This window comes from Rhinolophus hipposideros (assembly GCF_964194185.1).
Source record: "Rhinolophus hipposideros genome assembly, chromosome: 12".
Classification (NCBI taxonomy): domain Eukaryota; kingdom Metazoa; phylum Chordata; class Mammalia; order Chiroptera; family Rhinolophidae; genus Rhinolophus; species Rhinolophus hipposideros.
In genome coordinates this window covers 43796788-43850943 of record NC_138058.1, presented here as the reverse complement: position 1 = coordinate 43850943, position 54156 = coordinate 43796788, and the positions used below count along the sequence as shown (strand labels likewise).

General features: G+C 36.3%; 1 protein-coding gene across 1 annotated transcript; it reads left to right on the top strand.

The window, feature by feature from the left end:
- Positions 1 to 12007: 12007 nt before the first annotated feature.
- On the top strand, positions 12008 to 53189 carry GTF2A1L (general transcription factor IIA subunit 1 like; the record flags this gene model as incomplete). Its single annotated transcript, XM_081068845.1, has 10 exons — positions 12008 to 12028; positions 12146 to 12262; positions 14351 to 14452; positions 14654 to 14777; positions 22883 to 22938; positions 24234 to 24318; positions 25667 to 26256; positions 46263 to 46523; positions 47198 to 47287; positions 53082 to 53189. 10 exons carry the CDS (start codon positions 12008 to 12010, stop codon positions 53187 to 53189), a joined length of 1554 nt encoding a protein of 517 aa, XP_080924971.1.
- Positions 53190 to 54156: the final 967 nt, after the last annotated feature.

Below are 54156 nucleotides of genomic sequence, written 5' to 3'. Positions count from 1 at the left end.
TCATCTTTACAACTGTTTATTTTGAACCTATGGCTTAAGCCCAGGAATATGTAGTACCAAAGGGGATAGCGAACTGCACCTGAAGCAAGTTTGAAGGATTCGGGACCGTTAGGAATTCCAAAAATGAGTATGTGTATCTGAATCTGCGCGTATGTCCTGGGTTCGACTTTATAACTGGCAGTTTTCCAAATTAATTTCTCCATAGAAGTCAATGTTTATTAAATGCTAAGAAATTAAAATGTGCTGATTTGAAGCTTATATATGCTTCATTAAAACTCAATAGTAATTGCAGCAATTGTTTAGAACACTATGCTAATAAACAAGTTGGGGGGGCATTATCTGAGACATCGCTTACAATTGCCAGCATGTGGTTATTACAGAAAGCAGATTGACTTTTGTGGGTTTCATTATTGTATTGAAATTCCGTACAGACAACGCCTCCCCCATCCTGTATGCCACGGAATGGTGGCTATCACTGCATGTTGGCAGTGAGCCAGTAGTGACTGATGATGTAGAAGTCAGAGGGAGAAAATGCTAGGACTATATCTCTGAGCAGATGAGGGGACGGGATCGGAGGCACTAGCAGAGGAGCTGATTTAGATAAGGGCATGAAAAGTTCACCCATTGCAATAGGAGGAAGGCAGAGTTTATGGGTACAGATGCAGGCAGGCCTATCTATCCAAGGTATTATTTCTTTTGTTTCTTTTCCAGAAATGGAATTGGATTCCGAGACTTTTCACCCTCCACAGAGAGTGGGTTGTATGTGGATTCCCTTTATGGAATCCACATACACTTTATGACTGACTTTATTTTCTTGACTACTTTGGCCTTGTCTTCCAATTTATGTGCTCTTTACCGATACTAATGCTTGAGTATCAACTACACTAACCCAAAGGAAGACACACTTGTGATTTTGGAACAGAGGTTATTAATGTCCTCTAACAGAGAATAAGTGTTCTGATTTGGGAAACCCAGGTTGTGAATACTATAGAATTTAGTCTCTTTCTCCTTCCCTCCTCGGAGAGGGATGCTGCAGATCTGTGAGTGGCTGCGTGCGGGGCGGGGGAAGATAGCACCCAGTTGCAGTGCTTGTTCTTTTCTGCAGGGTTTTATTTTGATATTTTCACACTACTCAGAGAGAATTCCACTGAAAGGTCCTCAAGTGCCATGAAAAGGACAAGGAAAGAGCATCTTTGAAGAATGACATTGTTAAATGCCAAGAGCCTGCCTCTCCAGTGGATAATTTTGAGATGTTCTGAAACACTTTTCAAAGGCTTTGCTAAGTACTCATTGTGGAAAAGGACAGATTCTATATAAACTGACGCTGGGATCAGAAGTGGCCTTGGGTAAAACTGAACAGGATGATGCCCTCTTTTTATTGCCTTTTTCTCCATCAGTGGATGCTCCTCAACTCTCTTGGGGTCATCCCCCTCTCGTCCCATTTGAATGAGTGTCGAGACAGGATATATACGAGGTCTGATAATTAAGTTTGTGAACTGTTGCACCGATGTTGCTAACTTTTTGATATCAGAGGGATTATTCATTATGAATTTGTACCAACTGGACAGTTAACCAAGTTTACTATTTGGAAGTGCTGAAAAGGCTGCATGAAAAAGGTAGACAACCTGAACTTTTCACCAACAATTCATGGCTCTTGCATCACGACAATGCACCAGCTCACAGGGCACTGTCTGTGAGGGAGTTTTTAGCCAGTAAACAAATCACTGTATTGGAACACCCTCCCTACTCACCTGATCTGGCCCCCAATGACTTCTTTTTTTACCCAAAGATAAAGGAAATATTGAAAGAAAGACATTTTGATGACATTCAGGACATCAAGGGGGATATGATGACAGCTCTGATGGCCATTCCAGAAAGAGTTCCAAGATTGATTTGAAGGGTGGACTAGGCGCTGGCATCAGTGCATAGCTTCCCAACGGGAGTACTTCGAAGGTGACCATAGTGATATTCAGCAATGAGGTATGGAGCACTTTTTCTAGGATGAGCTCACGAACTTAATTGTCCAATCGCATATAAAACTGAGATCTTGGTGTTCTTCCCTGTAGACAATGCTTCTGCTACAGGCTTTTTAAGCAGGGCTGCTCGTTCTTCCTTACCTCCCAGACTTCTAATCGCTTTTCTGCTTCCAGCCTGGCCGTCCTCTAATACACGCTCCATGCTGCAGTCGGTGATCTGGCACCTACCTACCAGCCAGCCTGAGCTTTGTCACACTTGCCCGATTCTCTATCCTCTGGCCAAACCGAGCTGCTCTCATTTCCTCAAACCTACCACATCCTCTCTTGTGGCCTAAGCTTTGACCTGTACAGTATCTTCCCCCTGGAATACTCTTCCTGGTCCCCTTCTTATGTCCCTTACCCATTCCACAGATCCTAGTTCAAGAGTCCCACTGCTGGAAGCCTTCTGAGACTCTCCCCATTCTGGTTAGGTGCTCCTCATAAGTAATTTTTAGCACTAATCCCATTATATTGTAATTGTTTGTGTATTTTTCTTTCCCTCCTCCTCCTGTGGGATTTTGATTGGGGTGGCTCTGTCCACAGTGATTTCCCATTTTCTGGGAAAAGGCCCAAATACAGAGGTAGGGGTAGGTGATGGTAATTGAATATCAATGCTGTGGTGCCGATCCCTTAGCCCCCAATGACTGATCTGGCCCCCAATGACTTCTTTCTTTACCCAAAAATAAAGGAAATATTGAAACAAAAACATTTTGATGACATTCAGGACATCAAGGGTGATATGATGACAGCTCTGATGGCCATTCCAGAAAAAGTGGAGTGGCTGCTGGTGTCAGTGGACTAGGTGCTGGTGTCAGTGCACAGCTTTCCAAGGGGAGTTATTTCCTTTATCTCTGGCTAATAGGTCGTTAGCCAGAGCTTATAATCTCTAGGTTGCATAAAAAATATTGAGTGAATGAATAGGATGAATTTAGATCAATGTACTACTTCTCCTAAGGATAGTTGCATCTTAGTCCCTAATTTTTTCCCCCCACATATAGGCTAGAAATTCCATTTTATAGCAATTTAACAATAAATTCAAATCAATAACATTACTATGTTAGGAGGTACTGTGCTAGGAATTTAGGAGGCATTTAAGAGTGAATGATACACAACCTTAGTCCTTAAGAAATTTAAAATGTCACATTTATAAATATACTTTTTCTTAATAAACACAAACATGTCTTCAAGGGATTGAAAAGATTAAAATGTTTGTTTTAAATTTGATTTAATCATGCTTGTGAAAGCTGCTGAAAGTGAAGATCAAACATCCTTAGCCTTTTAGCACCTACTATGTGCCACTGATTGTGTTTTTTTCATTTAATACACAACATCTGATAAAGTCAGTGTTATTTCTCATTGTGAAATGAGAGTATCTGTCTTTTGTTAAAAGTATTTCGACAACATGGATAGATCTTGAGATTATCATGCTAAGCGAAATAAGTCAGACAGAAAAAGTTGAGAACCATGTGATTTCACTCATGTTGGATACAAAACTGAAAGCAATAAACGAACAAGACAAACAAACAAAAACTCAGACACAGACAACAGTTTAGTGGTTACCAGAGGGACAGGGGGTGGGGGAGTGGTAGAAGAGCTCACACATACGGTGATGGAAGGGGTTTGACTTTGGGTGGTGAACGCACAGTGCAATACACAAATGATATACAAGTATGATAGAATTATACACTACACCTATATAACCTATATAATTTTATTAACCAATGTCACCCCAATGAATTTAATTTTAAAAATGTATTTTGGACCCATTATGTAGCTGCAGAAGGTATTTTCTTTTACTTGTAACAATACCAGGAGCTCCATTTCCTTGACCTGTCCACAAAAGGATAAAATGTAACCCCAAATTAAAATGGTCATTAAGTTACTGTTTAATGGGTAAAGAGTTTCAGTTTTGCAAGTTGAAAAGAGTTTTAGAGATGGATGGTGGTGATGGTTGTAAAACATTGTCAATATACTTAATGTCACTGAACTATACACTTAAAAATGGTTGAGATGGAAAATTTCGTGTTATGTGTATTTTACCACAATTTAAAAAAAAAGAGGTCCAACTTAAAGACGAGAGCCTCCCCTGATACCTTTTAACAGTTTTGTTGAAGACTAATTTATATATCACAAATTTCACCTGTTTTAAGTGTACAATTCAATGGTTTTTAGTATATTCACACAATTGTACAACCATCACCACAAGCAATTTTAGAACATTTTGATCTCCCCCAAAAGATCGCTCAAGCCCATTTTCAGTCGCTCCTTGTTCTCATCCCAGCCCCAGGTAACCACTAATCTAATTTCTGTCTCTCTATATTTATCTTTTCTGGACATTTCATACAAATAGAACTACAGAATGTAGACCCTTTGTCTCCGGCTTCTTTCACTTAGTATAATGTTTTTTGAGATTCACCCACGTCATTCATACATGTTCATCAAGGTTCATGCATGTACCAGAATTTTATTCCTTTTTATTGTCAAATAGTATTCCATTCCATTGTATGGCCATACCACATTATATTTACCCATTCATCAGTTGATGGACATTAGGTTTTCCCCACTTTTTCATTATTGTCAATAGCACTACTATAAACATCCATGTAGAATTATTTGTGTGGACATATGGTTTCATTTTTCTTGGGTTATGAGTGGAATTGCTGGGGCATATGGTAAATTTATATTTAAATTTTAAAGAAACTGCCAAACTGTTTTTGCAAAGTAGCTGCATCATTGTATACTTTCTTCTCATCTTTGCTAACACTGGTTTGTCCCTGTCTTTTGTTCCCTCTGTTTTTATTTCTCTTCTCTTTTTCTTGCCATCCTGTTGGTTAATTGTACATTTTTTTAGGATTCCATTTTAATTTATCTATAATATTTTTGAGTGTATTTCTTTGTGTAGCTTTTTTTGTGGTTGCTCTGGTATTACAAATATATACCAGAGCATTATTATATATGTACATATATATGTATGGTATATATATATATATATATATATATATATATATATATATATGTATGGTATATATATATATGGTACCATACATACATTTATATATATATTTATATATATATATACCAGAGCAGTATTATATATAAATTGTCATAGTCAACATTTTTACCAGTTCCAGTAAATTAAAGAAAGCTTACCTTCCTGTATCCTCCCCCACTAATAATAGAATTTGAGAACCACATGAGGCAATGTTGTTTTTTTTTTTAATTTTTTTTTTTTTTTAGTTTTATTTTATTTTATTTTATTTTTACATCCCTCACACCGTGAACCCCCCTCCCCCCATCCACCACCACCCCGACTTCACACCGAGCCATCACATTATACACATAAAATTATAGTTGGCATTCATTAATGTCCAGCCTCTGGTGTACAATGCCATGACCAGGCATCCACAGCATCCCTGAGGTGGTCTCCCAAACAGGACACATGTCCATCGGATACCCAACAAAATCCCCAAACACTATTGAATAAGTTCCCCAAAGTAATTCTCAAAAAACCCTGAGGCCATCCTGTGGTCACCAGCCGCCCCCCAATCCCTTCACCCTTCCCCCCATCCCCAACCCCCTCCCCCCCGCCCATCTAACAACTCTCGGTTTTTTGTGGAGGCAATGTTGTTTCAATTTTTGCTTCAACTGTCAAACACACTAGAAAACTCAAGAGAAGGAAAGTCTATTATATTTACTCATATTTTTACTTTTTGTTCTTTTCTTCCTGATATTCCTTTATCATTTCCTTTCTATTTCAACATCTTCCTTTAGCCATTGTTTTTAGGATGCTTTGCTAGTGGTAAATCGTCTTAGTTTTCTTTCATCTGAAAATGTTTTGACTTCCCCTTTGTTTTTCTGAAGGATATTTTCACTGAGTATGGGATTCCGAGTTGACAGTTCTTTTGTTTCAGACCACTTCCTTCTGGCCTCCATGGTTCTTGATGAGAAATCCACTTGTGTTTGAGTCATCTGTTTTTCACTCTGTTGTTCAAATTGGGTTATTTCTATTTTTCAATCTTCAAGTTTACTGATTCTTTCCTTTACCATTTTGCTGTTAATTTCTTAGATCTACCATAACAAACAACCATAAACTGGGTAACTAAAATAACAGAAATTTATTGTCTCAAGTTTGAAGTTTGGCTAAAAGTTTGAAATCAAGGTTTTGACAGAGCCATACTCCTTCTGGAAACTGTAGGGGAGAATTCTTCCTTGCCTCTATTAGCTTCTGATATTTGTTGGAAATCGTGGGTGTTCCTTGGCTTATAGATCCGTCAGTCCAATCCCTGCCTCTGTTGTCACATGGCTATCTTTCAGTGTGTCTTTGTTCTTTTCTTATAAGGATATCAGTCATATGGGATTTAAAGGCCCACCCTATTTAAGTATGACCTCATCTTAAGTAATTACATCTGCAATGACCCTATTTCCAAACAAGGTCACATTCTGACCCTGTTTCCAAATAAGGTCCTGGGAATTAAAGGTTCTTCTTTATACCTTCTGTTTCTTTGCTGAGACTTTATATTGTTTCATTTGTTCAAAGTGCTTTTTAAATTGTTTGCTTAATTGCTCATCAAAGTAGTTTAATGAAGGCTGCTTTATTTATTTATTTAAAAATTTATTTTTTTAGTTACACTTGACATTCAATATTATTTTATATTAGTTTCAGGTGTACAATATAGAGGTTAGACATTTATATAATTTATGCAGTCATCTCCCCGATTAGTCTAGTACCCACCTGGCACTATACATGGTTGTTATAACATTATTGACTAGATCCTCTATGCTGTACTTTATATCCCTATGACTATTTTGTAACTACCAATTTGTACTTCTCACAGGATTACCCTCACCTGTGAAGCCTGCTTTAAAATCCTTGTCAGATAATTCCAACATCTTAGTCATCTTTGTGTCCGTGTCCATTGATTTTCTTCTCGTTCAAGTTGAGATTTTCCTGGTTCTTGGTATGACAGATGATTTCCAATTGCATCCTGGACATTCTGGTTATTATGAGACTCTGGAAATCACTGAAATCTTGTTTTAGCAGGTGTCCTCTGACACTGGACCTGTGGAGGATGGTGAGAGTGCTATGTAGCTCTTGCCACCGGCCAAGGCCCCCCTGCTCCCACCTCCTTCAGTCTCTGTAGACACCCTAGGGGAAGGAGGAGCTCCTCATTACTGCTCGGTTAGGTGGAAGTTCAGGCCTGCCACCAGGCTTCCACTGACATCATCCTGGCTGAGTCAGGGAGCGGTACCTTGTTACTCCTCACATGGCCTCCGCTGACACTGCAGAGGGGACATCTCATTATCACCTGGCTGGAATGAAAGTCTCGGCCTTCTCTAACACCATCCCAGCAGGTGGTGTGGTTGCCTCATTAGAGCTGGATGGAGTACAAGTCCAGGCACCTGACATCCTGGGGATGGCTGCACCTCATTGCAGCTGGGCAAGAGTGGAAGTCTAAACTCTCCACTCTGCCTTTGCTGACCAAGGTGGGGTGGGGCCAATTCTTTCTGTGGTGTTTAACTGGGGTAGAGAAGTCATTCTCTAAAAGTTTTCTGTCTTGATGCCCTTTTCCTGAGCCTTTGGCTAGAGAGAAAGGCTTTTGTTCTTTTTTGTCTCTGACTACTGATATTTCTGGGTTGCTAGTTTTACTAGTACCCAGTCCAGTATACATGAGGCAAAAAAACAAAACCAGGGAATTAACTGCTGTATCATTCTTTGGGTTGTGAGGTCCCTAGCTGGTCTGCGCTCTTTCCACCTTTCAGAGTTTTCTTATCTTTGTTTTATATATAATATCTAGAGTTTTTAGCTATACTTGGCGGAAGGAATAAGAAGAGTCTACTCCATGTGGTTCCTGCCTTTCCTGATATTTGAGGCAACTAAGATAACCTAAGATATAGAATATTCAAGATGCTTCCATTTCCCTCTTATAAAATGAGACAAATTAGGAAAAAAGAAAAGTAGTTATTGTGAGAACAAATCTGTTTGGTTCTCTCCAGTTCATAGCCTTAAGTTCAGTTTATTGGTCTCTAAGTAGAAATTTAGGTTGGAAAATTAACTGGAGACAATGGACATTATGCTTGCTAATATTTCATGTTCAATGTATGATTATACAATTGTGATTAAAGAAATGAAAATGGAATAATTCGTTAGCTAGGAAATTACTGAATCCTTATCAAGACCCTGATGAGAATGTTGAAAAAGTAGCCATGGGAAAAATTGTGTTTAAAGTCATCCTTAATAGTTTCCTGAGTTAATTATAATCACTAATTTTCATAAGCACACAATGTATACAGCTCTTTAATATTAAAACATTTTGAAGTAGGCAGCAATGTGATCATTAACGGTGTTCCACTGTGTGATAAGGTCACCAGTTAGCTATAGCATTGGGTCACATGGTCATTTTAACTGAAATCCTGTCGGGGTGGGGGGAGGGAGGCACCATGGTGGAGCAATATCTGATGTTCAAATAATGTAAGTTGATTTTGGAGTTGTATTAGAAAATGGAAAACGTTACAAAAGTGCAGAGTATAAATAAATCAGAACTACCAACATTGTAACTATTTCAGAGTTACAAGGTGAGGCAAAGATTATCTGGATTTTCATTTCCTGGAAGATATGAAGGATGAAACAGAGGTGGAGAAACACAACACTGCTGGTTTTAGCGCACTGGTTGCAAACTGTTCAGAAAGTAATTATGAATATTTTTTGCCTTAAGCCGTATGCTCATCGACTAACTTGTATTTTTCATTACTGATACATGTTATTTAGAGTTTTATACAGTTACTGAAATGCTGTGTATTTGGTTGTAAAATGTAATGTGTAAAAGATAATGGGATATCTCTAAAACACATTTCAAAAATTCATATTCAGAGAGAGGACTTCACACACAATGGCTTTTTCTCACTATAAGCAAAGTAAAATTGTTTCTTTACTTTTGTAATAGTATCACTGAAACCTCTAGGCAAAAGTAACGAGCACATACAGAATGCACAGAAATTAATCTGATTATTAAGATTTGCTTAAAAGTTACAAAACACGTATTGATTATACATGATATATTAAATATATATTGTAATCGCTAGCCAAAGCAGGAGGAAATGAAAATCTGATGCTCTGACCTGTGATAGGCAGTTGGGGGGAAGAGCTTTATGCTTTTCCACAGGTGTAATTTCAAAGAACTGCATATTCAACTAAGGACCAAAGCTCAGCATTCCTTTTTTATTGTCTATTTACTAACATAAGAAAATAGTCACTGTAAAATTGCCTCAGTGAGGCTTTTGGATCTTGAAATTCCAATTTTAGCATCAAGAGCGTTTTGTGTATGCAACACACTTTACCTCTGAGTTTGAAAAATGGACAAAAGAAATGTGGCCATTACATCCCTGTAACAGTCTGCTTGTTTGATGATAACCTGGGGTCAGTGCTATTCAATAAAGTCTATAAAGATTCCTTTACATACTTTTCAAGTGCTCTTGTGATTGTGAAGGTGTTCACGAAACTTTAAATGCTGAGATTACAATGAGGGAAAACCAAGCCTTCACGAGTCACAGGCCAATCAGAGAATGGGCCCTATATTAATTATCTCATGCTATGAAGAAATTACCCCCAAATTCAACTGCTTAAAATGACAAATATTTCTCATCTCACACAGTGTCTGAGGACTGAGAATCTGAGAGATTCCTAGAGGGTGGTTATGATTCAAGGTCTCTCGAAGGGATGCAGTCAAGCTGTTCATCAGGGCTGCAATAATCTGACAGCCCAAATGGGGAAGAATCAATTTCCAAGGTGACTCATGTGATTGTCACAGGCTTCTGGTCCTTGCTGGCCATGGGCTGAAGTCTCAGTTTTTGTCCTATGGGCCTCTCCGTGGGCTACCCCAGTGCCTGAGTGTCCTCATAACACGACAGCTTTCTTTTCCCAAAGTGTGTGATCCAAAGGAATTTCAGAAAAGGAAGGTATAGTCATTGGTTATCTATTCTAGCAAGTGACAGACCATCACTTCTGCTTTGTGCTATTAGTCACCCAGAAAAACCATGACATAATGTGGGAGGGCACAACACAAGGTTGTAAATATCAGGAAGGGAGGATCACTGGGGCCATCTAGAAGCGGGCTACCACAGGTCCAGAGCAGATTTGCAACTTGGATTCAGCCAGAATGTGAGTTAAACTACATGTCTTCTAAAAGCCCTTGTCTATTATTGGGAAGACATTACATCTGAGTCTGCTAGTGACCATCCAGATAGACCACAAGGAGCAAATGGAAAGTTGCTGACGTTGAACTTCCAAACTTACATGACCACTCTGTAACCTAACTCTACTAAGTATGCTAAGCAATAACAGTTCAACTCTTAGTCACTCTGTTTTGGGGGTACCAAGGTCCAAATTTAATTTCAAAAGTATGTATGGTCTACAGTGTAGCCCAGAAGGGTAAAATATATAATGAAATAATATGAAACAATACGCTCTCACAAAAAGTTAGGTGATTACCAATCCTATGCATTTTGGAATACAGATTTAAAACTTGAGTATGAAAAATATGGAAAACAAGAGACCTTTCAGCTTTCTTATTTCCCAGCTTGAATAATTGAATTGGATTTTACAATATCAGTAGGAATCAATGACTGCTTTTAGCTTTTCTATTTTGGGTGAAAGATAAGTCACTTTTAGTACTTCTGGTGGTAAATTGACAGGTAGAGATACAATCATTAAAAATTACTATATAAAATTCTTGGCTTTTTGTAAAAGAAATTTCAGATAGTTTTCAATTTAGGGAAGTTTTCTAAAGGGCTTCATATAAATCAGCTGCTTAAAACTCACAAACGGTAAGGTACCTGACCCAGGCAAAGCAAATAGAGTGGTAGGGCATAAATAGCTCTACTAAATTTACATGCACAAAAAAAATATAAATAACCAATTGAAAACCTAATGGGATTTTTAATCATTAAATAATTTAGCAATCTGGTTAGGCCAGGACCTATCTGCAGGCTAGAAAGTTCTATTTCAAAGACAGAGTAGTGGCAATAGATGACTTTTCCCCTGCAGGATTCTAATCCTGCAGATTATCTGTGTTTACATCTATCCTCAGTCCTAAGGAAGGTATGCACCTAGATGTTCTACGTTGCACGGGATGGGAGGAACTATGGTAGGTCAAGAGATGGTGATTTCTGCCTGAGGAAGAAAGGAGCCTGGGTGGGATTGGGGTGTTGACTCTATTTTAGCAGTGGTTCTCCACCTCGGCTGCATGATAGAATCAGATTCTCGGGGTGCGACTCAGGTGCCAAGCCTTTATTAAGTTCTACAGGTGATTTCAATGTGCAGCAAAAGCTCAGACTCATGTTTTGAGACAGTCTCATTTAAGCGCCCATCAGCGTCACGTGAGCATGTTAAAGTCCTAGCAGGCTGGGCCTCATCCTCAGAGTTTCTGATTCAGTAGGTCTGGGGTGGTACCCACTAATTTGCATCTTAACAGGCTCCCAGTTAGTGCTGATGTTGCTGTTCCACACTTTGAGAACCAATCTTAGGAGAGTTTGGCTCTCGTTATATTTTTACTGGAGTTCAGCTGCGAGTGGGGCGGAATGAAATTCGGTAGAGGGAGCGAACAGATATCCTGAGTCTCCCTTCTTTCCTGGCCCAACTCCCTTCAAAGCTGAAGGTGAACCTGGGTCTATCACTGCGTCACCCCTCACCTATCTATCTTAGTCTTTATTTCATAGATTGAACAACTAAGGTTCTTCAGGAGTCAGGTGAACGGCCCAAAGCTGGTTAGACCGGATTTAACCGTCCCGTTGTGGCCGGGCCTCTTTGCTCACGCAGGACAACCTCTTCCTGCCTTGGTACCCCGTCTCCCGTGAACCCCGCTGAAGCCATTCACCTTTCTCTCCTCCGCAGCCCCGCCCCCAGCATCCTGACGTAGTTGCGCGGGCAACTGCACCGACCCTGACAGCGCGCCGGGAGCGGTCCTTGTCGCGAGGAGCCAGGCGCAGCGGCCGCGGTTATGGCCTATGTCACCTCCGTGGTAAGGAGGGCCGGCCTGGCCTCACGGCCTGGGCTCTGTACAGGTTCCCGGCTGCGAGCTCTGGACACCCTTTTCTCCGCTGGCCCTTTACAGACTTTCAGACCCCCTCTCCCTTAGGGACTCCGGCTATTGTCCTACGTGCGGAAGGAAGCTGATGAGGGTCAGCTCAGCTGGAAGTTGGGCCTGGCCCCCATCGGAAGAGCAAGTGTCCCTCCTTCTCACTCCTCACCCAAAGTGAGGTTGTCTAGAATGAGATGCTTGGAAGATGTTTAGATAGGGAAACTTAACCCTCCCAGTTTCCCATGTGTTCATAAAGTTCCCGAGTTCAGTCGCACTCGAGTTGTAATTCTTAATTTTAATATGATATTGTTGATTCTAAGCTATGTTATTTACGTGAACTAACAGGTGAAGTTTTATGTTACCCCACCGCATAGTTTTAGAGTTCTCTTCCCACCTCCATCTCGCCATCCTTTAGCATCTTAATGCTTAAATGTACGTTTAGAATTAAACACAAACGTTGCTCTCCTATCCTTAAAGGGTTCCCAAGCCTCACAATGAGAACTGAGAGACTAAATGGCACTTGTGAGACCCTCTATCAATCATAAAAACCCGAATTAAAAAAATAATATGTATATCAAGGGTTCACTTTCACTTTTAGTTCCATCTCAGCAGACTTCACATTTGGCGAAAGGCTGTGTGCTTGTGCAGATCTGTGTTGTTTTATGGGTTCCATGCATTCATGTGTAGCATAAAGCATCCATTTTTAGAGACATTATTTTGATGTGTATCCATTTTCTGATGTTAGTGTGTTTTAAGATATATAAAATACGTATGCCTGAACATAAGCTTGTCGTGTATACCATTTTATCTGATGGGAATCTTGAAGGAGAGAGTATGCACGTGTGTGTGTGTGTGTGTCCTATTAAATAGAGAAGAGGTTAAGGTGCATTTCTTGGACTATACATAGTTTTAATAAAGATAACAGGGGAAGGAAATAAAGTCTAACTGTAGTCCTAGAAGAGAAAGTATGTTTAATGCCTACTTTGCTTTTGAAAATTTATGTTCTAATGGGTTATTTTTGAGGGCTGCTGTTACACTCTGAGGGCAGATCTTAAAGATGTTTTTAGCCCTAGGAGTTTTTTCTTTAGCTGCTAGAACAAACAAGCGTAAATTTATATACCTTTACCAAGGTAAACTGTTTTAGAAGAAGCAATTAATCTAGGGCACTTAATGGATATATTTGTGAAGAATTTATTATTTAAATGTAACTGATTGGCCTATTCATCGGCTTACCCTAGATCTTTAGAAGGATCGGTTTAAAACCTAGCTACTCTTATCATGAGCAGGATTATCTAGACTATTTACTGGGTAGTATGAAAAAGCAATTGTAGAATGCCACAATTTTCATTTTGGCCTGATTAAGCAATTTGAAATAAGAGCAACTCAACTAAATTCCTGTTTTGCCATTTTCTATCATTGGAACTTTCACTAGATCACTATTGTTAGTACACTTAGCATTGTTATTTTTGGACGAGGGTGGGAGTGGAGCACAATTTACATAGATTTATAGGACTGAGTTTATTTCACAGGGCTATTTTTCTATTGATATCGACCAATGTTCAATCTGGATAGAAATCTGCTTACTGTCAGAAATATTACGGCCTGTTTTTGTTAGGAAGCATTTTAGTATGTTGCTTAATCTCTGCAGAGTGCCGATTGTGTAACGGTAAGGTTCATTCATGTCCTTAGTTGCTGTTAGGAAATCCATTTTGGTGCAGTTGTATTTTTAATTGACAATGGTTCAGAAAATTTTTTTGGACTATGTGTATTTTGGACGTGGGATGGGTTTTGGTTACTCTATTGTAAGTGCTTGCCCCAATCTTATGGCTTGGAATGTATTTACATTTGTGGAAATAATTTAGTGAACTCTTAAGAAAGCTCCTTTGGCCTCTGAGAAAAAGGTAAATTGGAGATAGGTTCATTTCCACCTGCCTTAAATTAATTTCCCTTTTAAAAAGGAGTGGGGAGATTAAATACTTACACAAAAGCCAAGTAACATAACGTAACCATACATCTTGATGAGATTATTTTCTCATATTTTATCATAGTCCTGAAATTCAGCCTTGTAGATAGGCTGAGACTATAGGTAACAATTTATGGAAATCTAAGACTATACATACTGGAAGTAAGATGCACTTAGAAAAAATCCTTATGGTGGTTTTTCTTTAAACTGTAAGATTAGACAGTGTACACTGTATGTATTTTAAGGCTGAATACATTCAAACTTGAGAATTTAAAACTTTAATAATTACTATTATGTAGCCTAAACTCTACAGATCTGTAATTGAAGATGTAATTGAAGGAGTGCGGGATCTATTTGCTGAAGAAGGTATAGAGGAACAAGTCTTAAAAGACCTGAAGCAGGTTTGTATACAAGTTTCTCTGCCTTATTGTTATTTTTCAGCTTATATAACTGATAAATTATACAGTTCTAATTATAGTTAAGTACTTACCCATTCATTGTGCCATCAACTGACAGTTATTTTTAAAAAAGTAAAAAAGATAGAAATAAATATTATAATGTTGTATTTTATTTAATAAAAGGAAACATTTTTTTCTCTGCAGCTCTGGGAAACAAAGGTTTTGCAGTCTAAAGCAACAGAAGACTTCTTCAGAAATAGCATCCCTTCACCTCTGTTCACGCTTCAGTTGACACACAGCTTGCACCAAACGTTGCAATCATCAACAGGTTGGATACAGTTAATAAATTAGTACCATTTGGATCTTCAGAACAAATTCTCATTTGGTGGTGGTTTTGAATTAGACAGGGTACTGTTCTTAAGGTGACAGGACTCTGACCTCAAAAATCATTAAATGGACACAGTCATCCCATGTACTTACTGACAAAAAACTAAGGTTATTTAAAGTGTTTTTTAAAAAATATTAATGCCCACAAAGGTGACAAAGCCTTATTCAGAGAACAAGTTACATAGTTTGTGGGCTATTGGGAGTATGCATTGGTTATTTCAGAGAATTTGGGTCTAGTGAAGGAGTAATCCAGCCACCTTTGCTGAAGAAGCAGAAGGAAAGATGGGTGCTTGCATACTGTGCATTCTTTCTCTCATTTGCTTTCTGTACATACTATATATCTGTTATTGGAAGAAAAATGGAGAGTTAACAAGAATATGGAGATTATTCAGGTTACCTTATTGTTTGGGATATACAGAATGATGGCTAGAAATTGACCATATACCTTTTATCTTTATTCTTGGCCTTTTGAATCTATACCTCTGCTTGTAAGAGAAGCATTTGTCCATATTTTTATCAGTTTAAACTAGAAAAGACTAGTGAATGAAAGATAAAAACTATTCTGCTGTATCTTTCTAGCCTTTATTCCTTCTTTTCTCCTCTGATTCTTATAATCTGTATGCTACTCTAATGTGTGTGTGTCTGTGTGTAGATATCTGTCTATCTATCTATCTATCTATCTATCTATCTATCTATCTATCTATCTATCTATCTATGTACACAGACACACAAAAATAGATCTTACTGAAAGAGCTGAAATCCACCAGATTCATGTTTGCAAAGGGGGAGAGTAGACTGGATTAGATCGTCAGTAATAACTAGATTGTTCATTGCACACTGCGGAAAATTCACATGAAAATCCCGGGGGCCAAGATGAAGAGAAAAATAGTAAGGAGGCTAGTATACCTCGTCTATTACAAAAAATGAGAGAATTTAAGTGTGGTAGAAATCATAACTTATAAAAATGAAATAAATTAACAATGAATATTGGATTATCAGGCACATCTTGTATCGAATGCTATGCTTATAAAGTATAGTATAACTCTGCTCTATAAGAATTAGCCATAACAGTTTTAATTACTAAGTTGACATACTGAAACATTTTCTATTAGTTGTTGGATTTGTGGCTGTTTTTGTTTTTAACTTTCCCATTTTATTAAGGCATCTCTTTTATTTCTCTACTTAATAACATTTAAATAACATTAAAAAATTTTTTCTTTATTAAACAACTTCAAAGATTTTTACTTAGGAGTGGTTTGGAGGGTGGCAAGTGTGGAGAAGTAAAATACTTGACTGTCTTTTGACAGAAGCATAGTGAACACTTCTCAGGTTTTTTTGTCATTCAAAATTGCAATACTTGATTTTGCCGCAAGATGGTAATATTCCCAGTGATTTAAATCACAAAATAGTCTTGCAATTGTATATATCATTGGCTTTCACTCCGTACTTTATTATTCTCTGTCTTAGAAGTTAGAATAATAGAAAGAATTATATTTAAACAAGACGGTTTTTCTCATTCTCTTCTACATCTTTTATAATGAAGCAGTTTTAAAAAAGAAGTATGTGTACCCTTTACCAATGCATTATGGGCTTTGTTCCTATCCTTCTTCATTTCTAAGTACCCTACAATAAGATTCTTAAAGCTAATAGCCTTATAAAATTGATGTACTTTTTAATTGTATATTCTCATTGTATACTTTTAAAAGCTTGACTAACAACCTAAACTAACTTACGTCTACAATGTTTTTATCTTTTGATAACAAGTTCAAATTAAATTCACAATGGAATAACTCATCTGTTTTTGGGCAAACAGTAGGGAAAACTTGTTTGCCCTATTGTATTTTTTTGACTGTATTATCCATTTTTTTAATTTTTTTTTTTAAAGATTTTATTGGGGAAGGAGAATAGGACTTTATTGGGGAACAGTGTGTCATTCCAGGACTTTTTTTTTCCAAGTCAAGTTGTTGTCCTTTCAATCTTAGTTCAGCTTCAAGTTGTTGTCCTTTCGGTCTTAGTTGTGGAGGGCGCAGCTCAAATGCAGGTCCAGTTGCTGTTGCTAGTTTCAGGGGGCACAGCCCACCATCCCTTGCGGGAGTCAAACCGGCAACTTTGTGGTTGAAAGGACGTGCTCCAACCAACTGAAGCTCAGTGGCAGCTCACCTCAAGGTGCCATGTTCAATCTTTAGTTGCAGGGGGCGCTGCCCACCATCCCTTGAGGGATTCGAGGAATTGAACTGGCAACCTTGTGGTTGAGAGCCCACTGGCCCCTGTGGGAATCGAACCGACAGCCTTTGGGTTAGGAGCACGGAGCTCTAACCGCCTGAGCCACTGGGCCGGCCCCTGCTTAATAATTTCTTGTATCTTCAGTTGTCAACCGTTTTTTTTTTTTTTTTTTTTGGTCTCAGGACCCCTTTACACTCCTAAAAATTGAGGATCTCAAAGACTTTTCTTTTATGGGGGTTGTAAGTATCTATTTGCCACATTAGAAATTAAAGATGAGAAATTTTAAATTGTTGGTTTATTAATACAAAAAGATTATATGTTAACATAATAATATATATTTGTTAAAAGTAACTATTTTCCAGAACAAAAATATTTAGTGAGAAGAGTGGCATTGTTTTACTTTTTTGCAAATCTCTTAATGTCTGGCTTAATAACAGACAGCTGGATTCTCATATCTGTTTCTAAATTCAATCTGCTGTGATAATCTGGTTTTGGCTAAAGTATATGAAGAAAATCTAGCCTCCCACAGATAGATAATTGGAAAAGGAGATGTATATTAATAGTATTTTCAGATGATTTAATATTACACTAAAACTCAACAAGTAGTTTTTGAGAGGTAGTGCAAAGTGGAATCTGAAACCATGCCAATGGACTTTTTGTAATGTTAAATTTCACTGGTGTATCTTGCATTTTGAATGACTCTTTAACCTATGTGTAATTTTTTAACGTGTTGGTTGTTTGGAAAATATTGGTTCACTGAGTTATACATTTGACATATTGTTTATTATACAAGATAAAAAAGTCATATTCATTAGTATCACTACATCTCTTGTCAGAAAAGTATTGGAAAGCTATCAAGCTCACTGTGGTAGTATATATAAAGTTTCCAAATTTTTAATTTTTGCTTGAAAGCTTGAATTTTATCATTGCCAAACAAATACTGTCAGTTTGTTTTCCTTGAAGTGATGGGCACACTTAGTTCATTTTCAAAAGAATGTCTACCAAATACCCAAGCCTGAATAACCACAGTTTCTGTCAATTATTCTTTCAAGTAAAAATAGTGTTTCTTGAAAAAAGAGGCTAGGTCAGCTCCCAGCTTAAACACTAGCACCAATGCTTCGTTTTCATACTTCTTGTATTTCTGTATGCAGCAGAAATGCTTTATGTGTTCTTTCCATTTCATCACAGACTATTACAAGGGTTGAGATAATTGTTTATGGTTAGTTGCATTAAGGAACTGAATGGCAATGGAGAATAAATACAGTGGCCACTGTTAAGATTTGTACAGCCTTAATTCCTGCTAAGGTGTGTTCCGTTTTAGTGACCATTGCTTTGTGCTACCAGTGCAAATATCAACAAAAAAGAACAAAAAAATATTCAGTGAGAAATGAAAAAGGCTTATATTGTCTTAATATTAGAGAAATGGTTTTGATCTCGTGAACACCCTGAAAGAGTCTCAGGGACCCTTGGGGGTTTGCACACTATACTTGAGAACTGCTGTTCTATTTTAGGGTGATTATATATAATTTACGTTTTTTTAAGACTTAATTTTTTCTTTTTAATTTTATTGGGAAATATTGAGGAACAGTGTGTTTCTCCAGGACCCATCAGCTCCGAGTAGTTGTCCTTCAGTCTAGTTGTGGAGGGCGCAGCTCACTGGCCCATGTGGGAATCGGACCAGCAACCCTGTTGTTCAGAGCTTGCGCTCTAATCAACTGAGCTATCCGGCCGCCCCAAGACTTAATTGTTTTTTTTTTTTTTAGAACAACTTTAGGTGCACAACAAATTTGAGAGGTCAGAAATTCCCCATATCCCTCCTGGCCCCACTCTTGCCAAGCCTCCCCCATTATCACCATCTCCTACCAGAGTGTTGCAGTCTTTACAATGGATCAACCTGCATCGACACATCATAAACCACCACCAAAGTCCATAGTTTATATTATCACTCGGTGTAAATTCTCTGGATTTGAGCAAATTTATAATGATGGCGTAGGTATCCATAATTTTGGTATCCTGCAGAGTATTTTCATTGCTCCCCCAAATCTCCTGTGCTCCTATTCATCCCTTCTCTCTATACCAACTCCTGGCAATCACGGACCTTTTTACTGTCCTCATAGTTTTGCCTTTTCCAGAATGTGTCATAATTGGAATCCTACAGAATGTAGCCTTTCAGATGGTCTTCTTTCACTTTTGACTTTAAGCTTCGTCCATGTCTTCTTTTCTTGATAACTCATATCTTTTCAGCACTGAATAATACTCCATTTTATGAATGTACCACAGTTTATTCACCTACTGAAGCACATCTTGGTTGCTGCCAAGTTTTGGCAATTATGAATAAACCTGGTATAAACATTCATGTGCAGGAGTTTGTGTGGACATACGTTTTCATCTCCTTTGGGTAAATCCCAAGGAACATGATTGCTGGATTTTTGTGATGAGAGGTATGTTTACTTTTTTAAAAAACACTGTCTTCCAAAGTGGCTGTATCGTTTTGCATTCCCACCAGCAATGAATGAGAGTTCCTGTTCCTCCACAGCCTCACAGCATTTTGGTGTTGTCAGCGTTCTGGGTTTTGACCATTCTAATAGGTATCCTATTGTTTTAACTTGCGTTTCCCTGATGACGTATGATGTGGAACATCTTTTCGTATGCTATTTCTGTGTATCTTCTTCAGTGAAGTGTCTGTTAAGGTCTGTGGCCCATTTTTTAATTGTTTTTTTGTTGTTGTTGTTGTTGAGTTTTAAGAGTATTCTTTGAGTTACTTTCTGTATTTTGGATACTGTGTGCTGTCAGACATGTATGTCTTTTGCAGACATTTTCTTTCAACCGGTGGCACGTCTTCTCATTCTCCTGACGTTGTCTTTCACAAAACAGTTTTTAATTTTAATGAAGTCCAGCTTATCAGTTATTTCTTTCATGGATTGTGACTTTAGTGTTGTATCTATAAAGTCATTGCCATACTCAAGGTCATCTATATATTTTCCTAAGTTATCTTCCAGGAATTTTATAGTTTTGCATTTTATGTTTAGGTCCGTGATCCCTTGTGAGTTAATTTATGTGAAAGATGGAAGGTCTGTGTCTAGATATTTTTGCATATGATGTACAGTTGTTCCAACACCATTTATTGAAGAGATTATCTTTGCTTCATTGTATTGCCTTTACTCCTTTGTCCAATATCAGTTGACTATATTTATATGGGTCCATTTCTATGCTCTTTATTCTGTTCCACTGATCTATGTGTCTGTTCTTTCACTAATAGCACACTGTCTTGATTGCAGTCTTCCAACTTTGTTTTTCTTCTTGAATATCGTATTGTCTCTTCTGGGTCTTTTGCCTGTAATGCACTTTTGAGAGGAAAATGGGATTCTGTTAGCAACCTCAGAATAACAGGTGTAAACTCGGATGGTCCTGGGCAAACTGGGACGTGTAGTCATCTAGCCCATGATTGCTTTATCTCTAGGGCAGTTTCAAATTGCTTCTGCTATTTGGTCTTCATCTCACATGGTCTTTTTGATGAAACCATCAGTCATTGTGGGAGGAAGAAAGGGAAGAATAGGAATATAGAGAGGTTTGTGGTGACTTTCATCTTTGAGCTTTCAAACTCCTAAAGTTCAGGTACAAACTATGTGTCCAATTGTTCTTGAACTTAGATCTGGTGAAAATTTCAGCAATGCTGTTGGTTCTTGAGGTGATTTGAGCTAGAATATTCAGTTTGGTCATCAGGAGACATCCATATACTAATGAGTAGTCACAAAGAAGAAATTGACCAGTCTTTGCACCTCTTGAATCATGTGACTTGGATATTAAGATTTGGAATGGTTGGTTCAATGCAGGACCAAGAATTGTGAAATTATTAGGTTGATGTAAAAGTAATTGCAGTTTTTGCTATTATTTTTAACCTTTTAAACTGCAGTTACTTTTGCACCAACCTAATATTAACTGCCTAAAGACATTTTGGTGCATAGGGAAAATTACACTTATAAATGTGAATGTTGTTATGTTATACTAACCTTTTACAAAATTTCTTAAATATGTTTGAGAAATTGAACTCTTTCTAAAGCCTATTGTTTGTGAAATTTAATATTTCTAGAATAGATACACGAAGACCAAAATTTTGACACTTTGCTTCCATTAAAACACATATTCAGTTAAAACTTAATTGATTATCAAAACCATCTTGAATATTTAAAAAAGTGCATTTCAGGCACATAAATTTATATATATGAGTATATATATATATAGTTTTTGAACATATGTAAATGGTGCATATAACTTGTGAATTTAGTATCAAAATTAAGTAGGAGCTGCATGAAACTTCACTATAAAACTTAGTTCACGCTTTTATTCTGATGGCTATAAAGAAACTCTTAAAACTCTTATAGCTCTGTTTGATTTATATAAGTATAGAGAATTATCCTTTAGGATTTATTGCAAGGTCTTTAAAAGAAGAGCATTGTAGCTATTTTTCCTCAAGAAATTCATTTAATTGCTTCAGACAATGTGTTAACAGATTGTTGTTTCCTCTCAGGCGATGGCTTAAGCTGTACCAGCTTAAGCTCTGTTCACTTCAGCTAATTAAGACTAATACCATTGCATTGCTGCCACTCCAATTCTTTCTAATTGAGCCTTTCTAAAAGAATGCCTGTTAATAAGCAAAGCCATAGATGTACAGAGGATAAAAATAATTTTGTGCTTCATTAACCATCAATCTCTGTAGCCTCACTTCTGCTGTCTTGACGTGGGAAGAATAACCATTCTTTTTATCTTTCAAATATTTAGAAAAATATTTGCTCTTCTGAGCTGTTTGTTGTAGATGATAGAGCTGGAAGTAGATCTTTGGGGCAATTTTCCTTCATACAGTATGTGGAAAGGCCATAATAAATACTACATTTAATAATACATATGTGCTACATAAACATGCTCAAAAATTCTTGTTTTTATGAAAGAAAAGGCACCATGATAGTCTAAGAGTCATGTCCTGCTAGGTAAAATCAACCTTGAGGAAAGGTTTAAGGTTGTGACATTGATCCACTGAGATCCCTTTACTGGAGTTACTATTTGTTTTTTAGGCTGAGTTTTTAAAATGATTGCATTTACCACCATTTGGCTAACCTTTTGGATGTGTTATAAATGAAGGGACAGTTAGTATAGAAAATTGGTGATAATAAAGGAAAGATATATGAGGTTGCAGGTCTAATGCAGGTTGAGTTGGTGTTTTCCTAAGAATTTGTTCTTATATTTTTCTTAGTAGTCATACCTGTTTCATGCAAAGACTTCAGGAGACATGTTCTTATTCATTCATTTCTAAAACTATGCAGCTGTGCTTGCTTACTCGGCTAAAGTACTGTAAATAATTTTTCATAACAATGAATAAATTAAAAATGCTTTTGAACCTATAAAATTTAGAATGGTGTATGTTGGGTTATATAATTTTGCTCAACAGTTTAGACTCTTGGAAATGTGCTTTTTAACAAATACTGCTTTTTCTCCCCTGTGAAAAGTCGTAATGGAGATTTAGTGTGATATTGACTTACTAAAGGCAACTTAGGTATTCCATTATGCATTTCTGTAGTACCGGATACTTGATTACAATGATATATTCTCTTTTGGCATTTAAAGTAGGTTAGTTGTAAAGTCTTTAGAGTTGTTGGGAAAAAAATATAGTTAAATACTTTTACCTCTCTTGGAATCAGGAAGTTTAGAATTCACCATGGTCAAACACGTTAGTGATGAAATCCAGTTTTTAAAAAATAAGGTAGACTTAACAATTTTATTAAATTAGTGAAGTCTAATGGATGTTTAATTATTTTGTTTTCCATGCAGCATCGTTAGTTATTCCTGCTGGTAGAACTCTTCCCAGTTTAAACACAGCAGAACTGGTATGTACCTTATTTAAGATACATTTTAAAAGATAGGTGAATGGTGGCAGAAGGCTGGGCATAGATGTAGTTCTTAATTCTCCATTTGAACAGGAAAAGGTGTAGTAAAGGATGGGGAGACAGGAATAACTTTTGTAACATTGATGTTGCAAAAACTCCGGAGTTCCAGAATTGACGTTTTCTTACCACATTTTCCTACTCCCACAGTAGTTGTTAGCATCTGCCAAGACCTACTTACAAAGTTAGGACATTTCTGAAGTTACATTGTGTGGAGTTTTAATCCACGGTATAACGTAATATATTTGGTGGATCCTAAATAGATAATATTGATATGGTATTTTTTTCTGATTCCTCCCCCTCCCCCCAGAGTTGAGTTACATCATAATTCTTCCTTTAAGTGGAATATTTTGGTCATTTTTTACTTTTGTGTAGTAGAGGTTACAGTACAGATTCCCCTCATCTAGGATTGGGGGCAGAAAATAAAATGAAAATTTACATATAGAAAATTGAGTAGTTTTCAGTGGGGGAAAAGTAGCCCTTTTTCTCTTACCTGTCTTCCATGGTACCAATGGTATATAACCCACTGTTTTTCATATTCTTTCAGCCCATGAGCTACCTTTCCAGGGTAAAGAGTTTAGTGGGCTATTTATTTCCATTTCTTCATTAAAACCAAACAATAACCACACTCCTTTCAGGATTTTGGGGAAGAGTAGTGCTGCTTTTGATAGGAGACCAATGAAGAAATAGCTCTGCCTTTGAAATTCTTGGAAATACCTTTTTTCCTGATTAAAGAAATCATATACTTCTAAAAAGTAAAAACAAATTTATAACGTCAAAAGTGAAAGACACCTGCAGTATTATACCCCAAAGATAACTGCAAAATTGCCCCCCGAAAGGGTTGTACCATGTACACTCATATAAGCAGTCTGAAAGAATTGATTTTTATCACATATTAATCTTTGGAATTTTTGCAGGTCTGACAGGCAAAAATGTTAATTGACTTTTGATTTAGTATTTAAAATGTTTAAAACCCTAAGTTTTTATTATTCCAAGGTAAAAATTATACATTATTGTATTACATACTTTAAAATACCATTAGTGATCGACTTACAGACTAGAGGTCTCCCATAAACAGCTGTGGATCTTACATTTGACATCTTGAAGATCGGTGGCCCAGGCAAAGCTATGTAGTGGGCAAATTTTATAAGTCAGATTTTTTGACCCTCTGAGAGATCAGGGAAAGCAGATACAAATAAAGCCCTTTTCTAACTTTCTAATATAAATTTATCATGTAGGGTTCCTCCAACTCCAGTGCAAACTTGACTTTTCCTGGTTACCCTATTCATGTACCAGCAGGTATGATACTACAGACTGCATCTGGTAAGAGTGTCGTCTGAACATGTTTTCTGTTTAGCATTGGTATTGCCTTCTGGATGTTAATTTTCATGATTCTAAAATAAACTTTATACCAGAAGTTATTGAAGTTATGGGAACTTTTAATAAAACTTATTTTAAAAGTAGTGATGAACGATGGTTATTAGTGTTATGAAGGCAATCTACCATGAAAGACAACTGTACCAGGCCTGTCCTGTATTTCATTCCTAATTGTCTTTCCCAACATTGTATAAGATGCTTTATGTATGTTTTCTCTAATTCAAGTCAGATATCTAAACATATCTGCATTTCTGCTAGCTTTGATCAAGAAAAACTGAAGATTTATATTGATCAACTTTTGCCTCCTTTCTTACTGGAGATTGTATGACATAATAGAACATCCACAATGTTTGGAGACTAACCAACCTCTGCTTTTCAGAGTACTGTTCCTTGATTTGGAAGACAATCATACCCATTCTTTGGGTTGTTGCCAAGTTTAAGCAAAGCATCTAACTCAGTGTTCAACAAAGAAATTTCATCTTTTCAGTAGAATTTTAAGGGGGAGAGGGAGGATAAATTTGATAACTTTTTTTTTTTTTAAAGATTTTATTGGGGAAGGGGAACAGGACTTTATTGGGGAACAGTGTGTATTTCCAGGCCTTTTTTCCAAGTCAAGTTGTTGTCCTTTCAATCTTAGTTGTGGAGGGCACAGCTCAGCTCCAGGTCCAGCCGCTGCTCCTAGTTGCAGGGGGCACAGCCCATCATCCCTTGCGGGAGTCGAACCAGCAACCCTATAGTTGAGAGGATACACTCCAACCAACTGACCCATCTGGGTGCTCAGAGGCAGCTCAGCTCAAGGTGCCATGTTCAGTTTTAGTTGCAGGGGGCGCTGCCTACCATCCCTTGCGGGACTCGAGGAATTGAACTGGCAACCTTTGAAGTTAGGAGCACGGAGCTCTAACCACCTGAGCCACCGGGCCAGACCAAATTTGATAACTTTTGACATTATTAAGTTCTTGTTTGGTATCCTTGTCTTAAAATTGTTTTATCTTATATTTTGAATGTGTGAAATATATTCTCCATGATTATGTTTGTTAAAACCCCAATTTGGGTTGGTAACATTGTAATTTATGAAACAACAGGAAAGGATCACGGAGTTAATATTAGTGGCCTGTATATATCTCAAAATGTGCTGTATTAGCAATAGTCGGGAAAGGCTAGAGTTAAAGTAAAACATATTTAAAGATTTTATTTGAAAGGAAATTAGGATTCTCTTCTTAGTTTGATTTCTCTCTCTCTCTCTCTCTCTCTCTCTCTCTCTCTCTCTCTCTTTCTCTGGCTTCTCTTTCCTAAGGTCACCTTTATAAAGTCACTGTACCAGTTATCGTGACACAGCCTTGTGGAAGAGAAGCTATTCTTCAGCACCCAATTCAGCAAGTATTTCAGCAGCTTGTGCAGCCTTCAATAACACAGAGCAGTGTTCCACGACTGAACCCATGTTCTCTTCAAGCAACTACCGAAAAAGCACAGCGAATGGAGACTGTGCTCCAACAACCCACAGTTCTTTATTCTGGGACAGTGGATAGGAAGCATTTAGAAAATGCCACCAGTGATATACTTATACCTCCTGGAAATGAGCATAAAATCATGCCTGAAGCTTTGTTGAGTCAGCCGGAGAGTTCTCAGTCTATCCATCTTCCAGGTGTTGTATTTCCTCCACAGGTCTTTCAAACAGATGCTGACGTGGATCCTTTGCTCTGTGTTCCAACAAGCATGACTCCAAATCGGCATGGCGGGCCCCTCTCCCCGGGCCCTCAGGGGGCTCAGCACCAGCACAAGTCTGATGTCCAGCTTTGTGCTCTTAGAAATAGAATGCTTGGATGTGATTCTGTAAAGCAGCCAAGAAATACAGAGAAGCCCAGCAGCCTGCCTGTCTCAGAGAAGGTAGTTTTAGGTTTAACTTACGAGTATTAGGAGATAAACTGTGGCCAATAATTAGACATCCTGAGTTTTTTAAGCTATAGGGTTACTCAGAAGTATAGCTTTGTTTTTTCCTTTAAAAGATTGTTTTTAAAATTGTTTTTAATGTAATAATCCGTTTTTAAAGTATTCATGTTCAATATTTCTAAACTTTAATTTCAATTAATAGAATATTTTTTGAAGAAAATGCGTTTGTTTTAAGGTAATCCGTTTTTACCTCTCCTTTACATTGAGAATTATTTTGTCTGCAGATAAAATTTAAAAGACTCAAAAATCCATCCTAGTGATTAAATGAATACTTTGAAGTTAATTCATTGTCATTCTTAATATACAAGAGATCCGAAGTATTTTTTTCTTGTTCTACCAAATTTTCCTAAACTATCATATGAAAAATTTTCCTATATGAGGAATTCTCTTCTAGTAGATACTTTGTTTCTCCCTGTTTGCTAAAACACTAGTTAACTTAATTTCTCATGGAATTCAAACCAGTAAAAAACAACTTCTAATTAACTTTCCATATTGAAAATAGGTTTTAATTATTAATCTCCAAGGAATTCATTGTGATGGCAGAAGGATTCATGGAGAATTTTGGGTGGTAAAATAAAAAACAACTCATATTATCTTTTTACAATAAAAAGTGTGCTTTACAGCTAACTCTATTTATACAATATTTAGTGGCATATGACAAATAATTAAAAGTATGTGTCTCTAGCTAATGGTTTAGTAGTCCTCTAGAACTGCTGCACAAATCTGTAGCAATGGATAGTTAAGTGCCAACTTTTCATTCTCCTAGGTAGAAGAGGAAAGCTATAGGGCATAGTGAGGGATAACCAATGAAGAAAATACCTGTCAGAAGCTATTTACCTATTTCAGAATGTTTCAGATATTTGATGAAGCCTGTTCTGTATCTTTTAGCGTCTGTTTCTAGTTTAGTTTTGTTATAAAGTACTAAGATTAAAATGTGTTTAGAATTTTTTTGTTACATTTTCCACATAATATATACAATTTAAGAAACGTAGGCTAAACTCCTAATTATGAAACATTTGGTTTCGAGGTAAAATACTAAATTTAAAATAAGTGTTTGTTTTCCTTACTGACAACTTATAGAGGCATTTTTCTCCAGGACTCTGTATGAACTTTGCAGAGTTTTGGTGTGATAATTTAAGGACTTACTCTACTGTTACTTATTAGATGTCAACTTGTACTTTGTTCTGATATGGGGAAATAGATTAGTTAAGTTGTATCAAGGATTGTTGAGGGGACAGTGGTTGAGAGCCTAAGCTTTGGAGCCACAATAGGTTCAACTTCCAGATTTCTCAGTCGTAAGCAAGCTACATAATGTTTCTCTCTGAAGTTATCTTCTGTAAACTGGGCATAAAGCTAACCTCATCATTTTTAGAATTGTTGGAGATAATGTGTAGAGTTTTTATTAGCTTCTAGCACCACAGTAAGCTTTAAAATAGTGCCATTAATGCCTTATGGGCATGTGATATATTGAGTAACTTTTCATGTGACTTGTCGGTTAGTATTAAAATAGATCTATTAATATATTTAAAACACAAAAATCCAAATATTCAAAAGTATTTATAAAATATTTTTTAAATTTACTGCAGGATAGCTTTAAAATAGTTCGTAATCTGAAAAAGTTTATGCTGATATAATTTTCAAAAAAATTATAAATAACATTTCTTTTTTATAAGTAGTTTTTCAGAAATTCTTATTGCTTAAAGCAAGTTACAATTAGCTCTAATTGTTTACTTTTCCTGTGTAGACTACTGGTAATTCTTATTGCTTAAAGCAAGTTACAATTAGCTCTAATTGTTTACTTTTCCTGTGTAGACTACTGGTAATCTTAAATTTCTATGTAAATTTAACATTCTTACTGTTTTGTAAAATATATTCTTGACAATTTTTGATGTGTTCCTGTTTTAAACTGTATGTCACTATATTAAGTTTTTCCTCAGTGTAGGAATTTAGTTTTCTAAATTTTATAATGCCACAGAGAACTAGAAACTCAGGTCTTTATTAGAACTCCAAAAAATAAGAGTAGGAGATAAATGGGTGTGGTAGTGTATCTTAACTCCCTTTTATCTCTTGCCTGCCCTGCACAGCCATCCTCACTGCCCCAACTCCAAATATTGTCATTTCTGCTGCCTGTCCTTTAATTATTTATCTTTCTGACTGCATCCTTTTATCTCCTTCAGAAGCTCCTCTTCTTTACCTGTCCCTCCTGTTTCCGAAGGGTCTATCCTCAGCTCATCTCTTACTTCATGTTTTCCCTGGGCAGTCTCATGCCTTATCTTTTTAAAAAATTTTATTGAGGAATAGTGGGGAATAGTGTGTTTCTCCAGGGCCCATCAGCTCCAACTCCAAGTCGTGTCCTTGAATCTAGTTGTGGAGGGCGCAGCTCAGCTCAGCTCCAAGTCCAGTTGCTGTTTTCAGTCTTTAGTTGCAGGGGGCGCAGCCCACCATCCCATGGTGGGGAATTGAACCAGCAACCTTGTTGAGAGCTCGCGCTCCAACCAACTGAGCCATCCGGCTGTCCCTCTGGAAGCTCCATGTCAGCTCATTGTCTTCAGTCTAGTTGTGGAGGGCGCAGCTCACTGGCCCACGTGGGAACTGACCCGGCAGCCCTGTTGCTCAGAGCCCGTGCTCTGACCACCTGAGCCATCTGGCCGCCCTCATGCCTTATCTCGGTTTTAACCACCATCTATTGATCACTATGCTTTCCACCCTATTACTCCTCTGAACTTCCTCTTGTGTCTGTTTGCCTTCCAGACACTTCTACCAGAATGTCACAATAACTCATTGTTCCTCATCAGAGATGCTGCATGGTAACACTGCCCACCTGGTGTCCCAAGCTAAGGACTGCAATCATCTTTTGGTTCTTTTCCCCCTTAATCTCCTTATAACATGTGCTTTTTAAAAATTATTTTTAAAATGTGGTAAAATACATATGACAAAAAATGTACCATTTAACCATTTTTAGGGGCATAGTTCAGTGGCATGAAGGACATTCACACTGGTGTGTAACCATCGCCACTATCCATCTCCAGAACTTTTTCATCATTTGAAACTGAAATTCTGTACTCACTAAACAGTAACTCCCCATTATAACCTCCATTCAGCCTCTGGTAACTTCTACTTTCTGTCTCTATGAATTTGGCTATTCTAGATACCTCTAAGTAGAATCATACAATATTTGTCCTTTTGCGACTGGCTTATTTCAGTTAGCATAATATTTGAAAGTTCTTAAATGTTGTAGCATGTGTCAGAATTTCATTCCTTTTTAAGCCTGCATCATGTGATTTTGATAACTTTTAGGACTAAATATTTCTGGAATCTGTTCCCTTATCTTCATCCCTACTGACATTGCCCTAATTGTCTCTCACGTGGGATAACATAATAGTTTCCTAGCTAATTTATTAGCTTATAGTCTTTGCTGTTTCTCACTCCACTCCTCCTGGTCCATCCATCCTAAAGTTTAAAGGCTTAGGCTTCAAGGACCAGAATTCTTTTGAATCCCTTCTTTATCCCTGTGACTTGGACACGTTGCTGTTTCCTGATTTGTAAAATAAAGTATCTACCACAGAGTTGTGGGGGTGGGAGGGTTACGTGAGATAATCAATGTGGTAAGTGTTCAGTGCATATTAGCTATTGTCTCTGTCCTTACGGCTACCATCGATTTACTCCAAATGCAGCCTGCTTCACAAGTCACTGAATGTCCATCACCTACAAGATAAAGTTCAAGCTCCTTAATGTCTCATGCAGGGACCTCAATGTTTTTTTCTCAGCTAGAGTTCATTTACTCTTTCTTCATTTCATGCCTACTACTTTATTGGGAACACCAAACTGTAAATGAATCTGTGTTAGCTTTTTTTCCCTACCTCTCTTTTTGCTTTTGTTATCCTCTTTACTTGGTTCCTTGATTTTTCTCTCCACCATCCTTTTGTCTGGTTAATTCCTACTTATCCATTTATTACTTCCTCCAGAAATCTTCAATACTTCTCTACCTACTCCTCCCCCTTTATTATTAGATTGAATGTGTCTCTTCTGTGTTATCATATCACTGTAAGCGTGTGTCTGTTATAATGTACTTAAAAGACACACCCAAATGTCTTGTTTGCATTGAGAGGTACATTAATCCTTGTATACCTAGCACCTAAGAATATGTACACATTCATGTATACTAGAATATAAGCTTTTAAAGAACAGGGTATATGATTATTGGCTCAGTACTTCTCAACCTTTGTTAAATATTAGAATCATTGGGGGAATTAAAAAAAAATAACATTTAGGTCTAACCCAAGGGTTTTGGATCTAATTGGTCTGGGGTGGATTCCACTCATTAGTGTTTAAGAGCTTTCTGAGGTGATTGTATTGTTAAAGTTAAGAATTACTTATCTAGCTGAAAATCAGTGTATGAATGAAAAATAGATGGGGTGAGGGGAGAGAATATAACTTCGAGAGTTTTTTTTTCTTCCATTCGGATGTTCCTTTAAAAGATCATATATCATATAGTTATTTGAATTCAGAATTCAGTTAATTGGGCAAATATATTTTGAGTCACTATATGTCACTCCTAAATTAATATCTAAATCAGAGATTTTAAAAACCAGGTGTTTGATGCTTCTCTTTGTAGGAAAAAAGCCAATTTAACAGAGTAGTTTAGTATTTGTCAAAATAATGTATATTTCGTGCCAAATAAGAGTAGAGTGGCATGGGAGGCTATTGTACATGGTCAGGTAATATATAATCACTGCTGCTATGATAGATACCTGGGTTAAATCTGTTAAGAATTAAAAATGTGTCTTGCCATTATGATTTTAGGCAACTGAATTTCACATAGTTTAGTTTGAAAATGTGAAAACAAAGTATGTTATAGCTTAGGTTTCTCTTGGTTTATATTGATCCCCACATATGGGTGTGAACTTCTGTCAGGCCTTACCAGCCATTGGAAAAATATGGTTCTTTCATTAAGAATATAGCTTCAATTGGAAAGGTTGGAAGTGGGATTTGATAAACAAAGCTTCATCTTGAAGCTTACTCTGTGTTTGTTCATTGTACTATCCAGCTATAGAAGCCATATGCCATTGAAGAGACCTTGGTGAAACCGAGAACCTTCGAACTCACTGAGTTGGTCTGTTTTAGAGCAGAGAAAGAAAACTGAAGTAGTGCCTCTCAGGTGATGTCATCGCAACTGTTGACATTTTTTTCATATTCAGCTGGAATTCATAGATGCATCAGCCATGACTTTCCTTTAACATTCAACAAGATAAAAAATACGAGTGTTTCTCAGAGCAGCCAGCATCTGATTTTGATCATTATTTGCAGATTGGCACGCTGAAAAAAATTCCTGTCGTGAGACCTTTTTTTGAGACCTGGAAATTGACATCTTGGTAATAACGAAAAGTTTTTTTGCTTAGCAAAATTTGGTACTCTCTGCACCGCTGATGGTGCTCCTGAGATGCTGGGCAACACGTGGGTTTGCTGCTTCAGTGAGGAGAACATTGCTATCTATTTCAGCACATGGCGTGCATTAGTGCTAAAACACAGCCAATAATTCTAAAAGAAGTCTTGTCGGCTGCCATGAAATTCAAATACATTAGAGTGAAGGTATTGAATTATTGTCTTTTCCAAGACATTTGTCAAAAAGTGCAGGAAAATGTTAAATTCTCCTTCATGCTGCAAGGACAATGCTTGAAGCCTTTGATTGATCCTTGGGGAGACATCTTTTTATTTTGAGAGAGATGTAAAACCCCTTCATAACAATTTGACTTGGAGGAGTTCGCTGATTATGTGTGTAGTGGAGGTTTGGCCACATGAGACTTAAATCTTTCTATTCACGGCCCTATCGCATCAATTATGGATGTTGCTACCAAAGTGCTGGCTATTTTGATCAAATTACCACCTTGGAAGAGGATATTGAGATAATCCTAGGAACTTGCCGAAGAAGTCCCTCATTCCCCTTTGTAGTCAATACTCTCTCTCCGCCTCCACTCCCTGGCAGTCCATTCACTCATCTGTTTTCTTTTGTTATAGGTTTGCCTTTTCCAGAAGACTAACGAATGGAATCATATCGTATACCACTTTAGTGTAATCCGTTTGAGATTCATCTATGTTGTTGGATATAGCAGTATATTCTATTGTACCACATTTGTTTATCCATGTACCATTTGGAGGTTTAGGTTTCCAGTTTTTGCATTTGTGAAGAAAGCTCCTGAAAGCATTCATGAGCAGGTTTTTTTGTTTGTTTTTTGGCATGGACTTAGATTTTCTTTTCTTTCGAGTAAATACCTAGGAGTGGGGTTTCTAGGTCATTTGATACCTGTATGTTTATAAGAAACTACCAAACTCATTTCCAAAGTGACTGTTTCCACCACCAGTGTGTGGTTGAATTTTGCGTTTCTGCTAGTAAAGTAAGTTTTGTGGTTGCTTCATATCCTTGCTATTTAGCACTGTCTTTTGGAGAGAAGTTGGTGATTTTTGATGAAGACTAATTTATTATTTTTTTCCTTTTGATTTTTGCTTCATGAGTGTTATCTAACCAAAGGTTGCAAAGATCTTCTCATACTTTCTTACAAAAATTTTATAGATTTTACATTTCAGACTGTGGTCCATTTTGGGGTAATTTTTGTATGTAGTGCACGGTTAGGATTTAAGGTTTTTGCTTGTTTGTTTTTTCTGCATAAGGGTGTTCAATCGTTATAGCATCACTTGTTGAAAGTTGTGAAAGGATATTGAGTGTCTAAAGCACTTCACCTTTAGTGAAAATCACTTGCCGTATGTGTGTTGGTTTATCTGTGGACTTTCACTCTCTTTTATTAATTCTCGTGTCTTCTCTTTTCGCTAGTATCATGCTTCCTTGATTATGGTAGCTTTGTGGTACATCTAGACATCAGAAAGTATGAGTCTCTTAACTGTTATTTCTCAAAGTTATTTTGGTTATTCTAATTGTCTTGCTTTTCTATGTAAATGTTAGAATGAGCGTCTCAATTTTTACAAAAAAGCCTCTGGGACTCTGATTTGGAGTGTGTTGGATTTATAGATCAGCAAGGGGAGAATGGACATTTTCATAATAATGAGTCTTTTAATTCATGAATATCATACATTTTCAATTTATTTAGGTCTTCGAATTTTCTGGTTAATGTTTTGTAGTTCTCAACATACAGATATTGCACATATTTTATTATATTTTTATCTGAGTATTTCATGATTTTGGGTGCTATTATAAATAGGTCTAAAAGTAACACTGTAATACACAACTGTTTGTATTTTAAGCTTCATTTGCATTGTTTTTAAAAATACATTTTCAAAAGTAGGCTTATTGAGAAAAAACTAAAAATTTCCATGGTTCTTGAAATACATTGCTGGAATTTTTTCAAAAGAGGTGTGCCAATTTTTCTTGCTACCAGCACTCTCTCACAGTTTTATTACATAGTTGACAGTTTATTAGCACTATTGATTTTGTCCTATTTTTTCTATTGTGGTAAAAATTTACCATTTTAACCATTTTTAACTGTACAGGTTAGGGGCAATCAGTGCATTCCCATTGTGTGCAACTATCACCACCATCCATCTCTGGAACATACTCATTTTCCCAACTGAAACTCCATATCCATTAATCAGTAATTCCCTAGTCCTCCCTCATCCCAGTCCCTGGCAGCCATCATTCTACTTTCTGTCTCTGTGAATTTGACCATGGTAGGTATCAATATATGTCCTTTTGTGTCCCTTTTCACTTAGCATAATGTCTTCAGTGTTTATCCATGTTGTAGCATGTGTCACAATTTCCTTTAAGGTTAAATAATATTCCATTGTGTGTGTATGTATGTGTATATATATATATATATATATATATATATATATATATACATACACCATATTTTGTTTATCCATTCATCCATTCATGGACACTTGGTTTACTTATATCTTGTGGCAATTGTGACTAATGCTACTATAAACTTGGATGTACAAATATTTCTTTGGTACCTGGTCTCGGCTTTCAATTTTTTGGTGTATATAGCCACATATGGAATTGCTGGGTCATATGGCGATTCTATTTTTAATTTCTTAAGGAACTGCCATACTGTTTTCCACAGCAGATGCACCATTTTACATTCCTGCCATCAGTGCACGGGGTTTCTAATCTCTCCACATCCTCCCTAGCACTTGTTACTTTTCTGGTTTTTTTCTCCCTTTGATAGTTGCCATTTAATGGGTGTTAGGTGGTATCTAATTGTGGTTTTGATTTACAGTTCCCTAATGATTAGAGATATTGAACATCTTCACATGCTTATTGACCATTTGTATATCTTCTTTGGAGAATGTCTATTCAAGTCCTTTGCACATTTCTAAATCAAATTTGTTTGTTTTCTTTTTGGGTTATAGGAGTTCTTTATATATTCTGGATATTAATTCTTTATCAGATATATGAGTTGCAAATATTTTTTCCTATTTTATGGGTTGCCTTTCACCCTATTGATATAGTGTTCTTTGATGCACAGAGGTTTTTAATTTTGATAAAGTCCATTTGACTTTTTTTTTTTTGCATGTGCTTTTGGTGTTATATCTAAGAAATCATTCCCAAATCCCACGTCATGAAGATTTTGCCCTATGATATTTTTTAAGTCTTATAGTTTTAGCTCTTATGTTTAAATCATTAATACATTTTGAATTAATTTTTGTATATGGTATAAAGTAAGGGTCCAATTTCATTCTTTTGCATGTAGATTCCCAGGTTTCCTACCACCATTTGTTGAAAGACTGTTTTTTCCCCACATTGAATGGTTTTGTCACTCTTGCTGAAAATCAATGTATTTGAGGGTTTGTTTTTGGGCTCTCTATTCCATTGGTCTGTTGTCTCCTACACTGTTTGACTCATGTAGTCAAACTTACTACACAAACTTACTTACTACAAAACTCATTGTAGTAAGTTTTGAAATCAGGTCATGTGAAACCTCCAACTTGATTATTCTATTTACATAAAAAATATAACTTGTGTTTCCTTTTTCAAAATTATTTTGATTTTTTTAGGGTCCCTTGGGATTCCATATGAATTTTAAAGTGGATTATTCTATTTACATAAAAATTGTAATTTGGATTTTGCATTGAATCTGTTAGATGGCTTTAGGTAGTATTGACATCTTAACAATGTTAACTCTTCTGATCTATGAACAGAATGTCTTCCCATTTATTTGTGTCTTCTTTAATTTCTTTCAACAGTGTTTGTAGTGTTCAGTAAACAAGTCTTTTGACTCCTTGATTATGTTTATCCCTAAGTATTTTATTTCATTTGATCTTAAATGATTTTCAGGTTATTAGTTGTTAGTGTATAGAAATACAAATGATTTTTGCATATTGATTTTGTATTCTGAAACTTTGCTGAATTCATTCAACAGTTGTGTGTGTGTGTGTGCATGTGTGTGTGAGTGTGTGTAAGCTTTAAGGTTTTGTACATAAAAGATCATGTCATCTGCAAACAGAGATTATTTTACTTCATCTTTTCTGATTTGGGTGCCATTTATTTCTTTAATCTCGCCTATTTGCCCTAGCCAGGACTTTCAGTACTATGTTGAACAGAAGTGGCAAGAGTGGGCATTTTTGCCTTGTTTCTGATCTCAGGGAAGCTTTTAGTTTTGCACCATTTTGAATATGCTGTTAGTTGAGGGCTTCTCATAGGTGGCCTTTATTATGTTGGGGCAATTTTCTTATAATCCTACTGTGAGTGTTGTTTTTTTTAAAATTAAAATTAAAATTAAAATTTTTTGTCATGAAAGGATGTTGAATTTTGTCAAATACTTTTCTGTGTCAATTGAGGTGATTATGTGTTTTTTTTCCCCTTCATTCTGTTAATGTGTTGTATTACATTGATTTTTCATATGTTAAACCATCCTTGCATTTCAGGAATAAATCCCGCTTGGTCATGGTATTATCCTTTCAATGTGCTATTGAATTCTGTTAGTATTGTGTTGACGTTTTTTGAAGATTGGTGTTAATTCTTCTTTAAATGTTTGGTAGAATTCTCTAGTGAAGCCATTTGGTCCTGAGCATTTATTTATTGAGACGTTTTTGATTACTAATTCAATCCCCTTACTAGTTATAGGTCTATTCAGATTTTCTATTTATTAATGATTCAGTCTTAGTAGCTTATGTGTTTTTAGGAATTTGTTCATTTCATCTAGGTTATCCAATTTGTTGGCATATAATCATAGTATTCTTTTATAATTGTTATTTCTGTAAAATTGGTAGTAAAGTCTCTTCATTTCTGATTTTAATTATTTGAGTCTTCTCTTTTTCTTCTTCATCAATCTAGCCAAAGGTTTATCAATTTTGTTGATCTTTTCAAAGAACCAACTTTTGTTTTTTTTTTTTTTTTCTATTTTTAATTTTTTTAAATTAATTTTATTGGGGTGACAATTGTTAGTAAATTTACATAGATTTCAGGTGTACAATTCTGTATTACATCGTCTATAAATCCCATTGCGTGTTCACCACCCAGAGTCAGTTCTCCTTCCATCACCATATATTTGATCCCCTTTACCCTCATCACCCACCCCCCACCCCCTTACCCTCTGGTAACCACTAAATTATTGTCTGTGTCTATGAGTTTTTGTTTCTCATTTGTTTGTCTTGTTCTTTTTGGTTTATATACCACATATCAGTGAAATCATAGGGTTCTCTGCTTTTTCTGTCTGACTTATTTCACTTAGCATTATTCTCTCGAGATCCATCCATGTTGTCACAAATGCTCCTATATCAACTTTCCTTAACGCCGAATAGTATTCCGTTGTGTATATGTACCACAACTTCTTTATCCACTCATCTATCGAAGGACATTTTGGTTGTTTCCATGTCTTGGCCACCGTAAACAAAGCTGCAATGAACATTGGCGTACACGTGTCTCTGTAGAGAAATGCTTTTATATTTTTGGGGTAGATACCCAGGAGAGCGATTGCTGGGTCATATGGTAATTCTATTCGTAATTTCTTGAGGAACCTCCACACTGCCTTCCATAGCGGCTGCACCAGTCTGCATTCCCACCAACAGTGTATGAGAGTTCCTTTTTCTCCACAGCCTCTCCAACACTTGTTACTATTTGTTTTGTTGATGAAAGCCATTCTGACTGGGGTGAGGTGATATCTCATTGTGGTTTTCATTTGCATTTCTCTGATGATTAGCGATGTTGAGCATTTTTTCATATGTCTATTTGCCATTTGTATATCCTCTTTGGAGAAATGTCTCTTCAGGTCCTCTGTCCATTTTTCAATTGGGTTGTTTGTTTTTTTGTTGTTGAGTTTCATGAGTTCCTTGTATATTTTGGATATTAGCCCCTTATCAGAGGAACTGTTTGCGAAAATCTTCTCCCATTCAGTTGGTTGCCTCATTATTTTGTCAATAGTTTCTTTTGCTGTGCAGAAGCTTTTCAGTTTCATATAATCCCATTTGTTTATTTTAGTTTTTACTTCCATTGCCTTTGGAGTCAAATTCATAAAATGCTCTTTGAACCCAAGGTCCATAAGTTTAGTACCTATGTTTTCTTCAATGCAGTTTATTGTGTCAGGTCTTATGCTTAAGTCTTTGATCCATTTTGAATTAATTTTGGTACATGGTGACAGATAGCAGTCCAGTTTCATTCTTTTGCACGTAGCTATCCAATTCTGCCAGCACCATTTATTGAAGAGGCTGTCTTTCGTCCATTGTATGTTTTTAGCTTCTTTGTCAAAAATTATCTGTCCATATTTATGTGGTTTTATTTCTGGGTTCTCAATTCTATTCCATTGGTCTATGTGTCTGTTTTTCCGCCAATACCAAGCTGTTTTGATAATTGTAGCCCTGTAGTACAAGGAAAAATCAGGGAGTGTGATACCTCCAGTATTGTTCTTTTTTTTTAATATTGCTTTGGCTATTCGGGGTCTTTTGTGGTTCCAAACAAATCTGATGATTTTTTGTTCTATTTCTTTAAAAAATGCCATTGGGATTTTAATGGGGGTTGCATTAAATCTGTATATGGCTTTGGGTAATATGGCCATTTTAACTATGTTGATTCTTCCAATCCATGAGCACGGAATGTCTTTCCATTTCTTTGTGTCTTCTTCAATTTCTTTCAAAAATGTCTTATAGTTTTCAGCATATAAATCCTTCACATCCTTGGTTAAGTTTATTCCTAGGTATTTTATTCTTTTTGCTGCAATTACAAAAGGAATTGTTTTTTCTATCTCTTTTTCTGAGATTTCATTGTTGGTATATAGGAAAGCAATGGATTTTTGTACGTTGATTTTGTAGCCAGCAACTTTACTGTATTCATTGATTGTTTCTAATAGCTTTTTGGTGGAGTCTTTAGGGTTTTCTATATATAGCATCATGTCATCTGCAAAGAGTGACAATTTAACTTCTTCATTCCCAATTTGGATGCCTTTTATTTCTTTCTCTTGCCTGATAGCTCTGGCGAGGACTTCCAACACTATGTTGAAAAGCAGAGGTGATAGGGGACAACCTTGTCGTGTTCCTGAACGTAGAGCAAAGGGCTTCAGCTTTTCACCATTAATTATGAGATTAGCTGAGGGCTTGTCGTATATGGCCTTTATTATGTTGAGGTATTTTCCTTCTATACCAATTTTAGTAAGTGTTTTAATCATAAATGGATGTTGTATCTTATCAAATGCTTTTTCTGCATCAATTGATAGAATCATATGATTTTTGTCCTTTATTTTGTTTATGTGATGTATCACATTGATGGATTTGCGAATGTTGAACCATCCTTGTGCCCCGGGGATGAACCCCACTTGGTCGTGATGAATAATCTTTTTAATGCATTGTTGTATTCGATTTGCTAGAATTTTGTTTAGGATTTTAACATCTGTATTCATCAGAGATATAGGTCTGTAGTTTTCCTTTTTTGTGTTGTCCTTACCAGGTTTTGGTATCAGGGTAATGTTGGCCTCATAAAATGAGTTAGGGAGTCCTGACTCTTCTTCAATTTTTTGGAAGAGTTTGAGCAGGATTGGTATTAGATCCTCTTTGAAGGTTTGGTAGAATTCACTGGTGAAGCCATCTGGTCCAGGACTTTTGATTTTGGGAAGGTTTTTGATGACTGATTCAATTTCGTTACTGGTGATCGGCCTGTTAAGATTTTCCAGTTCTTCATGATTCAGCCTTGGAAGGCTATATGTTTCTAAGAACTTGTCCATTTCTTCTAAGTTATTAAATTTGGTGGCATATAGTCCTTCATAGTATTCTTGGATAATCCTTTGTATTTCTGTGGTGTCCGTGATAACTTCCCCTTTTTCATTTCTGATTTTGTTAATTAGTGTCTTCTCTCTTTTTATCTTAGTGAGTCTAGACAAGGGTTTGTCGATTTTGTTAATCTTTTCAAAGAACCAGCTCTTTGTCACATTAATTTTTTCTATTGTCTTTTTGTTCTCTATTTCATTTAGTTCTGCTCTGATTTTTGTTATTTCCTTTCTTCTGCTGACCTTGGGTTTCGCTTGTTCTTCTTTTTCTAGTTTTTTAAGGTGTAACATGAGGTTATTTATTTGGGATTTTTCTTGTTTCTTGAGATAGGCCTGTAATGATATAAATTTCCCTCTTAAAACTGCTTTCGCGGCATCCCCAAAATTTTGGTAGGATGTATTTTCATTGTCATTTGTTTCTATGTATCTTTTGAGCTCTCCTCTAATTTCTTCTTTGACCCAGTCGTTCTTTAAAAGTATGTTGTTTAATCTCCATGTATTTGTGTTTTTTCCTGCTTTCTTTTTGCAGTTGATATCCAATTTTAAAGCTTTGTGATCAGAGAATATGCTTGGTATGATTTCAATCTTCTTAAATTTGCTGAGGCTGATTTTGTGTCCCAATATATGGTCTATCCTTGAGAATGTTCCATGTACACTAGAAAAGAATGTATAGTCTGATGTTTTAGGATGAAGTGCTCTATATATGTCAATTATGTCCAATTCATCTAATGTGTCATTTAGGGCTGCAATTTCGTTATTAATCTTCTGTTTGGATGATCTATCCATAGCTGTCAATGATGTATTTAAGTCCCCTAGTATAATTGTGTTTTGGTCAATTTCTCCCTTTAGTTCTGTTAGTAGTTGCTTGGTATATTTCGGTGCTCCCTGATTGGGGGCATAAATATTGATGACTGTTATGTCTTCTTGTTGTATAGTCCCCTTTACCATTATGAAATGTCCATCTTTGTCTCTTGTTATCTTTTTCACCCTGAAGTCTGTTTCATCTGATATCATTATGGCTACACCTGATTTTCTCTGGGTACCATTTGCTTGGAGTGTCAATTTCCACCCTTTCACTTTGAGTCTATGCTTGTCCTTAAAGCTGAGATGTGTCTCTTGTAGGCAGCATATGGTTGGGTTTAGTTTTTTGATCCAATCTGCTACTCTGTGTCTCTTTATTGGTGAGTTCAGTCCATTTACATTTAGGGTGATTATTGATATGTGAGGATTTCCTGTCATTCTGTCTTTAGTTTTCTGGTAAGGCTGTGTCTCCATTGTTTCTTTGCCTTTTTGTTGTTGTCTGTTATTTCTGTGTGGTGGTATTCTATGATGTTTCCCTCTGTTTCTTCTTTTATTACAGTATATATTTCAGATTTGGATGTTTTTTGAGTGGTTACCCTTGAGTTTATGTAAAAGAAAGTTTGATATTTAGAGTATTCCAGTATCTTCCGTACGCTTACTTTCTCTATTCCCATATTCCAGTTCAGGCCTTTACGCTCCCCCTTTTTATGTTTCGTTTGCCACAAATTGTCCCTGTTGATGGTGGTCTAATAGCCTCCTTTAGTATTTCTTGTAGTGCAGGTCGTGTATTAGAAAATTCCCTCAGCTTCTGGATGTCTGGAAAGGTCTTTATTCCTCCTTCATATCTAAAGGAGATCTTTGCTGGATATATTATTCTTGGCTCATGATTTCTCTCTTTCAATAGTTTGAATATTTGGTTCCATTCCCTCCTAGCTTGTAGAGTTTCTGCTGAAAAATCTGATGATAATCTAATGGGCTTTCCTTTGTAAGTTACCGTCTTCTTTTCCCTGGCTGCCTTGAGGATTCTTTCTTTGTCATTGATTTTAGACAGCTTCAATACAATGTGCCTTGGTGAAGGCCTGTTGGGATTGAGGTAATTAGGTTCTATTTGCTTCTTGGATTCGAGGATCCAGTTCTGTCCACAAGTTTGGGAAGTTCTCATCGACGATTTGTTTGAATATATTCTCTGTTCCCTTCCCTCTTTCTTCTCCTTCTGGTATGCCCATTATTCTTATATTGCTCTTTCTGATGGAGTCAGAAAGTTCTTGTAGAGTTCTTTCATTTCTTTTAAGTCTCAAGTCTCTTTCTTCTTCCCTCTGTGTAAATTCCAGGTTCCTATCTTCGATGTCACTGATTCTTTCCTCCATCTGGTCAACTCTACTACCTAAGCTGGATATTTTATTGTTAATTTCTTCTATTGAGTTCTTAATCTCCAGAAATTCTATTTGGTTCTTTTTCAAGATTTCAATCTCTTTTGTAAAATGCTCATGGTGTTCTTTGATTGTGTTTCTGAGTTCATTAAACTGCCTTTCTGTGTTTTCTTGCATCTCGTTCAGTTTTTTCAGAATTGTGATCTTGAATTCTCTGTCATTTAAATCACAAAGGTCCATATCTCTAAGTTCCTTTTCTGGAGACTTTTCACTTTCTTTCTGAGCTATCTTGTTGCCTTGGTTATTCATGGCAATCACTGATTTACTATTTCTCTTCCTAGACATCTACAGGAGTGTCTTCTGCAACAGGTTGATAGGTATGCGAAGAGCTTTTGGAGTTCCAAAGCTCTTTCTGCACCAGATTCAGAGCCCGTATGTTTCAGCAGTTCTGTTTACTCCTGCAGGGATCCGCCCAGATAGGTGGGGCCAGGGGCGGGGTGAGTTGTGAGAGGTGGCCCAGAGCAATGGCGGCGACCACCACCACAGCCAGTCCTGCTTCCACAGCTCCCTCCCCTTTGCCGGAACTAGTTGAACTGCGAATCTGTGTCTGCGGTCCACAGTTCTCAGAGCAGCAAATATTCTGTCCTTTGATCCGACACTGCTACTTTATCGCTTCTAGCACCGGGCAGGTGGGGGCGGGGCGAACTCTGGGAGGGTAAGGAGGGGGTGGCTAGTCTCTGTGCCTAAGGCTTCCGTTCTCCGCTCGGCAGTGAGGGCTTAAACCACCGATTTCAGCCCTCTTCCCTCAGTCTTTGCTCCGAGGTCTGCCGTGAGCGAGCGTTGTGTTCAGCGGTTTTGTATGCTGCCCCCTCAGCCCTGTGGGCCGTAAGCGGAGCCCTAGCAGTCCGAGTCCTTCCCTCTCCCGCAGCTGCGGAAGATCCGGGAGCAGCGGGCTCCGAGCACTGAGCTAGGTCTGTGTCCTGCGCCCGCGCTGCTCCGTCTCCGCACTTCTCCTCTCCCTCCTCCCTCGCTCGCGCGATTCACCCACCTGGAGGTGAATTCAGTAGTCGGCCTCTTCGTCTTGCCTGTCTGCTGTGCAAGGAGTCCTTTGTGGAGTTATTGTTGTCCGATTCGTTGTAAATTCCAGGGGAGCGTTACAGAGGCTCACCTCACGCCGCCATTTTTTTTGATGTACCCAACTTTTGGTTTTGTTTATTTTTTTCTATTGTTTTTCTTTACTTTGTTTATCTCTGACTTAATTGCTATAATTTCCTTCCTCTTACTAGCTTTAGGCTTTATTTGTTCTTTTTTGTTTATAGTTCCTTAAGGTGTAAATTTAGATTGTTAACATGGAAGCCTTTTTCTTTTTTTAATGTGAGACTTTATAGCTCCACATTTCTTTCCTAGCATTGGTTTTGCTACATCCCATAAGTTTTGGGTTTTGTGTTTTCTTTTATCTCAAGATATTTTTATCTTTTGATGAAAGATTTTGATTCGTTTGATTTAAAGAAAATTTTTCTTTGATCCATTGATTTTTTTTTAAAGAGTCTGTTACGTAATTTCCACATCTTGTGGATTTTCCAGTTTTCCTTCTGCTATTAGTGTCTAGCTATATTCCACTGGGATCAGAAAAGATACTTTGTATAATTTCAGTCTTTTTAAATATTAAGATTTGTTTTGTGGCTTAACATATGTTCTATCCTGGAGAATGTTCTGTGTTCTCTTTGGAAAAATGTGGATCCTGCTATTGTTGCATTGCATGTTTTGTATATGTCTGTTAGGTCCAATTGGTCTATAGTATTGTTTAAGTTCTTTATTTCCTTACTGATATTCTGTCTGGTGGTTATATTCATATTTCAAGGAGGGGTATTGAAGTTTTCTACTGTCATTGTACAGAGATTTCTCCCTTCAATTCTGCCAGTTTGTTGTGGCATTTGGTGCATGTTTGTAATTGTTATATCTTCTTGGTGAAATGATTCTTTTATTATACAATGTTTTTCTTTGTTTTTTTACAGCAGAATTTGACTTAAAGTCTATTTTGTCTAATAGTAGTATAGCTCTCTCAACTTTCTTTAGGTTACTATTTGCATTGAATATCTTCTTCCATTCTTTTACTTTCAATCTATATGTGTTCTTGCATCTCAAGTGAGTCTCTTGTACACAGCATGTAGTTAGGACCTGTTTTTTTATTTTTAATCCACTCTGCCAGTTTCTGTTTTTTGATTGGGTTGTTTAATCCATTTACATTTAAAGTAATTACTGATAGGGAAGGACTTACTCTTGCCATTTCGTTTGTTTTCTGTGTCTTTTAGTTTCTTCATCCTTCATTTGCTTCCTTACTGCCTTCCTTTGTGTGTAGTTGATTCTTTTTGTAGTGACACATTTTGATTCCCTTCTTATTTCTTTTTGTGTATATTCTATAGATATTTATTTTTGTGGTTACCAGGGGGATTACTAGTAGCATCTTAAAGTTATAACAGTATATTTTGAACTGATATCAAATCCACTTCAATCTTATGTTAAAACTCTACTCCTTTTCAGCTTCACTGTCCCCACTTTGTTGTCGATGTACCAAATTACATGTTCTATATTGTGTACCCCTTAATATAGATTTATAATTATAATTATTTTTATGCTTTTTGTATTTTAACTCTCATAGAGGAATAAAAAGTAGAGTTACATACCAAAATTATGATAATACTGGTTTTTATGTTTGTCCATGTATTTACCTTTACCAGAGAACTTTACATTTTGTGAAGCTTCAAGTTACTCTCTAGCTTTATTTCATTTCAGTTTAAAGGACTCCCTTTACTATTTCTTATAGGGTAGGTCTAGTGGTAATTAATTTATTCAGCTTTCATCTGGGAAAGCTTTAATTTCTCAATTATTTTTGAAGGACAGTTTTGCCAGATATAGAATTCTCAGTTGACAGTCTTTCCTTTCAGCATTTAAAAAATATATATATATCATCTCACTGCCTTCTGGCCTTCAAAGTTTCTGCTTGTTATCTTATTGCAGATCCCTTGTATGTGATGAATTTTTTTTCTCTTCCTGCTTTAATTAGTACTGTTTTTCAATTTCCAATTGTTTACTGCTGTTATACAGACAAAATTAATTTTTGTAAATTGATTTTTATCAGTCTGAATGTTTATGTCGTCCCCGCCACTCCGAATTCATATGTTGAAATCCTAACCCCCAAAGATGATGGTAGTTAGGAGGTGAGGCCTTTGGGAGGTGATTAGGTCATGAGAGTGGAAGGTGAGTAGCTCATGAATGGGATTAGTTGCCTTGTAAAAGAGACTCCACGGAGCTCCCTAACCCTTCTGCCATGTGAGGACACAGTGAGAAGGCGTCATCTCTGAACCTTAAAGTGGGTTCTCACTAAATAGCAAATCTTCTCGTACCTTGATCTTGGACTTCATTGTCTCCATGAGAAATACTTTCTGTTGTTTATAAGCTACCCAACCCAAATAAAAGACAATTTCCTCATCATTGTAATGTTCAAGATTTATGGCATTTTAATTCCTAATAATGTTTATCTGTATTTTTCTCTCTCTTTGTCAGTCTGGCTAGAGGCTTATCAATTTTATCGATCATTTCAAAGAATGAACTTTTAGTCTAATTGACTATTTTTTTCTGTTCTCAATTTCATTTATTTCCTTATGTTTATTTCTTGTTTGCTTTGAGCTTAATTTGGTCTTTCTAGTTTCTTAAGGTGGCATTTTAGGCTATTGATTCGAGACTTGCTTCTTTTATAATGTAATGTAAAGCTATAAATTTCCTTCTAGGCATTGCTTTAGCTACATCTCACAGATCTTTCTGGTACTGATTTCTGGCTTAATTCCTTTGTGATTAGAGAACATACTTTGTGTGTGTTAAGTTTGTTAACGTTTGTTCTATGGCCCAGAATATGGTCCATCTTGGTGAACTTCTGTGTACCCTTGAAAAGAATGTGCATTTGGCTATTTTGGGGTGGAGTATTCTATAAATGCCAGTATGTTAAGTTGGTTAATTGTGTTGTTCGGGTCTTCTACTGAATATCAGTCTACTTTCTCTGTTGATTACTGAGAGAGGAATGTTGAAATCTCCAACTATAAATTTGGATTTGTTTCTTTTTTCCAGTTATATCAATTTTGATTTATATTTGTCCTTTTATATTTGGCTTGTTCAGTTAGTACAGTCCTTTATATTATATTTTTTATTTATCCATTGAGCATGATGTCACTTGTCCTTTCCACTTCATGAAATACTTAAAACCTAATATGTACTATATAAATTTAAGGTATATAAAGACGGGTAAATATTATCTGAAAGCAGTGAACTCATTTGCTGTCTATGTATGACTGTAAGCGGGTTTACTTTACTTACAATTTAAAAATTATTCCTATGTTTAATAGAAATGCTAGGGGTCTTCTATAATTCAAAATTAGGGAACATCATCTTACAGAAAAGAAACACTTTAAGTGACCACTTATGAGAGGTTTAAGTGATTTTATATTTTGTGTAATTCAATGTTTTATACACATTGTTTGACTTGAGAAGTTACTGCATTTCTTTTTCTTTTTAGGATTCTAATTCTCAGATGGATTTAAGCATTCAGATAACCAATGATGATATTAATGAGATAATTCAAATAGATGGAACTGGTGATACATCTTCCAATGATGAAATAGGAAGTACAAGAGATGTAGATGAGAATGAATTTCTGGGGATTATTGATGGAGGAGACCTAAAGGTACTTGAAGAAGAAGCTGATAGTATATCAAATGGAGATTCAACTGCCAACAGTAGTGATAATGAAGACCCTCAAATAGAAATTGTGGAAGAGGTGAGGATTACTTTTGAGCTGAAACTTTCTTTGTTTCTAACATTTGTACTTTAATATACTTTGGAACCAGGAGAAATAACAATTAAGATTAACTCTGTCTTTAGTCTTTTACAATGAGATTTATTTGTACACTAGTATTTCAACTTTTAATCTTAAACTCTTATTTAAACTGGAATTAAGTATTTAGTGATCAGCCACTGTATTTGTTGGTTTTAACTAGAGATAGTGGGAGGTTTAGGGCATGGGAATGGAGGTAAAGAAGGTAGTCAGGGTAGAGGCATATTGTATTTGCTCTAATCCTAATACAGCACTAAAATCTTTGGAATATGGCAATTAAGAAGCATATAAGTAGTATTAACTATCATTTATGGTTGGCTTTATATATGTTCCAGGTACTATATTAAGTCTTACCTGCCTTATGTTATTTGACATTCTCACTGCCCTGTGGGTCTTATTACTATCCTCGTTTTTTTCAGCTAAGAAAACTGAGATATAAGGATTTTTGCCAAAAGTAGGTAGTTATTAAGTGGCCAAGTTGGGATTCAAGCTCAGGCTATTTGACTTTTAAGTACACTACTATTCTGTCTCTCCAAGTTCCTTTATTTGCATATGTCTGTCTTTAAAAAATACAAAGCATCATTAAATTTCTTAATGTGGCTGTCTTTTATTTTTAGGACCCTTTAAATTCTGGAGATGATGTCAGTGAGCAGGATGTGCCAGACCTGTTTGACACAGATAATGTAATTGTCTGTCAGTATGACAAGGTACTGTATTCACCTTTTAGACTTTGGGTTTATTAACTGCATTAATTAATAGTAGAAAGGTGTGTAAAATGATGGGAAATATGATGGTTATAGTTATAGTTCACAGTTAAATTATTCTGGAAATAGCTAATTAATTCTATAAGTTTTGGGGGTGTATTTTGGGTCTAACACTGTGCTGGTGATCTCAGTGATACAAAAAAAGCAAGAATCCTTATCTCAAGAAGGTGATGATCTTATTGAAACAAGATGTTTGTGTATGGAATAATAGAATGGCATACAATGAGATGGTAGGTAAATCAAAAGCCAAAATATATGAAAGGTAAATCAAATACTAAGATAAGTGGCACAGGTAGTAATTCCTAAAAGTGGCTAGGAGATACAGGAATCATTTGTAGTTGGAGTCCTCCACAAATCCTTCATGGGTGATGTGGGGCTTTGAAATAGGTCTTGAATGATTTGTAGGATATAGATAAGTGTGGAGAGCAGGCATTCACAGTAGAATAGCCTGATAAAAAGCAGGGAAATGAATGCATGAGAATGTGCAAGGGGCAGTGAGGAGGCAGCTCTGCCTTGAAGTGTTCTCCTTCTGGATATATTAGGAAATGAGGCTGGGTGGGGAACAGAGTTGGGAGCAGATCGGAAAATCCAGAATCCTGGTAGGAGAAATCTAGAATTGATTTGATGGACATTAGCCTTCTAAGGATGTTATTGAGAAAATTGTAATTGGGTTTAAAAACTGGAAACGTTTTCTGACTTAGACGAGGCAAATGATAAAAATAGCGATAGTGCAAACGTGAAGTAACCAGATTCCAGATTAAGGATGGCAGTGTAGAACATGGAAGAGTCAGAGATTGTGATGGAAGAATCAGTGGGACTTGATGATCTGTTGGGCATTACAGAATTATCTATAATAAGGGAGGGTTGAAGATGTCTCTCAGGTTTCAAGCCTAGAAATTAAGTTAGTAGCAATTTAACTTTAGCAACAGAAATATAACACTCATTTTTTAAAAAAACAAAACACTGTAACTGTGATTATGTAGTAGAATGGTCAGTTTTTGTCCTTAATTCATGCATTTTTACATATTTAGTTTTTGGAAACCTTGAGATGTAATTCATATACTACATATTTTACCTATTTAAAGTGTACAGTTCAATGGTTTTTAGTATATTCATGGATATATGCAGTTTTAAAGTGTACAATTCAATACTTGAAGTATATTTATGGGTATATGCAACCATTAACATGGTCAATTTTAGAATATTTTTATCATGTTGAAAAGAAACCCCATGCCCATTAGTTCTCACTCCTGTGTCTCTCTATTTCCTCCCTCCTCTCTACCAGGTCTAAGGACCCACTAATCTACTTTCTGTCTCTTTAGATTTCCCTATTTGGAGTTTCATATGAAAGGAATCATGTGATATGTGGTCTGTTGTGACAGGCTTCTTTGCACCGTGTTTAAAGTTTCAGTCATGTTATAGCATGTAACAGTTTTTCATTCCTTTTTATTGCTGAATACTAGTCTAATGAATGGATATACCACAATATGTTTATTCATTCATCTGTTGATGGACATTTGTGTTGTTTCTACCTTTTGGCTATTAAGAAGAAAGCTGCTTTAATAAATTTTTGTGTGAACATATATTTTCATTTCTCTTGATACATATGTAAAAGTGGTATTCCTGGTTCATGTAATAATAATAGTTTGAGGAACTACTAGACTGTTTTCCAAAGTTGCTGTACTATTTTTCATTCCCACCAAGTATATGAAGGTTTAGATTGATCCACATTCTCACTAACACTTGTTATCTGACTTTTTGATTCTAGCCATCCTAGTGGGTTTGAAGTGGTACCTCACTGAGGTTTTCATTTTCATTTCAGGGATAACGAATGCATGTTTACGTCTTTGACTTTTTTTCCGTAACAATTTCAGTATACTACCGTGAAACAGAGCATGCTGTTTTGAATTGTAAAAATAAATCCTTTTCTCTAAAAATAAGATTGTTTTCTGTCCTATAACATTTTATACAGATAATAAATATCAATTTAGGTGCTGGTAAATATAAACGTAAGAAGGAATAGGTAATGGAAAAAGGACCATTCTTAGTTTGAAACTTATGTTACTTTTTAATAAATCATGTATTGCCTTCTATGAAGGAAATAGTATAAGGCACTAAATTATATGTGCCTTCCCTAGAGGCACAAAGAATTTTCTAGACCATTATGGATAGAGTATACTTTGTTGTACTTCAGTGTGGGAAATTGCTTGTAATTAATTACATAGTGGTACATATTTAATTACATATTTTTCAAAGTATTTTTTCATTGTCTTTTGCTTCTTACAACAATCTGTGCAGCATATAGGAATGGCATTAGATGTATAGTGTTAACAAATCTCGTTGTCTAATTAGTTAATATTTTAAGAACAATACTAAAAATTTTAATGGAAACCAAGGCATTGGGGAAACCACTGAGAAGTTTTTAAAAGGGAGTGATGAAATTAGAAGATAGCTAGCAAAGAGAATGCACCTATAAAGTCAAAACGGGGTGGAAGGGAACACTGTCATACTGAATTTTTATGAGTAACTTTCCAGTTCTTGTCATCAGTTGGCTTGTTTCAAGTAGTATTGAAAGACTCAAGTACATTGAAAGACTTTTCAGAAGTCTTTTAAGGGCTTTACTACTCAGTGTGTTTTGAAGGCCAGTGGCATCGTTCCCCTGGAGAATGATACAAATGCAGAATTTGGGGTCTTATCCCAGACTACTGGATCAGAACGTGCATTTTAACAAGACACCCCCAGGAGATTTGCATGCTCATTAACCTTTGAGAAACATTTTTTTTTTAAGTGTATTTTTGGCTTTGGTTAACACAAGGAATTTACCTTTAAAATATATTAATTAAATGATTGGGGAAAAACTTCACCAAAATTAAGTGTGCTATGAGAAAAGGTTAAATGAAGGTCATTGATCAACTTGCTGAGTGAGAATTAAGGTGTATGGACATGTTATTTCAGAAGCCTAAGGATTGTGTAAGATTAATATAAAGGTTAAAGTAACAAGGGTAGCATAGGGAAGATTACTGGTGAAATGAAGCCTTTTACTATAGACGGAAGGAAGTGTTCTATGCTACGAATAAGACACTGTTTATAGTTAAATGTGAAACTATTTGAATGCGCTGCATCTTCATTTAACAAGTTTAGCGAAGTTTTGCTTATAGCTGGCTTTGTCCAGTACAATCCTTTGCTAGTGAGTAATTGCTAAGTGTGTAGCACAGTATCTCTTTTTCTCTCTCATATGTAGTGTATGTTTTGTTTTTTGAATCAATACTGCACACACATCATTAAAAACAGCAAAACACTACAAAAGTTATACGTTAAAAAGTCTGGTTCCCGTTCCTTCACCATTTGTGCTTCCTGTCCTGTCTCTGCCTTGAGTACAAATGAGAAATCAGTCATATTAACTTCTTAATATGTTCTTTTTATTCAAGTACAAGTCTAAAAGGTAGCACAAACAATGCTTTTTCTGTACCTTATCTTTTTTTTTTTAATTGAAGTTTATTGGGGTGACAATTGTTAGTACAGTTACATAGATTTCCCGTGTACAATTCTATAATCCATCATCTATAAATCCCGTTGTGTGCTCACCACCCAGAGTCAGTTGTCCTTCCATCACCATATATTTGTTCCCCTTTACCCTCATCTACCACCCCTTTCCCGCCTTACTCTCTGGTAACCACTAAATGCACATTGTCTTTTAAAGAGAGTAACAATCTATCTTGGAGATCTTTGTGCAAGTGTTTTGATAGCTGTGTAATATTCCATTGTAGAATCATTAAAATTTATTTAACTGATCCCCCTGATGAATATTTGAGTTAGTTTTCAGTCGTTGGCTATTGAATGGCCACATACATAAGACGTTTTATACATGTGCAGTTATCTATTAAATAAATCCCCAGAAATGAGATTACTGGGTCAAAGGGCAAATGTGTTTGGTTAGATATTGCCAGAATGCTCTCCTGGAGGCTATCCTAGTGTATCTTCCCATCACAAGGTTTGAGTGCTTTTCTTTTCCTATAGTCTTGCCAATCAAGTATAATAAAACATTTGGATCTTTGCTATTAGAAAAGGTGAAAAACGATATCTTGGTGAAAATTTTAAATTTCTGTTTGTTTAAGGGCCATTTGTATTTACTTTCATGTGAGTTGCTTGTTCATAATTTCTATTTTAAAAAAGTCGATTATTGGTCTATTTATTGATTTCTAAGAGTTGTATTCTTTTGGGGGAAATTAGCCTTGGTATATGCAGAAGTACTTTTTCTTCAGTTGTTTGCTTTCAGTGCTTTTTCTTTCTCTAATGCAGATGTTTAATTTATCCACCTTTATTTGTATGGCTTCTAAATTTTGAGTCGTTAATAGAAAGTTCTTTCTTACCTCAAGATTTTAAAGGGATTCACCCATGTTTTCTTCCAGTATTTCTTTGGTGTCTTTTAAGAAATGTAAGTCTTGATTCATTTGGTGTTTGTTTTGGTGTATAATGTGACATATGGTTCCAACTTTTTTTTAAGTGGCTACCCAATTTTTCTAACATTACTTATTGAAAAGTCTATCTTGTTCACAGTGATAAGAGAATGATTTCTTTATTGTCTACATAATTTCTCTATGTATTTGGGTTTACTTCTTGATTTTATTCCATTGATTTGTCCATTGGTCTGTATTAATTGGTTTCCTTATTGAGGTTTTTAGTATCTAGTAGGGCTAATCCTCTTCATTATGTTCTTTTCCAGGTACGAGTCATAGACTTCTCTTCCTTGATTTAACTAGTATTTGCAGTCAACTAGGTTTAATTTTTTTACCCTTGATTTCAGACCATACATTTCTAAGGTTTTTTAAAATACGTAGTCACTTGTGTTTTACCTAGAAGTAACAATGCTTTTATAATTTCTTACCTCTTGAGACAGTGGGATTTCCTAGTTTTTATTTTGTCTGTATCTAGGCTGACTTACTGAATTCAAAGAACAGCCAATAGAATCTAATAAGTTATAAGCTATGTCTTCTGAGCTTGCTCAGTGTTTTATTGTGACATTTTTTCTTTAAAGTGAAACACCACTTAAAAAAAAAAAATTCCTGCTAATATTAGCAGGAATTGATTCCTTTGCAGACATACTGAATTCTTTGCTGTTCTTGAGCAACCAGGCGTGCCCCTCCTCAGGACTTTTGTACTTCTGTTCCCTTTGCCTGAAGTGCTCTTCAATCAGTATCTTCCTGGCTTTATCCCTAACCTTCTTCAAGTCTTTGCTCAAATGTTACCTCATAAGTCAGACCCACGCTGACTTTCCTCTTTAAAATGATAACCCCACCTCTGTATTTGTGATCATCCTTTTCTTGCTGTATTTTTCATAGCAGTTGTCACCTTTTAATGTTCTATATAATGTATTGTTTATTAGATTTCTGTTTCCCCTATCCTTACTAAAATGTAAACTCTTCAAAGACAGGATTATATATATATATATATATATATGTATATGTATCTATACACGTGTACATATATGTCTATATATACCTATATATAATTTTTTTCTTTTTAAAAACTGATATATATTCAGTGTCTAAAGCAATATCTGACACATATGAACCTTAAGTATTTGCTGAATGAATGAATGAATGAATGAATGAATGAACTATCTTGAGGAGGTCTTATTTTAAAGAACTCTCAGAATAATCCCAAGTGATATGAAAAGAAATGTAAATAATCCTTTGACTTTAAAATTAATTAATTTAGACTGTTTTTCTCCCTCTAGATTCATCGCAGCAAGAACAAATGGAAATTCTATTTGAAAGATGGTGTTATGTGTTTTGGAGGGAGAGACTATGTATTTGCAAAAGCCATTGGTGATGCAGAGTGGTAAAACTTATGAGCTCCATATATCATAAACATCAGTAGGACTATATCATGTATTGTAAAGCTTATTTTTATTTAAATATAGCCCGCAGAGCTCAAGTTTTTAGTTCACTGTATGGAATTTAATAAAATTATAATTCAGAAGCAGATACAAATATACGATTTTATATTTCTTTCATTTACTGTTTTAACAGGATTTATTTATTTATTTACCCTCATTATCTGTACCAATACAAAGCATAGATGAATCAGATGTGATGGAACATGGAGAAATGTCACATTCCTTTCATCTCGAAGTAAAATTTAAATCAGTCTTCAATTCCCCTTCATAGTGAAGTCAGTATCAATTATTGGATTGAGGCCAGTGTTCCTCACGATTCTTACCAAGGAAGTAGCACGATATTCAAGAAAACTTCTCTAGATCTTTTAGTCTATGCTCGTTACTAGCGATCTGCTGATTGTGCAAGCCCAGATGGTCCCTTGGAGGCAGATGCCTCTGCTCAGCTCATACTATATGTGAACATGGAAATCTTTGCTGGGGCCAGGATCCCTGGAGCTAAGAATGCATCTCTCTGGGCTTATCCTGTGGCCAGGTCTTTCTTCTTGTATCCTGCTAGCTCTCTGGGGAATTGTGAGCGGGGAAGGGGGTTAGGTTCCCGTTCTTCTTGAAGCTTCAGATTTCTGTCCTCTTCCCGAGTCATGGTGGGTTTTCCCTCCCTCCTTAAGTTTTTTTATTTTTCTTAACGTGGAAGACCTCTTTGCAACTCTTTGTCCATTAAAGATACTACCGCTCTTCTGTTTCCCTAACGGGGAATCCCCTCATTGACTTTTAGACTTCCTAAAACAAATGGCAAGAAGAGATACTCTCTTTTAGGAACCTTCTTCTGCTTTGGCCAAATTAGATTGTCTAATCTCATTTGAGACAGAAGACCTGGATAACTGTTTTAAAATCAGGGAGAGAAAACAAAATGTAA